Source organism: Bidens hawaiensis, unplaced genomic scaffold, assembly GCF_021521415.1.
Source record: "Bidens hawaiensis isolate Kalapana, Puna unplaced genomic scaffold, B.hawaiensis_p1.1 tig00006709_1, whole genome shotgun sequence".
Lineage (NCBI taxonomy): Eukaryota > Viridiplantae > Streptophyta > Magnoliopsida > Asterales > Asteraceae > Bidens > Bidens hawaiensis.
Genome location: NW_027491456.1, coordinates 225999 through 295900, shown reverse-complemented (window position 1 = coordinate 295900; position 69902 = coordinate 225999). Strand labels below are relative to the sequence as shown.

The 69902-nt window shown below is 40.1% G+C and overlaps 8 protein-coding genes and 1 pseudogene across 11 annotated transcripts; 5 read left to right on the top strand and 4 right to left on the bottom strand.

Moving 5' to 3' along the window:
- Positions 1–37744: 37744 nt before the first annotated feature.
- LOC143633366 (putative GTP diphosphokinase RSH2, chloroplastic) lies at positions 37745–38477 on the top strand (the record flags this gene model as incomplete). Its single annotated transcript, XM_077101683.1, has 2 exons — positions 37745–38107; positions 38202–38477. Coding segments are annotated over exons 1-2 (639 nt in total), but the record flags the coding sequence as incomplete, so codon positions are not given.
- Positions 38478–38540: 63 nt separating this feature from the next.
- LOC143633400 (uncharacterized) lies at positions 38541–42189 on the top strand. The gene is made up of 13 exons (XM_077101720.1): positions 38541–38610; positions 38641–38735; positions 38804–38936; positions 39001–39129; positions 39187–39377; positions 39449–39515; positions 39663–39796; positions 39866–39932; positions 40869–40931; positions 41003–41229; positions 41289–41511; positions 41578–41778; positions 41873–42189. The coding sequence occupies exons 2-13, from the start codon at positions 38659–38661 to the stop codon at positions 42146–42148; spliced, it is 1788 nt and encodes a 595-aa protein (XP_076957835.1). The 5' UTR covers positions 38541–38610; positions 38641–38658; the 3' UTR covers positions 42149–42189.
- A 521-nt stretch (positions 42190–42710) lies between these two features.
- Positions 42711–45669, bottom strand: LOC143633399 (uncharacterized protein At1g51745-like). Its single transcript, XM_077101718.1, has 3 exons — positions 45466–45669; positions 44546–45369; positions 42711–43864 (listed from the first exon to the last, which is right to left on the bottom strand). Exons 1-3 carry the CDS (start codon positions 45666–45668, stop codon positions 42990–42992), a joined length of 1902 nt encoding a protein of 633 aa, XP_076957833.1. The 5' UTR covers position 45669; the 3' UTR covers positions 42711–42989.
- Positions 45670–48421: 2752 nt separating this feature from the next.
- LOC143633384 (uncharacterized) lies at positions 48422–49544 on the top strand (annotated as a pseudogene).
- A 1649-nt stretch (positions 49545–51193) lies between these two features.
- On the bottom strand, positions 51194–52757 carry LOC143633383 (uncharacterized). Its single transcript, XM_077101700.1, has 6 exons — positions 52699–52757; positions 52577–52625; positions 51898–52448; positions 51712–51823; positions 51536–51631; positions 51194–51442 (listed from the first exon to the last, which is right to left on the bottom strand). Exons 1-6 carry the CDS (start codon positions 52755–52757, stop codon positions 51350–51352), a joined length of 960 nt encoding a protein of 319 aa, XP_076957815.1. The 3' UTR covers positions 51194–51349.
- Positions 52758–55406: 2649 nt separating this feature from the next.
- On the bottom strand, positions 55407–56617 carry LOC143633382 (chloroplastic import inner membrane translocase subunit HP30-2-like). Its single transcript, XM_077101699.1, has 5 exons — positions 56344–56617; positions 56145–56260; positions 55791–56066; positions 55645–55707; positions 55407–55571 (listed from the first exon to the last, which is right to left on the bottom strand). The coding sequence occupies exons 1-5, from the start codon at positions 56614–56616 to the stop codon at positions 55529–55531; spliced, it is 771 nt and encodes a 256-aa protein (XP_076957814.1). The 5' UTR covers position 56617; the 3' UTR covers positions 55407–55528.
- An 846-nt stretch (positions 56618–57463) lies between these two features.
- LOC143633398 (uncharacterized) lies at positions 57464–59624 on the top strand. 3 transcript variants are annotated; one of them, XM_077101716.1, is made up of 11 exons: positions 57464–57530; positions 57623–57736; positions 57847–58027; positions 58092–58162; positions 58252–58305; positions 58404–58521; positions 58623–58669; positions 58737–58763; positions 58845–58920; positions 58992–59089; positions 59167–59624. In XM_077101716.1, the coding sequence occupies exons 1-11, from the start codon at positions 57474–57476 to the stop codon at positions 59269–59271; spliced, it is 948 nt and encodes a 315-aa protein (XP_076957831.1). In that variant the 5' UTR covers positions 57464–57473; the 3' UTR covers positions 59272–59624. The 3 variants fall into 3 exon arrangements, with proteins under 3 accessions (XP_076957831.1, XP_076957830.1, XP_076957832.1); XM_077101715.1 differs by having other exon boundaries at positions 57844–58027; XM_077101717.1 differs by having other exon boundaries at positions 57464–57524; positions 57844–58027; positions 59167–59623.
- Positions 59625–60535: 911 nt separating this feature from the next.
- LOC143633396 (uncharacterized) lies at positions 60536–62938 on the bottom strand. 2 transcript variants are annotated; one of them, XM_077101713.1, is made up of 8 exons: positions 62700–62938; positions 62202–62598; positions 62065–62122; positions 61885–61977; positions 61438–61503; positions 61053–61144; positions 60931–60990; positions 60536–60865 (listed from the first exon to the last, which is right to left on the bottom strand). In XM_077101713.1, the coding sequence occupies exons 1-8, from the start codon at positions 62888–62890 to the stop codon at positions 60656–60658; spliced, it is 1167 nt and encodes a 388-aa protein (XP_076957828.1). In that variant the 5' UTR covers positions 62891–62938; the 3' UTR covers positions 60536–60655. The 2 variants fall into 2 exon arrangements, with proteins under 2 accessions (XP_076957828.1, XP_076957829.1); XM_077101714.1 differs by having other exon boundaries at positions 62202–62595; positions 62700–62936.
- A 3835-nt stretch (positions 62939–66773) lies between these two features.
- Positions 66774–67590, top strand: LOC143633365 (uncharacterized). The gene is made up of 3 exons (XM_077101682.1): positions 66774–66859; positions 67086–67228; positions 67313–67590. Exons 1-3 carry the CDS (start codon positions 66774–66776, stop codon positions 67588–67590), a joined length of 507 nt encoding a protein of 168 aa, XP_076957797.1.
- The last annotated feature ends 2312 nt before the right edge of the window (positions 67591–69902 follow it).

Genomic DNA, 69902 nt, shown 5'->3' with positions numbered 1-69902 from the left:
GGATCCACAATTATGCCTTATAGCCACCCCGCGGCCCGTTCGAAATTTTGCCAGTATTGCCAAAGGGGTATGTTCACCGATCTGGAGAAAAAAATGACTATGGGTCGAACCATTGAATCAGATCAGATTTTCGATCTAGATGACCTCCATACAATATTTTAAGATCCTACGAAAGAATTGTATCCATAATTATACCCTATAGCCACACCGCGGGCCGTTCGAAATTTTGCCGGTATTTCCAAAAGTGTATGTACACTGATCCGGAGAAAAAACTGAGTAAGGGTCGAACCACTGAATCGGATCAGAAATTCGGTCTTGGTGACCTACATACAATATTATATGATCCTACGAAAGAATCGGATCCACAATTATGCCCTATAGCCACCCCGCGGCCCGTTGGAAATTTTTGCCAGTATTTCCAAAGGGGTATGTTCACTGATCTGAAGAAAAAACTGAGTATGGGTCGAACCACTGAATCGGATCAGAAATTCGGTCTTGGTGACCTCCAAACAATAATTATATTCCTACGAAAGAATCGGATCCACAATTATGCCCTAGAGCCACTCCGCGGCCCGTTCGAAATTTTGCCAGTATTGCCAAAGGGGTATGTTCACTGATCCGGAGCAAAAACTGAGTATGGGTCGAACCACTGAATCGGATCAGATTTTCGATCTTGATTACCTCCATACAATATTTTAAGATCCTACGAAAGAATCGTATCCATAATTATGCCCTATAGCCACACCGCGGGCCGTTCGAAATTTTTCCAGTATTGCCAAAGGGGTATGTTCACTGATCCGGAGAAAAAACTGAGTATGGGTCGAACCACTGAATCGGATCAGAAATTCGGTCTTGGTGACCTACATACAATATTATATGATCTTACGAAAGAATCGGATCCACAATTATGCCCTATAGCCACCCCGCGGCCCGTTGGAAATTTTGCCAGTATTGCCAAAGGGGTATGTTCACTGATTTGAAGAAAAAACTGAGTATGGGTCGAACCACTGAATCGGATCAGAAATTCGGTCTTGGTGACCTCCAAACAATAATTATAATCCTTCGAAAGAATCGGATCCACAATTATGCCCTATAGCCACCCAGCGGCCCGTTGGAAATTTTGCCAGTATTGCCAAAGGGGTATGTTCACTGATCCGGAGAAAAAACTGAGTATAGGTCGAACCACTGAATCGGATCAGAAATTCGATCTTGGTGACCTCCATACAATATTTTATGATCCTACAAAAGAATTGGATCCACAATTATTCCCAATAGCCACCCCGCGGCCCGTTTGAAATTTTGCCTGTATAGCCAGAAGTGTATGCTCACTGATCTGAAGAAAAAACTGAGTATGGGTCGAACCACTGAATCGGATCAGAAATTCGGTCTTGGTGACCTCCAAACAATAATTATAATCCTACAAAAGAATCGGATCCACAATTATGCCCTATAGCCACCCCGCGGCCCTTTCGAAATTTTGCCAGTATTGCCAAAGGGGTATGTTCACTGATCCGGAGAAAAAACTGAGTATGGGTCGAACCACTGAATCGGATCAGAAATTCGGTCTTGGTGACCTCCATACAATATTTTATGATCCTACGAAAGAATCGGATCCACAATTATGCCCTATAGCCACCCCGCGGCCCGTTCGAAATTTTGCCAGTATTGCCAAATGGGTATGTTCACCGATTAGGAGAAAAAAATGACTATGGGTCGAACCATTGAATCAGATCAGATTTTCGATCTTACTGACCTCCATACAATATTTTAAGATCCTACGAAGGAATTGTATCCATAATTACACACTATAGCCACACCGCGGGCCGTTCGAAATTTTGCCAGTATTTCCAAAGGGGTATGTTCACTGATCCGGAGAAAAAACTGAGTATGGGTTGAACCACTGAATCGGATCAGAAATTCGGTCATGGTGAGCTCCAAACAAAAACTGAGTATGGGTCGAACCACTGAATCGGATCACAAATTCGGTCTTGGTGACCTCCAAACAATAATTATAATCCTACGAAAGAATCGGATCCACAATTATGCCCTATAGCCACCCCACGGCCCGTTCGAAATTTTTCCAGTATTGCCAAAGGGGTATGTTCACTGATCCGGTGCAAAAACTGTGTATGGGTCGAACCACTGAATCGGATCAGATTTTTGATCTTGATTACCTCCATACAATATTTTAAGATCCTACGAAAGAATCGTATCCATAATTATGCCCTATAGCCACACCGCGGGCCGTTCGAAATTTTGCCAGTATTGCCAAAGGGGTATGTTCACTGATCCGGAGAAAAAACCACGTATGGGTCGAACCACTGAATCGGATCAGAAATTCGGGCTTGGTGACCTCCATACAATATTTTATGATCCTACGAAAGAATCGGATCCACAATTATGCCCTATAGCCACCCCGTGGCCCGTTCGAAATTTTACCAGTATTGCCAAAGGGGTATGTTCACCGATCAGGAGAAAAAAATGACTATGGGTCGAACCATTGAATCAGATCAGATTTTCGATCTTGATGACCTCCATACAATATTTTAAGATCCTACGAAAGAATTGTATCCATAATTATACCCTATAGCCACACCGCGGGCCGTTCGAAATTTTGCCAGTATTTCCAAAGGGGTATGTTCACTAATCCGGAGAAAAAACTGAGTATGGGTCGAACCACTGAATCGGATCAGAAATTCGGTTATGGTGACCTCCAAACAATAATTATAATCCTACGAAAGAATCGGATCCACAATTATGCCCTATAGCTACCCCGCGGCCCGTTCGAAATTTTGCCAGCATTGCCAAAGATACGTTCACTGATCCGGAGAAAAAACTGAGTATGGGTCGAACAACTGAATCGGATAAGAAATTCGGTCTAGGTGACCTCCATACAAAATTTTATGATCCTACGAAAGAATCGGATCCACAATTATGCCCTATAGCGACCCCGCGGCCCGTTCGAAATTTTGCCAGTAATGCCAAAGGGGTATGTTCACCGATCCGTAGAAAAATATGACTATGGGTCGAACCATTGAATCAGATCAGATTTTCGATCTTACTGACCTCCATACAATATTTTAAGATTCTACGAAAGAATTGTATCCATAATTATACCCTATAGCCACACCGCGGGCCGTTCGAAATTTTGCCAGTATTGCCAAAGGGGTATGTTCACTGATCTGGAGAAAAAACTGAGTATGGTTCGTACCACTGAATCGGATCAGAAATTCGTTCTTGGTGACCTCCATACAATATTTTATGATCCTACGAAAGAATCGGATCCACAATTATGCCCTATAGCCACCCCGCGGCACGTTCAAAATTTTGCCAGTATTATCAAAGGGGTATGTTTACCGATCAGGAGAAAAAAATGACTATGGGTCGAACCATTGAATCAGATCAGATTTTCGATCTTGATGACCTCCATACAATATTTTAAGATCCTACGGAAGAATTGTATCCATAATTATACCCTATAGCCACACCGCGGGCCGTTCGAAATTTTGCCAGTATTTACAAATGGGTGTGTTCACTGATCCGGAGAAAAAACTGAGTATGGGTCGAACCACTGAATCGGATCAGAAATTCGGTCTTGGTGACCTCCATACAATATTTTATGATCCTACGAAAGAATCGGATTCACAATTATGCCCTATAGCCACCCCGCGGCCCGTTCGAAATTTTGCCAGTATTGCCAAAGGGGTATGTTCACTGATCCGGAGAAAAAACTGCGTATGGGTCGAACCACTAAATCGGATCAGATTTTCGATCTTGATGACCTCCATACAATATTTTAAGATCCTACGAAAGAATCGTATCAATAATTATGTCCTATAGCCACACCGCGGGCCGTTCGAAATTTTGCCAGTATTGCCAAAGGGGTATGTTCACTAATCCGGAGAAAAAACTGAGTATAGGTCGAACCACTGAATCGGATCAGAAATTCGGTCTCGGTGACCTCCATACAATATTATATGATCCGACGAAAGAATCGGATCCACAATTATGCCCTATAGCCACCCCGCGGCCCGTTCGAAATTTTGCCAGTATTGCCAAAGGGGTATGTTCACTGATCTGAAGAAAAAACTGAGTATGGGTCTAACCACTTAATCGGATCAGAAATTCGGTCTTGGTGACCTCCAAACAATAATTATAATCCTACGAAACAATCGGATCCACAATTATGACCTATAGCCACCCCGCGGCCCGTTCGAAATTTTGCCAGTATTGCCAAAGGGGTACGTTCACTGATCCGGAGCAAAAACTGAGTATGGGTCGAACCACTGAATCGGATCAGATTTTCGATCTTGATTACCTCCATACAATATTTTAAGATCCTACGAAAGAATCGTATCCATAATTATGCAATATAGCCACACCGCGGGCCGTTCGAAATTTTGCCAGAATTGCCAAAGGGGTATGTTCACTGATCCGGAAAAAAAACTGAGTATGGGTCGAACTACTGAATCGGATCAGAAATTCGGGCTTGGTGACCTCCATACAATATTTTATAATCCTACGAAAGAATCGGATCCACAATTATGCCCTATAGCCACTCCGTGGCTCGTTCGAAATTTTACCAGTATTGCCAAAGGGGTATGTTCACCGATCAGGAGAAAAAAATGACTATGGGTCGAACCATTGAATCAGATCAGATTTTCGATCTTGATGACCTCCATACAATATTTTTAGATCCTACGAAAGAATTGTATCCATAATTATACACAATAGCCACACCGCGGGCCGTTCGAAATTTTGCCAGTATTTCCAATGGGGTATGTTCACTGATCCGGAGAAAAAACTGATTTTGGGTCGAAACACTGAATCGGATTAGAAATTCGGTCTTGGTGACGTCCATACAATATTTTATGATCCTACGAAAGAATCGGATTCACAATTATGCCCTATAGCCACCCCGCGGCCCGTTCGAAATTTTGCCAGTATTGCCAAAGTGGTATGTTCACTGATCCGGAGAAAAAACTGCGTATGGGTCGATCCACTGAATCGGATCAGATTTTCGATCTTGATGACCTCCATACAATATTTTAAGATCCTACGAAAGAATCGTATCAATAATTATGCCCTATAGCCACACCTCGGGCCGTTCGAAATTTTGCCAGTATTGCCAAAGGGGTATGTTCACTAATCCGGAGAAAAAACTGAGTAAGGGTCGAACCACTGAATCGGATCAGAAATTCGGTCTTGGTGACCTCCAAACAATAATTATAATCCTACAAAAGAATCGGATCCACAATTACGCCCTATAGCCACCCCGCGGCCCGTTCGAAATTTTGCCAGTATTGCCAAAGGGGTATGTTCACTGATCCGGAGAAAAAACTGCGTATGGGTCGATCCACTGAATCGGATCAGATTTTCGATCTTGATGACCTCCATACAATATTTTAAGATCCTACGAAAGAATCGTATCAATAATTATGCCCTATAGCCACACCGCGGGCCGTTCGAAATTTTGCCAGTATTGCCAAAGGGGTATGTTCACTGATCCGGAGAAAAAACTGAGTATGGGTCGATCCACTGAATCGGATCAGAAATTCGATCTTGGTAACCTCCATACATTATTTTATGATCCTACGAAAGAATCGGATCCACAATTATGCCCTATAGCCAGCCCGCGGCCCGTTCGAAATTTTGCCAGTATTGCCAAAGGGTATGTTCACTGATCTGAAGAAAAAACTGAGAATGAGTCGAACCACTGAATCGGATCAAAAATTCGGTCTTGGTGACCTCCAAACAATAATTATAATCCTACGAAAGAATCGGATCCACAATTTTGCCCTATAGCCACCCCGCGGCCCGTTTTAAATTTTTGCCAGTATTGCCAAAGGGGTATGTTCACTGATCCGGAGCAAAAACTGAGTATGGGTCGAACCACAGAATCGGATTAGATTTTCGATCTTGATTACCTCCATACAAATTTTAAGATCCTACGAAAGAATCGTATCCATAATTATGCCCTATAGCCACACCGCGGGCCGTTCGAAATTTTGCCAGTATTGCCAAAGGGGTATGTTCACTAATCCGGAGAAAAAACTGAGTATGGGTCGAACCACTGAATCGGATCAGAAATTCGGTCTTGGTGACCTCCATACAATATTATATGATCCTACGAAAGAATCGGATCCACAATTATGCCCTATAGCCACCCCGCGGCCCGTTCGAAATTTTGCCAGTATTGCCAAAGGGGTATGTTCACTAATCTGAAGAAAAAACTGAGTATGGGTCGAACCACTGAATCGGATCAGAAATTCGGTCTTGGTGACCTCCATACAATATTATATGATCCTACGAAAGAATCGGATCCACAATTATGCCCTATAGCCACCCCGCGGCCCGTTCGAAATTTTGCCAGTATTGCCAAAGTGGTATGTTCACTGATCCGGAGAAAAAACTGCGTATGGGTCGATCCACTGAATCGGATCAGATTTTCGATCTTGATGACCTCCATACAATATTTTAAGATCCTACGAAAGAATCGTATCAATAATTATGCCCTATAGCCACACCTCGGGCCGTTCGAAATTTTGCCAGTATTGCCAAAGGGGTATGTTCACTAATCCGGAGAAAAAACTGAGTAAGGGTCGAACCACTGAATCGGATCAGAAATTCGGTCTTGGTGACCTCCAAACAATAATTATAATCCTACAAAAGAATCGGATCCACAATTATGCCCTATAGCCACCCCGCGGCCCATTCGAAATTTTGCCAGTATTGCCAAAGGGGTATGTTCACTGATCCGGAGAAAAAACTGCGTATGGGTCGATCCACTGAATCGGATCAGATTTTCGATCTTGATGACCTCCATACAATATTTTAAGATCCTACGAAAGAATCGTATCAATAATTATGCCCTATAGCCACACCGCGGGCCGTTCGAAATTTTGCCAGTATTGCCAAAGGGGTATGTTCACTGATCCGGAGAAAAAACTGAGTATGGGTCGATCCACTGAATCGGATCAGAAATTCGATCTTGGTAACCTCCATACATTATTTTATGATCCTACGAAAGAATCGGATCCACAATTATGCCCTATAGCCAGCCCGCGGCCCGTTCGAAATTTTGCCAGTATTGCCAAAGGGGTATGTTCACTGATCTGAAGAAAAAACTGAGTATGGGTCTAACCACTTAATCGGATCAAAAATTCGGTCTTGGTGACCTCCAAACAATAATTATAATCCTACGAAAGAATCGGATCCACAATTTTGCCCTATAGCCACCCCGCGGCCCGTTTTAAATTTTTGCCAGTATTGCCAAAGGGGTATGTTCACTGATCCGGAGCAAAAACTGAGTATGGGTCGAACCACATAATCGGATTAGATTTTCGATCTTGATTACCTCCATACAATATTTTAAGATCCTACGAAAGAATCGTATCCATAATTATGCCCTATAGCCACACCGCGGGCCGTTCGAAATTTTGCCAGTATTGCCAAAGGGGTATGTTCACTAATCCGGAGAAAAAACTGAGTATGGGTCGAACCACTGAATCGGATCAGAAATTCGGTCTTGGTGACCTCCATACAATATTATATGATCCTACGAAAGAATCGGATCCACAATTATGCCCTATAGCCACCCCGCGGCCCGTTCGAAATTTTGCCAGTATTGCCAAACGGGTATGTTCACTGATCTGAAGAAAAAACTGAGTATGGGTCGAACCACTGAATCGGATCAGAAATTCGGTCTTGGTGACCTCCAAACAATAATTATAATCCTACGAAAGAATCGGATCCACAATTATGCCCTATAGCCACCCCGCGGCCCGTTCGAAATTTTGCCAGTATTGCCAAAGGGGTATGTTCACTGATCCGGAGCAAAAACTGAGTATGGGTCGAACCACTGAATCGGATCAGATTTTCGATCTTGATTACCTCCATACAATATTTTAAGATCCTACGAAAGAATAGTATCCATAATTATGCCCTATAGCCGGACCGCGGGCCGTTCGAAATTTTTCCAGTATTGCCAAAGGGGTATGTTCACCGATCAGGAGAAAAAAATTACTATGGGTCGAACCATTGAATCAGATCAGATTTTCGATCTTGATGACCTCCATCCAATATTTTATGATCCTACGAAAGAATTGTATCCATAATTATACCCTATTGCCACACCGCGGGCCGTTCGAAATTTTGCCAATATTTCCAAAGGGGTATGTTCACTGATCCGGAGAAAAAAATGATTATGGGTCGAACCACTGAATCGGATCAGAAATTCGGTCTTGGTGACCTCCATACAATATTTTATGATCCTACGAAAGAATCGGATTCACAATTATGCCCTATAGCCACCCCGCGGCCCGTTCGAAATTTTGCCAATATTGCCAAAGGGGTATGTTCACTGATCCGGAGAATAAACTGCGTATGGGTCGATCCACTGAATCGGATCAGATTTTCGATCTTGATGACCTCCATACAATATTTTAAGATCCTACGAAAGAATCGTATCCATAATTATGCCCTATAGCCACACCGCGGGCCGTTCGAAATTTTGCCAGTATTGCCAAAGGGGTATGTTCACTGATCCGGAGAAAAAACTGCGTATGGGTCGATCCACTGAATCGGATCAGATTTTCGATCTTGATGACCTCCATACAATATTTTAAGATCCTACGAAAGAATCGTATCCATAATTATGCCCTATAGCCACACCGCGGGCCGTTCGAAATTTTGCCAGTATTGCCAAAGGGGTATGTTCACTGATCCGGAGAAAAAACTGAGTAAGGGTCGAACCACTGAATCGGATCAGAAATTCGGTCTTCGTGACCTCCATACAATATTATATAATCCTACGAAAGAATCGGATCCACAATTATGCCCTATAGCCACCCCGCGGCCCGTTCGAAATTTTGCCAGTATTGCCAAAGGGGTATGTTCACTGATCCGGAGCAAAAACTGAGTATGGGTCGAACCACTGAATCGGATCAGATTTTCGATCTTGATTCCCTTCATACAATATTTTAAGATCCTACGAAAGAATCGTATCCATAATTATGCCCAATAGCCACACCGCGGGCCGTTCGAAATTTTGCCAGTATTGCCAAAGGGGTATGTTCACTAATCCGGAGAAAAAACTGAGTATGGGTCGAACCACTGAATCGGATCAGAAATTCGGTCTTGGTGACCTCCATACAATATTATATGATCCTACGAAAGAATCGGATCCACAATTATGCCCTATAGCCACCCCGCGGCCCGTTCGAAATTTTGCCAGTATTGCCAAAGGGGTATGTTCACTGATCTGAAGAACAAAATTAGGAAGGTTTGAACCACAGAATCGGATCAGAAATTCGGTCTTGGTGACCTCCAAACAATAATTATAATCCTACGAAAGAATCGGATCCACAATTATGCCCTATAGCCACCCCGCGGCCCGTTCGAAATTTTGCCAGTATTGCCAAAGGGGTATGTTCACTGATCCGGAGCAAAAACTGAGTATGGGTCGAACCACTGAATCGGATCAGATTTTCGATCCTGATTACCTCCATACAATATTTTTAGATCCTACGAAAGAATCGTATCCATAATTATGCCCTATAGCCACACCGCGGGCCGTTCGAAATTTTGCCGGTATTGCCAAAGGGGTATGTTCACTGATCCGGAGAAAAAACTGAGTATGGGTCGAACTACTGAATCGGATCAGAAATTCGGACTTGGTGACCTCCATACAATATTTTATGATCCTACGAAAGAATCGGATCCACAATTATGCCCTATAGCCACCCCGTGGCTCGTTCGAAATTTTACCAGTATTGCCAAAGGGGTATGTTCACCGATCAGGAGAAAAAAATGACTATGGGTCGAACCATTGAATCAGATCAGATTTTCGATCTTGATGACCTCCATACAATATTTTAAGATCCTACGAAAGAATTGTATCCATAATTATACCCTATTGCCACAACGCGGGCCGTTCGAAATTTTGCCAGTATTTCCAAAGGGGTATGTTCACTGATCCGGAGAAAAAACTTATTATGGGTCGAACCACTGAATCGGATCAGAAATTCGGTCTTGGTGACCTCCATACAATATTTTATGATCCTACGAAAGAATCGGATTCACAATTATGCCCTATAGCCACCCCGCGGCCCGTTCGAAATTTTGCCAGTATTGACAAAGGGGTATGTTCACTGATCCGGAGAAAAAACTGCGTATGGGTCGATCCACTGAATCGGATCAGATTTTCGATCTTGATGACCTCCATACAATATTTTAAGATCCTACGAAAGAATCGTATCCATAATTATGCCCTATAGCCACACCGCGGGCTGTTCGAAATTTTGCCTGTATTGCTAAAGGGGTATGTTCACTGATCCGGAGAAAAAACTGCGTATGGGTCGATCCACTGAATCAGATCAGATTGTCGATCTTGATGACCTCCATACAATATTTTAAGATCCTACGAAAGAATCGTATCCATAATTATGCCCTATAGCCACACCGCGGGCCGTTCGAAATTTTGCCAGTATTGCCAAAGGGGTATGTTCACTGATCCGGAGAAAAAACTGAGTAAGGGTCGAACCACTGAATCGGATCAGAAATTCGGTCTTGGTGACCTCCATACAATATTATATGATCCTACGAAAGAATCGGATCCACAATTATGCCCTATAGCCACCCCGCGGCCCATTCGAAATTTTGCCAGTATTGCCAAAGGGGTATGTTCACTGATCCGGAGCAAAAACTGAGTATGGGTCGAACCACTAAATCGGATCAGATTTTCGATCTTGATTACCTCCATACAATATTTTAAGATCCTACGAAAGAATCGTATCCATAATTATGCCCTATAGCCACACCGCGGGCCGTTCGAAATTTTGCCAGTATTGCCAAAGGGGTATGTTCACTAATCCGGAGAAAAAACTGAGTATGGGTCGAACCACTGAATCGGATCAGAAATTCGGCCTTGGTGACCTCCATACAATATTATATGATCCTACGAAAGAATCGAATCCACAATTATGCCCTATAGCCACCCCGCGGCCCGTTCGAAATTTTGCCAGTATTGCCAAAGGGGTATGTTCACTGATCTGAAGAAAAAACTGAGTATGGGTTGAACCACTGAATCGGATCAGAAATTCGGTCTTGGTGACCTCCAAACAATAATTATAATCCTACGAAAGAATCGGATCCACAATTATGCCCTATAGCCACCCCGCGGCCCGTTCGAAATTTTGCCAGTATTGCCAAAGGGGTATGTTCACTGATCTGAAGAAAAAACTGAGTATGGGTTGAACCACTGAATCGGATCAGAAATTCGGTCTTGGTGAAATCCAAACAATAATTATAATCCTACGAAAGAATCGGATCCACAATTATGCCCTATAGCCACCCCGCGGCCCGTTCGAAATTTTGCCAGTATTGCCAAAGGGGTATGTTCACTAATCCGGAGCAAAAACTGAGTATGGGTCGAACCACTGAATCGGATCAGATTTTCGATCTTGATTACTTCCATACAATATTTTTAGATCCTACGAAAGAATCGTATCCATAATTATGCCCTATAGCCACACCGCGGGCCGTTCGAAATTTTGCCGGTATTGCCAAAGGGGTATGTTCACTGATCCGGTGAAAAAACTGAGTATGGGTCGAACCACTGAATCGGATCAGAAATTCGGTCTTGGTGACCTCCATACAATATTATATGATCCTACGAAAGAATCGGATCCACAATTATGCCCTATAGCCACCCCGCGGCCCTTTCGAAATTTTGCCAGTATTGCCAAAGGGGTATGTTCACTGATCTGAAGAAAAAACTGAGTATGGGTCGAACCACTGAATCGGATCAGAAATTCGGTCTTGGTGACCTCCAAACAATAATTATAATCCTACGAAAGAATCGGATCCACAATTATGCCCTATAGCCACCCCGCGGCCCGTTTGAAATTTTGCCAGTATTGCCAAAGGGGTATGTTCACTGATCCGGAGAAAAAACTGAGTATGGGTCGAACCACTGAATCGGATCAGAAATTCGGACTTGGTGACCGCCATACAATATTTTATGATCCTACCAAAGAATCGGATCCACATTTATGCCATATAGCCACCCCGCGGCCCGTTCGAAATTTTGCCAGTATTGCCAAAGGGGTATGTTCACTGATCTGAAGAAAAAACTGAGTATGGATCGAACCACTGAATCGGATCAGAAATTCGGTCTTGGTGACCTCCAAACAATAATTATAATCCTACGAAAAAATCGGATCCACAATTATGCCCTATGGCCACCCCGCGGCCCGTTCGAAATTTGCCAGTATTGCCAAAGGGGTATGTTCACTGATCCGGAGAAAAAACTGAGTATGGGTCGAACCACTGAATCGGATCAGAAATTCGGTCTTGGTGACCTCCATACAATATTATATGATCCTACTAAAGAATCGGATCCCCAATTATGCCCTATAGCCACCCCGCGGCTCGTTCGAAATTTTGCCAGTATTGCCAAAGGGGTATGTTCACTGATCTGAAGAAAAAACTGAGTATGGGTCGAACCACTGAATCGGATCAGAAATTCGATCTTGGTAACCTCCATACAATATTTTATGATCCTACGAAAGAATCGGATCCACAATTATGCCCTATAGCCACCCCGCGGCCCGTTCAAAATTTTGCCAGTATTGCCAAAGGGTATGTTCACTGATCTGAAGAAAAAACTGAGTATGAGTCGAACCACTTAATCGGATCAGAAATTCGGTCTTGGTGACCTCCAAACAATAATTATAATCCTACGAAAGAATCGGATCCAGAATTATGCCCTATAGCCACCCCGCGGCCCGTTCGAAATTTTGCTAGTATTGCCAAAGGGGTATGTTCACTTATCCGGAGAAAAAACTGAGTATGGGTCGAACCAATGAATCGGATCAGAAATTCGGTCTTGGTGACCTCCAAACAATATTTATAATCCAATGAAAGAATCGGATCCACAATTATGCCTTATAGCCACCCCGCGGCCCGTTCGAAATTTTGCCAGTATTGCCAAAGGGGTATATTCACTGATCAGAAGAAAAAACTGAGTATGAGTCGAACCACTGAATCGGATCATAAATTCGGTCTAGGTGACCTCCAAACAACAATTATAATCCTACGAAAGAATCGGATCCACAATTATGCCCTATAGCCACCCCGCGGCCCGTTAGAAATTTTGCCAGTATTGCCAAAGGGGTATGTTCACTGATCCGGAGCAAAAACTGAGTATGGGTCGAACCACTGAATCGGATCAGATTTTCGATCTTGATGACCTCCAAACAATATTTTAAGATCCTACAAAAGAATCGTATCCATAATTATGCCCTATAGCCACACCGCGGGCCGTTCGAAATTTTGCCAGTATTTCCAAAGGGGTATGTTCACTGATCCGGAGAAAAAACTGAGTATGGGTCGAACCACTGAATCGGATCAGAAATTCGGTCTTGGTGACCTCCATACAATATTTTATGATCCTACGAAAGAATCGGATTCACAATTATGCCCTATAGCCACCCGCGGCCCGTTCGAAATTTTGCCTGTATTGCCAAAGGGGTATGTTCACTGATCCGGAGAAAAAACTGAGTATGGGTCGAACCACTGAATCCGATCAGATTTTCGATCTTGATGACCTCCATACAATATATTAAGATCCTACGAAAGAATCGTATCCATAATTATGCCCTATAGCCTCACCGCGGGCCGTTCGAAATTTTGCCAGTATTGCCAAAGGGGTATGTTCACTAATCCGGAGAAAAAACTTAGTAAGGGTCGAACCACTGAATCGGATCATAAATTCGGTCTTGGTGACCTCCATACAATATTATACGATCCTACGAAAGAATCGGATCCACAATTATGCCCTATAGCCACCCCGCGGCCCGTTGGAAATTTTGCCTGTATTGCCAAAGGGGTATGTTCACCGATCAGGAGAAAAAAATGAATATGGGTCGAACCATTGAATTAGTTCAGATTTTCGATCTTGATGACCTCCATACAATATTTTAAGATCCTAAGAAAGAATTGTATCCATAATTATACCCTATAGTCATACCGCGGGCCGTTCGAAATTTTGCCAGTATTGCCAAAGGGGTATTTTCACTGATCCGGAGAAAAAAAAACTGAGTATGGGTCGAACCACTGAATCGGATCAGAAATTCGATCTTGGTAACCTCCATACAATATTTTATGATCCTACGAAAGAATCGGATCCACAATTATGCCCTATAGCCACCCCGCGGCCCGTTCAAAATTTTGCCAGTATTGCCAAAGGGTATGTTCACTGATCTGAAGAAAAAACTGAGTATGAGTCGAACCACTTAATCGGATCAGAAATTCGGTCTTGGTGACCTCCAAACAATAATTATAATCCTACGAAAGAATCGGATCCAGAATTATGCCCTATAGCCACCCCGCGGCCCGTTCGAAATTTTGCTAGTATTGCCAAAGGGGTATGTTCACTTATCCGGAGAAAAAACTGAGTATGGGTCGAACCAATGAATCGGATCAGAAATTCGGTCTTGGTGACCTCCAAACAATATTTATAATCCAATGAAAGAATCGGATCCACAATTATGCCTTATAGCCACCCCGCGGCCCGTTCGAAATTTTGCCAGTATTGCCAAAGGGGTATATTCACTGATCAGAAGAAAAAACTGAGTATGAGTCGAACCACTGAATCGGATCATAAATTCGGTCTAGGTGACCTCCAAACAACAATTATAATCCTACGAAAGAATCGGATCCACAATTATGCCCTATAGCCACCCCGCGGCCCGTTAGAAATTTTGCCAGTATTGCCAAAGGGGTATGTTCACTGATCCGGAGCAAAAACTGAGTATGGGTCGAACCACTGAATCGGATCAGATTTTCGATCTTGATGACCTCCAAACAATATTTTAAGATCCTACAAAAGAATCGTATCCATAATTATGCCCTATAGCCACACCGCGGGCCGTTCGAAATTTTGCCAGTATTTCCAAAGGGGTATGTTCACTGATCCGGAGAAAAAACTGAGTATGGGTCGAACCACTGAATCGGATCAGAAATTCGGTCTTGGTGACCTCCATACAATATTTTATGATCCTACGAAAGAATCGGATTCACAATTATGCCCTATAGCCACCCGCGGCCCGTTCGAAATTTTGCCTGTATTGCCAAAGGGGTATGTTCACTGATCCGGAGAAAAAACTGAGTATGGGTCGAACCACTGAATCCGATCAGATTTTCGATCTTGATGACCTCCATACAATATATTAAGATCCTACGAAAGAATCGTATCCATAATTATGCCCTATAGCCTCACCGCGGGCCGTTCGAAATTTTGCCAGTATTGCCAAAGGGGTATGTTCACTAATCCGGAGAAAAAACTTAGTAAGGGTCGAACCACTGAATCGGATCATAAATTCGGTCTTGGTGACCTCCATACAATATTATACGATCCTACGAAAGAATCGGATCCACAATTATGCCCTATAGCCACCCCGCGGCCCGTTGGAAATTTTGCCTGTATTGCCAAAGGGGTATGTTCACCGATCAGGAGAAAAAAATGAATATGGGTCGAACCATTGAATTAGTTCAGATTTTCGATCTTGATGACCTCCATACAATATTTTAAGATCCTAAGAAAGAATTGTATCCATAATTATACCCTATAGTCATACCGCGGGCCGTTCGAAATTTTGCCAGTATTGCCAAAGGGGTATTTTCACTGATCCGGAGAAAAAAACTGAGTATGGGTCGAACCACTGAATCGGATCAGAAATTCGATCATGGTAACCTCCATACAATATTTCATGATCCTACGAAAGAATCGGATCCACAATTATGCCCTATAGCCACCCCGCGGCCCGTTCGAAATTTTGCCAGTATTGCCAAAGGGTATGTTCACTGATCTGAAGAAAAAACTGAGTATGAGTCGAACCACTGAATCGGATCAGAAATTCGGTCTTGGTGACCTCCAAACAATAATTATAATCCTACGAAAGAAACGGATCCACAATTATGCCCTATAGCCACCCCGCGGCCCGTTCGAAATTTTGCCAGTATTGCCAAAGGGGTATGTTCACTTATCCGGAGAAAAAACTGAGTATGGGTCGAACCAATGAATCGGATCAGAAATTCGGTCTTGTTGACCTCCAAACAATATTTATAATCCTACGAAAGAATCGGATCCACAATTATGCCCTATAGCCACCCCGCGGCCCGTTCGAAATTTTGCCTGTATTGCCAAAGGGGTATGTTCACTGATCAGGAGCAAAAACTAAGTATGGGTCGAACCACTGAATCGGATCAGATTTTCGATCTTGATGACCTTCAAACAATATTTTAAGATCCTACGAAAGAATCGTATCCATAATTATTCCCAATAGCCACACCGCGGGCCGTTCGAAATTTTGCCAGTATTGCCAAAGGGGTATGTTCACTGATCCGGAGAAAAAACTGAGTATGGGTTGAACCACTGAATCGGATCAGAAATTCGGTCTTGGTGACCTCCATACAATATTTTATGATCCTAAGAAAGAATCGGATCCACAATTATGCCCTATAGCCACCCCGCGGCCCGTTCGAAATTTTGTCAGTATTGCCAAAGGGGTATGTTCACCGATCAGGAGAAAAAAATGACTATGTGTCGAACCATTGAATCAGATCAGATTTTCAATCTTGATGACCTCCATACAATATTTTAAGATCCTACGAAAGAATTGTATCCATAATTATACCCTATAGCCACACCGCGGGCCGTTCGAAATTTTGCCTGTATTGCCAAAGGGGTATATTCACTGATCCGGAGAAAAAACTGAGTATGGGTCGATCCACTGAATCGGATCAGAAATTCGATCTTGGTAACCTCCATACAATATTTTATGATCCTACGAAAGAATCGGATCCACAATTATGCCCTATAGCCACCCCGCGGCCCGTTCGAAATTTTGCCAGTATTGCCAAAGGGTATGTTCACTGATCTGAAGAAAAAACTGAGAATGAGTCGAACCACTGAATCGGATCAAAAATTCGGTCTTGGTGACCTCCAAACAATAATTATAATCCTATGAAAGAATCGGATCCACAATTATGCCCTATAGCCACCCCGCGGCCCGTTCGAAATTTTGCCAGTATTGCCATAGGGGTATGTTCACTGAACCGGAGAAAAAACTGAGTATGGGTCGAACCACTGAATCGGATCAGAAATTCGGTCTTGGTGACCCCCATACAATATTTTATGATCCTACGAAGAATCGGATCCACAATTATGCCCTATATCCACCCCGCGGCCCGTTCGAAATTTTGCCAGTATTGCCAAAGGAGTATGTTCACCGATCAGGAGAAAAAAATGAATATGGGTCGAACCATTGAATCAGATCAGATTTTCGATCTTGATGACCTCCATAAAATATTTTAATATCCTACGAAAGAATTGTATCCATAATTATACCCTATAGCCACACCGCGGGCCGTTCGAAATTTTGCCAGTATTGCCAAAGGGGTATGTTCACCGATCAGGAGAAAAAAATGACAATGGGTCGAACCATTGAATCAGTTCAGATTTTCGATCTTGATGACCTCCATACAATATTTTAAGATCCTAAGAAAGAATTTTATCCATAATTATACCTTATAGCCACACCGCGGGCCGTTCGAAATTTTGCCAGTATTGCCAAAGGGGTATTTTCACTGATCCAAAGAAAAAACTGAGTATGGGTCGAACCACTGAATCGGATCAGAAATTCGATCTTGGTAACCTCCATACAATATTTTATTATCTTACGAAAGAATCGGATCCACAATTATGCCCTATAGCCACCCCGCGGTCCGTTCGAAATTTTGCCAGTATTGCCAAAGGGTATGTTCACTGATCTGAAGAAAAAACTGAGTATGAGTCGAACCACTGAATCGGATCAGAAATTCGGTCTTGGTGACCTCCAAACCATAATCGTAATCCTACGAAAGAATCGGATCCACAATTATGCCCTATAGCCACCCCGCGGCCCGTTCGAAATTTTGCCAGTATTGCCAAAAGGGTATGTTCACTTATCCGGAGAAAAAACTGAGTATGGGTCGAACCACTGAATCGGATCAGATTTTCGATCTTGATGACCTCCAAAAAATATTATAAGATCCTACGAAAGAATAGTATACATAATTATGCCCTATAGCCACACCGCGATCCGTTCGAAATTTTGCCAGTATTGCCAAAGGGGTATGTTCACTGATCCGGAGAAAAAACTGAGTATGGGTCAAACCACTGTATCGGATCAAAAATTCGGTCTTGGTGACCTCCATACAATATTTTATGATCCTACGAAAGAATCGGATTCACAATTTTGCCCTACAGCCACCCCGCGGCCCGTTCGAAATTTTGCCTGTATTGCCAAAGGGGTATGTTCACTGATCCGGAGAAAAAACTAAGTATGGGTCGAACCACTGAATCGGATCAGAAATTCGGTCTTGGTGACCTCCATACAATATTATATGATCCTACGAAAGAATCGGATCCACAATTACGCCCTATAGCCACCCCGCGGCCCGTTCGAAATTTTGCCAGTATTGCCAAAGGGGTATGTTCACTGATCTGAAGAAAAAACTGAGTATGGGTCGAACCACTGAATCGGATCAGAAATTAGGTCTTGGTGACCTCTAAACAATAATTATAATCCTACGAAAGAATCGGAATCACAATTATGCCCTATAGCCACCCCGCGGCCCATTCGAAATTTTTCCAGTATTGCCAAAGGGGTGTGTTCACTGATCCGGAGCAAAAACTGAGTATGGGTCGAACCACTGAATCGAATCAGATTTTCGATCTTGATTACCTCCATACAATATTTTAAGATCCTACGAAAGAATCGTATCCATAATTATGCCCTATAGCCACACCGCGGGCCGTTCGAAATTTTGCCGGTATTGCCAAAGGGGTATGTTCACTGATCCGGAGAAAAAACTGAGTATGGGTCGAACCGCTGAATCGGATCAGAAATTCGATCTTGGTGACCTCCATACAATATTTTTTGACCCTATGAAAGAATCGGATCAATAATTATGCCCTGACGCCACCATGCGGCCCGTTCGAAATTTTGCAAGTATTGCCAAAAGGGTATGTTCACTGATCTGGAGAAAAAACTGAGTATGGGTCGAACCGCTGAATCGGATCAGAAATTCGATCTTGGTGACCTCCATACAATATTTTTTGACCCTATGAAAGAATCGGATTAATAATTTTGCCCTGACGCTATCAATCGGCCCGTTCGAAATTTTGCCGGTAGCCAAAAGGGTATGTTCACTGATCCGGAGAAAAAACTAAGTATGGGTCGAACCGCTGAATCGGATTGCAAATTTGTGCATGGTGATCTACATACAATACTTTTTGCCCCTATGATAGAATCGGATTAATAATTATGCCCTGGCGCCACCCCGCGGGCCATTCGAAATTTGGCCAGTATTGACAAAGGGGTATGTTCACTGATTCGGAGAAAAAACTGAGTATGGGTCGAACCGCTAAATCGGATTAGAAATTCATGCATGGTGACCTCCATACAATATTTTTTGACCCTACGAAAGAATCGGATCAATAAATATGCCCTAACCCCACCACGCGGCCCGTTCGAAATTTTGCCTATATTTCCAAAGAGGTATGTTCACTGATCCGGAGAAAACACTGAGTATGGGTCGAGCCGCTGAATCGGATCAGAAATTCGGTCTTGGTGACCTCCATACAATATTTTTTGACCCTACGAAATAATTGGAACAATAATTATGCCAGTATTGCCAAAGAGGTATGTTTAGTGATTTGGAGAAAAAACAGAGTATGGGTCGAACCGCTGAATCGGATCAGATTTCTTGCATGGTGACTTACATACAATATTTTTTGACTCTACGAAAGAATCGGATCAATAATTATGCCCTGACGCCACCCCCGCGGCTCGTTCGAAATTTTGCAAGTATTGCCAAAGGGGTATGTTCACTGATCCGGAGAAAAAACTGAGTATGCGGCGAACCACTGAATCGAATCAGAAATTCGGTCTTGGTGATCTCCATACAATATTTTTGACCTTACGAAATAATCGAATCGATAATTACGCCAAGACGCCACCACGCGACTCGTTCAAAAATTTGCCAGTATTGCCAAAGAGGTATGTTTAGTGATCCGGAGAAAAAACTCAGTACGGGTCGAACCGCTGAATCAGATCAGAAATTCGTGCATTGTGACCTACATACAATATTTTTTAACCCTACGAAAGAATCGGATCAATAATTGTGCCTTGACGCTACCCCGCGGCCCGTTCGAAATTTTTTCGGTATTGCCAAAGGGGTATGTTCACTGATCCGGAGGAAAAACTGAGTCTGGGTCGAACCGCTGAATCGGATCAAAAATTCGTGCATGGTGACCTACATACAATATTTTTTGCCCCTATGAAAGAATCGGATTAATAATTATGCCCTGACGCCAACCCGCGGGCCGTTCGAAATTTTGCCAGTATTGACAAAGGGGTATGTTCACTGATCCAGAAATAAAACTGAGTATGGGTCGAACCGCTAAATCGGATCAGAAGTTCATGCATGGTGACCTCCATACTATATTTTTTAACCCTACGAAAAAATCGGATCAATAAATATGCCCTAACGCCACCACGCGGCCCGTTCGAAATTTTCCCGATATTGCTAAAGAGGTATGTTCACTGATCCGGAGAAAAAACTGAGTATGGGTCGAGCCGCTGAATCGGATCAGAAATTCGGTCTTGGTGACCTTTATACAATATTTTTTGGCCCTACGAAATAATTGGATCAATAATTATGCCCTTACACCACCACGCGGCCCAATCGAAATTTTGCCAGTATTGCCAAATGGGTATGTTAACTGATCCGGAGAAAAAACTGTGTATGGGTCGAACCGCTAAATCGGATCAGAAATTAGGTCTTCGTGACCAACGAACAATATTGTGTGATCCTACGAAAGAATCGGATCAATAATTATGCCCTGACGCCACCACACGGCCCATTCAAAATTTTGCCAATATTGCCAAAGGGGTATGTTCACTGATTCGGAGAAAAAACTGAGTATGGGTCGAACCGCTGAATCGGATCAGAAATTCGTGCATGGTGACCTACATACAATATTTTTTTGCCCCTACGAAAGAATTGGATCAATAATTATGCCCTGACGCCACCCCCGCGGCTCGCTCGAAATTTTGCAAGTATTGCCAAAGGGGTATGTTCACTGATCCGGAGAAAAAACTGAGTATGGGTCGAACCGCTGAATTGGATCAGAATTTCGGTCTTGGTGACTTCCATACAATATTTTTAACCCTACGAAAGAATCGGATCGATAATTATGCCCGGACGCCACCACGCGACTCTTTCAAAAATTTGCCAGTATTGCCAAAGAGGTATGTTTAGTGATCCGGAGAAAAAACTGAGTATGGGTCGAACCGCTGAATCAGATCAGAAATTTATGCATGGTGACCTACATACAATATTTTTTGACCATACGAAAGAATCGAATCAATAATTATTCCATAACGCTACCCCGCGGCCCGTTCGAAATTTTGTAGGTATTGCCAATGGGGTATGTTCACTGATCCGGAGAAAAAACTGTGTATGGGTCGAACCGCTAAATCGGATCAGAAATTCGGTCTTCGTGACCTACGAACAATATTGTGTGATCCTACGAAAGAATAGGATCAATAATTATGCCCTGACGCCACCACGCGGCCCGTTCAAAATTTTGCCAATATTACCAAAGGGGTATGTTCACTGATCCGGAGAAAAAAGTGAGTATGGGTCGAACCGCTGAATCGGATCAGAAATTCGTGCATGGTGACCTACATACAATATTTTTTTGCCCCTACGAAAGAATCGGATCAATAATTATGCCCTGACGCCACCCCGCGGCTCGTTCGAAATTTTGCAAGTATTGCCAAAGGGGTATGTTCGCTGATCCGTAGAAAAAACTGAGTATGGGTCGAACCGCTAAATCGGATCAGAAATTCGGTCTTGGTGACCTCCATACAATATTTTTAACCCTACGAAAGAATCGGATCGATAATTATGCCCGGACGCCACCACGCGACTCTTTCAAAAATTTGCCAGTATTGCCAAAGAGGTATGTTTAGTGATCCGGAGAAAAAACTGAGTATGGGTCGAACCGCTGAATCAGATCAGAAATTCGTGCATGGTGACCTACATACAATATTTTTTGACCCTACGAAAGAATCAGATCAATAATTATGCCATGACGCTACCCCGCGGCCCGTTCGAAATTTTGTCGGTATTGCCAATGGGGTATGTTCACTGATCCGGAGAAAAAACTGTGTATGGGTCGAACCGCTGAATCGGATCAGAAATTCGTGCATGGTGACCTACATACAATATTTTTGCCTCTTTGAAAGAATCGGATCAATAACTATGCCCTGACGCCACCCCGCGGCCCGTTTGAAATTTTACCTGTATTGACAAAGGGGTATGTTCACTGATTCGGAGAAAAAACAGAGTATGGGTCGAACCGCTAAATCGGATCAGATTTCGTGCATGGCGATCTACATACAATATTTTTTGACCCTACAAAAGAATCGGATCAATAATTATGCCCTGAAGCCACCCCCGCGGCTCGTTCGAAATTTTGCAAGTATTGCCAAAGGGGTATGTTCACTGATCCGGAGAAAAAACTGAGTATGGGTCGAACCGCTGAATCGGATCAGAAATTCGGTCTTGGTGACCCCATACAATATTTTTGACCTTACGAAAGAATCGGATCGATAATTACCCCCGGATGCCACCACGCGACTAGTTCAAAAATTTGCCAGTATTGCCAAAGAGGTATGTTTAGTGATCCGGACAAAAAACTGAGTATGGGTCGAACCGCTGAATCAGATCAGAAATTCGTGCATTGTGACCTACATACAATATTTTTTGACCCTATAAAAGAATCAGATCAATAATTATGCCCTGACGCTACCCCACTGCCCGTTCGAAATTTTGCCAATATTGCCAAAGGGGTATGTTCACTGATCCGGAGAAAAAACTGAGTATGGGTCGAACCGCTGAATCGGATCAGAAATTCGTGCATGGTGACCTACATACAATATTTTTTTGCCCCTACGAAAGAATCGGATCAATAATTACGCCCTGACGCCACCCCGCGGCTCGTTCGAAATTTTGCAAGTATTGCCAAGGGGTATGTTCGCTGATCCGTAGAAAAAACTGAGTATGGGTCGAACCGCTAAATCGGATCAGAAATTCGGTCTTGGTGACCTCCATACAATATTTTTAACCCTACGAAAGAATCGGATCGATAATTATGCCCGGACGCCACCACGCGACTCTTTCAAAAATTTGCCAGTATTGCCAAAGAGGTATGTTTAGTGATCCGGAGAAAAAACTGAGTATAGGTCGAACCGCTGAATCAGATCAGAAATTTGTGCATGGTGACCTACATACAATATTTTTTGACCCTACGAAAGAATCGGATCAATAATTGTTGGTACATGTATGTCAGTAGTTCATAGTCTAACGTTTGTAATCGAGTCTGTAATGTAATTATGTTTTTGATTATATTTATGTTTATGTAACGAGCGAAGTTGTCAACAAGTTCGCTTAGGCGAACTTGTTGAACAAGCGAAGTTGTTAACAAGTTCGCTCAGGCGAACTTGTTGAACAAGCGAAGTTATGGACAACTTCGCCTGAGGCGAAGTTGTCGTGTTTATATATACTGTTCACCGTAACAGTTGAGGAGAGTTCGTGAGGTTGGTTAGGGTTCGTTTCAGTTGATTAGTTCGAGAGTTACGTGTTTACAAGTCAGAGTCTGTAATAGTGACCTCGTGTCACGTGTTCGGGTTATCAATATAACGTGTTTCGGTTATTGCTCGTGTGTTTGTTTTATACGTATTCTACGCTCGTATCTACCTACGCAGAGATTCCGCACCTGCGCAGATAGCGACATCCCGTGTACGATCCGTCCAGGAACCTACAATTGGTATCAGAGCCATCGGCTCGATTGTGAGGTTCGGGATTTCACGCGGGTGTAGAAAACGTCTCGTTTGACCTATTCACGGGACGAGTTTTTGTTCGTATTGAGTTCTAATCACTATATACAGTCATTTTCAAGCCTTTACAACGACCGGAAACTGCAGAATCGTCGACAACAGATCTGAATATTTTCAGTGTTCGTCGGGCGAAGTTACTGTTCTTCAGGCGAAGTTGCCGTCACTGAAAGTAGGGTTTCGGCGAAGATATAAGGTTAAGCGAAGTTATTCACAACTTCGCCTGCCTCATAAGTTCGCCTAAGCGAAGTTATCCTCAACTTCGCTTACCTGCTAAGTTCACCTAAGCGAAGTTATCCTCAACTTCGCTTACCTGATATGTTCGCTTACCATAAGCGAAGTTATTCTCAACTTCGCCGAGTCACACGAATTTAAGAATTTTTCCAGCGAAGTTAACACTTAAGCGAAGTTATTCTTAACTTCGCCTTTAGTACTGTTTGGACAAATTTTTGAATTTTTCGGGTTTTTGAGAAGATGTCGCAAATTAACATCTCTGAATTGGTGAAAATGGAAGTCGAAGCGGGGTCAGCCACTAAGGCCCCAAGGCTGTTAAAAGGAACCGACTTTGTTGCATGGAAGGATCGGTTTATTCAGTATATTAAATACCAGGATGCAAAGATGTGGGTGTGCATTCAGGATGGACATATTCCACCGACCATGGAATACGAAGGTCGGGATGTGATAAAGAAGTACAGCAAGATGGAGGAAAAGGAGAAGAAGATGTACGAAGCCGAAAGCAAGGCTCACGCAGCTATCACTATGGCTCTTCCACAGGAGATCCTTCATACTTTCAGAAAGTATACATCGGCTCGAGAGCTTTGGGATGCTCTTGAAAATAGATTCGAAGGGAACGTGGGTATTCGTGCCTCGAAGATTAAACTGTTGAAGACTCAGTTCTCTGTCTTCAAATGATTGAAGAACGAATCTCTGGATGATATTATCACTCGATATTATCATCTAATGACAGAGCTAAACAACTATTCGATTGCTTACAGAGAAGAGGAGATAGTTGAAAAGCTTCTCGATGCTCTCCCACCGAAGTGGGAAATGTACACAGTTCTGATGAGGGAAGACAGAGACTTTCCTAATTATGATTTGGAGACATCAGTAAACAAGCTCAGAACCTTTGAGCTTAATATGGTTCGTAAAGAGACACCAACAGATCAGATTCAAGACCCTGGTATGTATGGTGCCAAACTTAACTCAGGCTCAAGTTCGAAGCCTGAATCTGCTGCTTACTACTCCAAAGGAGAGTCAGGTTCTAACTCTTCTCATGAAGGAAACGTTTCAGTAAACATGAACGGTGATGTTTGCTTTGTTGCTAGAGGTTCAAGTGCTTCGAAACCTCAAACATCCAACAGTAGTTTCTCTCCCAGTGCCTCAAGCAATAACTATTCCAAGATGCCAATGAGTGTCAAATCTGCTGAAGAGCAGTTTGCAGTCTATGCATCTTTTATTGCTTCATATGAGAACTACATACAAGGGAAGATTGTGGACCCTGCTGTTTTGGATGAGGATTATGACCAGATCGATGCTGATGATCTGGAGGAGATGGATTTGCAATGGCAAATGGCCATGATAGTGAGGCGAGTCTCATGAATAAGACGGGGAGAAAGTTTGTTGGTGGTAGGCCCGGATTCGACAAGTCTAAAGTGAGGTGCTATAACTGTCAACAGTATGGGCACTTTGCTAAAGAATGCAGAAACGAGAGAGTTGAACGGGGTCAAGGCCGGTCTGCACAGCCTACTGGGATTAGTAAAGAAGTCAATGCCATGTTGTCTAGAGAAGCCGGTGAATACAACTGGAACCTGCATGCGAATGAAACTGGTGAGCAGGCGAATATGGCTAAGGTAGAAAATGAAGATTGTGAGAAGATGACTGGAGAGGAGAAAGCTACTGGTAAGGAGAAAGCTTTCATGGCAGATAACGATGGTCAACCCTCCGAGGTAAGTTCTAAACCTGTTTGTACAAAATGTGAGAATTTGTCTGAGCAACTTGCTACAATAACTGATCAGTATGTTCGTTTAGATGCTGAATTTAAAACTCTTAAAGAAGATCATCATTTTACTAAGGCAAGAGAAAACAGTTACAAAGTTAAAATAAAAGCATGTGAAAAAGATGTCAAAAGCTTAAAAACTAAACTTGCTGAAAAAATTGATGTAATTGACCTAAGTTATGAGGTTTTAGAAGAAAAGACTAAACTTATTGCTGAACGAGAAAAGCAGATTGCTGACCACCAGGTGAAAGTGGTGGAACTGAACCGAAAACTCGAGCAGTTCCGAAATTCCTCAGCTATTCTAGATCACCTCGTTAGTGATCAAGGTACCTCTGCAAAGAGGGGAGGAATTTGTTATCACGAGGTGCCACCACCTTATAACCACAACTACACTTTCAACCCTAGTATTCAGAAATCTGTGGATTTTGAAGTTCCTCAGACAGTTCCAATCAAGGTTACATGTAAAGAACCAACTGTTAGTAATGGCGAAACGAGTTCGCCTGTTTCTAGTGTAAATATTTCTGTTACGAGTCCAGTCTCATCGGATTCGGATAAGTTGTCCGAATCAGGTAAGACGAAAGAGAAGGTAGTGTTACCCACTGGTGGAGATAAAAATAAATCTTCTAAAAAGAGTACTCCACTCAACCCGTATGTCCCACCTTATGTGAGACGAACGGCTGGTAACACTGCCTCTACATCCAAACCAACATTTGAAAAGAAAATGGAGAGTAGGTGTTGCTTTAGATGTAATAAATTAGGACATCTTGTTGCAGATTGCCCTCTGACGCCGAGATACAGAGGTGTGAGGCCAAATAAAACTGAGAATAAGCATCAGTTTGATACTGCTAAAAATGAAAACTTTTCAAAATGCCAAAATGTAACTAATTCAAGTTTTCATAAAAACAAACCTCAGTTTTTCAACCAAACCACAAGATATAACACTTTCAATTCACATAGGTTTGGAAGGCATCACACTCAATCTTCAAGGAGATTTCCTAACAGGACTTACAGGAATTATCCTGATGCTAACTTTGGAAAGCCAGGGTACGGGACGTATCGATCCAAGACCAATTGGTCTTGGGTCCCAAGATTCTAATTCTTTATTTTATTGTGCAGGAACAGTTGAACAGGGCTGCCCACAGTCTTTGGATTGTAGATAGCGGCTGTTCCCGGCACATGACGGGCAACAAACACTTGTTGCAAGACTTAAAACCTGTTCAGGGAGCGAGAGTTAGTTTTGCTGGTGAAAGCGGAGGAAGAATTACTGGTAGAGGTACAGTGTCAAATGGAAGGATGACACTTGAGAATGTGAATTTTGTGGAGGAATTGAAGCACAATCTGCTGAGTGTGTCGCAGATTTGTGATAAAGATTACACTGTCCATTTCGCGAAGAATGAAGCGATCGTGTTGAAGCCTGGTTTCCAGATACCAGACGAGTGGATAGTAATGAAAGCTCCACGTGAAACAAATACATATGTGATGGATATGAGGTCTACTGAAATGGCCACGGGAGAATCTTGTTTAATGACGAAAGCAAGCGAATCAGAATCTGAATTGTGGCACAGGAGAATGGGTCACATTCATCTTCGGAAGATGAACTTCATTTTCAAGAATGGGCTTGTGATGGGCGTTCCCTTAAAAAGTTTTAACTTTGAAGACAAATGTATAGCATGCAAGAAGGGAAAGCAACACAAGAAATCCCATCTCACCAAGAAGGTCAACTCTATTGCCGGTACTCTAGAACTACTTCACATGGATCTCTTCGGTCCCGTGAATGTAAAAAGTCTAGGAGGTACTTCTTACTGCTTGGTGATCACTGATGACTACTCGCGATACTCGTGAGTATATTTTCTGAAATCGAAAGATGAGACGGCTCAAATGGTGAAGAGTTTGATTACTAAAGTTGAGAACGTCATGAGTAAAACAGTTAAGTTCATCAGAAGTGACAATGGGACAGAGTTCAAGAATTTTGAAATGGAGATCTTCTGTCTTCAGAAAGGAATTGAACATCAATACAGCGCTCCGTATACTCCGCAACAGAATGGAGTGGCTGAAAGGAAGAACCGAACTCTAATTGAAGGAGCCAGGACTATGCTGGCAGATTCGAAGCTTCCTGTGATGTTCTGGGCTGAAGCAGTTGCTATAGCCTGCTATGTTCTGAATAGGGTGTTAACCGTTAAGAGACTTGGTAAGACTTGTTACGAGCTTATGCATGGAAGGAAGCCCAACTTGTGTGGTCTTGAACCATTCGGGTCTCCTTGTTCGATCTTGAAGACAAATTCGAAATTTGGTGAAGTAGCCGATGAAGGAATCTTAGTCGGTTATGTTGTTGGGACTCCCAACAGGCGTGTCTTCAATACATCGACTTGCAAGGTGGAGGTGGTATGTAACACTGACATCACAAGTTACCAACCGCCAAAACCAAGCAATGGACCTGCTGAGCTTTTCGACTATGTTAAGCTTTTTAAGTCGTTTAACGTACCGGATTTGGAGATTTCTGAAGAAGAAGAAATAATTGCGTCGAAGATGATACTTGATGAGGAAGAGAATCTATTGCAACGACAGCTTATTGAGAAAAGTCAACCTTCCACATCAAACACTATTGATACCCCTGCTGCCTTACCTGAAGATGAGTTTATCAATCCATTTCACTCTCAGCCAGAAACAACCATTGATGAGATCTCTTCAAATTTGGAAGATAATTTGCATGTCGGTGCTGTTCCGACCACGAGAATTCACAAAGATCACCCATTGGAGAATATTATAGGTGATGTGTCCTCCAATGTACAAACCAGAAGTAGCTTGAATGAGCACACCTGTGTTTATACAAGCATTAAAGAAACGGGTATAATGAACGAATGTTTGTACTCCTGCTTTATTAGCCAGATTGAACCGAAAAATTATCAAATGGCTCTTAAGGACAGCTCGTGGGTCGAGGCCATGCAAGAAGAGTTGGCTCAATTCGAGAAGATGGAAGTCTGGACTTTGGTTGAAAAACCAAGGAATGTGCATGCTATAGGCACAAAATGGGTGTTTAAGTGCAAGAGGGATGAAAAGGGGATTATCATTAGAAACAAGGCAAGGCTGGTTGTTAAAGGTTTTAATCAGCAAGAGGGTATTGATTACAATGAGGTGTTCGCTCCTGTCGCCCAGTTGGAAGCGATAAGATTGTTTTTGGCGTTTGCTGCATGTAAGAGAATGAAGGTGTTTCAGCTAGATGTGAAAAGTGCATTTTTAAATGGGAAAGTTGATGAGGTTATGTATGTTAAGCAACCTCCGGGTTTTCCTGACCCAGACTTCCCAGATCACGTATACAAGTTGAGCAAGGCGCTGTATGGATTACATCAGGCACCTCGTGCCTGGTATTCAACGTTATCGGACTACTTGCTCGAGAATGGTTTTGAAAGGGGTTTAATTGACAGCACAGTGTTCGTGAAGAGATAAGGAAGCGACTTCCTACTAGTTCAAGTCTACGTGGATGACATCATATTTGCTGCATCAAGAGTCTCCATGTGTCAAGATTTTGAGGATGTCATGAAGAAAAGGTTCGAAATGAGTGCTATGGGTGAACTAACTTTCTTTCTAGGATTGCAGGTTGATCAGAAGAAGGACGGGATGTTCATTCATCAGACGAAGTACGTTCATGATGTGCTCAAGCGATTCAAGATGGAGGACAGTTCTCCATATGACACTCCAATCTGCGTCAATCACAAATTGGGCGCTGAATCAGATGGTGACGCAGATGTGGACCCAACTCTGTATCGGGCGATAATAGGTTCATTAATGTATTTAACTGCTTCTAGGCCTGATATAATGTTTGCTGTTTGTCTTTGTGCACGTTTTCAGGCAAATCCGAAAGAATCTCATTTGAAAGGTGCAAAGAGGATACTACGGTATCTCAAGGGCAAGCCGAAGCTAGGGTTGTGGTACCCGAAGGGAGGAGACGTGGAACTGGTTGCTTATACTGATTCTGATTATGGAGGGTGCAATCAGAGTCGGAAGTCAACAACAGGAGGATGTCAGTTTCTCGGTGGAAGATTAGTTTCCTGGCAGTGCAAGAAACAGACGTCAGTTGCAATCTCAACATGTGAAGCTGAATATATGGCAGCATCCAACTGCTGTTCACAGGTTTTGTGGATTCAGCAACAATTGCGCGACTATGGTCTGAATTTCTTACTCACTCCTATTTTAATTGATAACACTGCAGCCATCTCAGTAATTAACAATCCCGTGAAACATAGTAAAACCAAACATATTGACATTCGTCATCATTTCATACGGGATTGTGCTGAGAAGAAACTGATTAAGATCGAAAAAGTCGATACGCTCGAGAATTTCGCTGATTTATTTACAAAAGCGTTTGATAAATCCAGATTTCAAAACCTAATTGAGCTAAACGGGATGATCAATCCCGAGTAACCATGCTTTTCTTTTGTGTCTTAAAAAAAAAAAAAAACGTCACTAATCGCTTAAAATTATGTCGGTTATCTCAGTTGGAAGGACATGTCTTAGGATATGTTTTGGTCCTCATCTTCTACTTGTAGATTTTGAGGATAGCCATTAACCAGATGACTGAAAGTGACCGGGGCGATTTATGATGTGTTTTCTTTCTATCGCTGAAAATTAGTCGTTCATACTTAGTTAGAAGAACACATACCTGTATGTGGTCGGTCCAGTTGATCCATTGGATCTTCAGGATTGCCGTTTACCTGAAAACTTTGACGTGAACGGGGCGATTGAAGTCAAAATTTTTTTGGGAAATGAAATTACTTTTCAAGTCTATTACTTCGTATGAAGTAAATGTGCTATGTTTAACAGAAAGTTGATCCAACCTTGGAAAATGATATATATACTGATTGTGTGTGCTTAACTAGTGAAGTTATTAGGCTTAAAAGACTTTAGGACAGTCATTGTATGTCATAGTAATTTTTTATGGTGCGTAAAAGTGTATGTGATATTAACTTAAATTACTCGATTTTACGTGGAAACTCCTTAAGAGTTTTGAATGTCTTCATGCATTTCTTTCCGAATGATAGGCAGAAAAGCGACTACCCAGTCATACACGAGCCCGTAAGTGTTCTGATTCCCGTTAAGAAAGCATATCAAGACACTGCAGTGATCCAGATTCGGGACTTGCAGTGGTTTAGTACTCCGAAGTCTATAAGTATGTGTGGATAAAAAAAATAAAATAAAATAAAATAAATAAATAAATAAAAAATTTTAAGTACTTATGAGTTATTGTAACAATCAAGACTTCTCAATTCTGGAGTAAGAAGAGAACGGGAAGCAGACAACGAGTATCTACAAGTTAATCAGACACTATGGGTCGAAGTCAATTCGGGGTGACTTGGGTATAGCCAAATACGCTTTGAGAATAGATAAAAGGCTTCATTATCTCTGAGTTGTTGCCCACTTAAATTTTGAGCTAAATTGAACATTAATCCGTATCACAGAAATGATGAAAACCATTTAAGTTATTTACATGCTTACAACCTGTTTCTCTATGTCATAATACGGCTAAACACGGATCTATATGACAGTCACGTAGTGAGTGTGATTCCTGTTAGGATCTTTTCTAAAAAAACATAGTGGTCCCTGACTAGACTGAAATTTGATCCCTTATTTCGTTAAATTTTTATAAGTTTTTCCTATTTTTGTAGTTGTATTATTTTATAACTGGTTACTTAGACATGATCATTTTTGTTTAACTCTTTATGAAACTTTCAAATGTTAATTGCAAAATGTTCAAACTTAAAGGGTTGATTCTGAAAATATAGGCGAAGTTGTTGAATCAGGCGAACTTGTGCTTAACTTCGCCTAGGCGAAGTTATCCTTAACTTCGCCTGACCAACTCTGACCCAATATAAGGTGATTTTTTAACAGTAAACTTCATTATAATATCAGCGAACTTGATTTTCCGGCGAACTTAAGAGATTTCCGGCGAACTTGTGTTTATCTCCGTTTTCGATCTTTGCTTCTAGTTTCTATCATCATTGAGGGTATGTGTTGTCGATATCTCTCACAAACTTGTTCGTTCTTGATTGTTTTTACCCGGGTCGAGACCTCGGGTCGTCGGACCTTCAAAACCGAAATCTTAAAAACTTGTGTTAACGTGTGCATGGACATCCTTTTCAACTTCACATCCTTAATATCATGTGTATTGATGTCCTTGATCGTCGAACTTAGCCGAAAACACCGGATTTCCGGTGTTGGAATCCTAACAGTCGCCGATTAAGTTCAGGCGAAGTTAGGGTTTAGGCGAAGTTATCCACAACTTCGCCTGGGGCTTAAGTTCGCCTAAGGCGAAGTTATCCACAACTTCGCCTGACGCTTAATTTCGCCTAACACTTATCTTCGCCTGAGGCGATGTTGTGATAAGGCGAAGTTATCTTCAACTTCGCCTAAACCAATTTGTTTAACAGTTATTTAGACGAACTTACAGATGAAGCGAAGTTGTTCCCAACTTCGCCTCACCTTTAAGTTCGCCTATACAGTTTTAATCACAACTTCGCTCATGGTATAACGCGAACTTGTGAGTTGCTTAACAGTTATCTAACTTGGTTCGTTTAGTGCAGATATGGCTGCTGTTGGCGGTGCTGGTGGTGATGACGGTAATGATCAAAGACAGTTCTTTCCAGCGCATAACCAGTACATCATGTTAGACCCAGACGCAAGTGGCGTGGAAGACTACAGGGAAATAATCACATTTCTCCTGCGCTCAAGGATCTTCCATGCGATCACGAATACCCTGCCTATTTCACTACCTAACATTGAAGACTTTTGGCAGTCGGTAGAGTATGATTGCCGGGTTGAGCCCCCGGTGATGCGAGCAACCGTAAATGGTCATGTTGTGCAGTTCTCTTCAGAAGATATACGGTTGGCTTTGCAGTTTGGAGAAGAAACGAGGGATGACCCAACGGAGTTCGTCGCTCCTTTTCGTGATGGGGCATATCTCAGGATGGGTTATTCAGGTCCGTTGGGGGACACGCAGAGGAGAAAAGGATTTTTGTTAGATCAGTGGCGCTTCCTAATGCACGTCTTGATCGTGTGCATGTCTGGGAGGAAGGCAGGAACTGATGGAATGGGCGCGACGATGCAGTCTGCCATGACTGCCCTGACTTACAACAGAAGATATTCATTTAGTCAGCTGATATTTTACGAGATTGATCGTCAGAGGAGGGCTGTGGCGCGTGAGCGATTTATTATGTATCCTCGATTCTTACAAATGATTCTCAATCATGTGGCTCCGTTGCTACCTCAGAGACGCCCTATTAGATACGTTGAATGTGTGACGAAGCGTATCTTTGCTCAGTGTCGCACTTCTAGCGCACGAAGCAAGCCTGAGCTGCGTCCCAGGCATACTCCACTGTTCGGGTATCTTGTCAACCCGGAGTATGTTCCTGCTGGTGGGGACGAGTTCAGAGACCCAAGACCACAACAGGCGGCAGCACCTCATGCTGTATCAGCTGCGCCTGCTGTGCCTACTGCTGAAGACGTCGACCTTGATGCTGCTTTTAGTGGCCAAGGATTGTTTGATATGGATGTCTCGGGTTCTCAGGCCATGGATGTTACTAGAGCAGTTACTTCGGTAGCTGACTCCGATCTTGATGAGACATTTGCTGAAGCTAGACGATTGATGGTGTCTAGGGAGAGAACGATTGGGAAGAGGATGAGAACGGTTGACGACGATGACGAGGAAGATGATGAAGAAGAAGCAGTTCAGCTAGTGCTCAGACGTTCAAGAAGAGAACGGACAGGTATGGGTTCGGGAGCTGGAGAAACTTCAAGGCTGGTACGTTTTGCTCCACCTGCCTTGTCTGGTATGTCTCTTATTCCTTCTACAGCACAGGTTACTGCCGTCCAGACGTCGACTCCAACAATTGTGTCTCTACCACCTCAATCGCTTACTCCATCGGTGGTAGTAGCACGATTTGTTGAGTCTACAGTCACTACTACTGCAGGGTTACCAAGTGTACCACCTGCGGTCACTTCTGCTGCTGATGTCCCGCCAACTCCAACGCCTACTTCAGACTCCGAAAGGATAGCTTCACTAGAGCGGATCGTAGCTGAGCAGTCCAAGACTATTCAAAGCCTAGTGGAAGCAAACCAATTACAGGCCTCCCTCCTGGTCGAGCATGGGAAGATCATAGACGCTATGAAAGCGTTCTTGGCATCTCAGGGGGAGATGAGCTGTAGGGGAGATGACTTGAGGACAAACGGAGAGAAGATCATGACGATGATCCCAATGCACCGGAAGGTGCAGGTGGTGAGCTGCCAAGAACTTCTATAGCTCTTGGTACTTCCACAGCTGAGGGGGAGTCTACAAGCGCAGCTGGTGATGATGTGGTAGATATTGATGATGATGATGTTGATGATGTAATCGACGCGTTGAAAGAGCTAGATGATGATGATGATTTTATGCTTGAAGAAGATGTGCTGCCGAGTGATGAGATTGAGAAGATCGGTGAGCAAATTATTGTTGAAAATGTGATAGAAGAAGGGGAGATAGTAGATGAAGATATTGAACACGAGATTCCAGAGGTTGAGATGCCCGATATGGGTGATGAGACAGTTGTGGAAGATACTGAATGGGAAGAGCAGCCGAATTGGAAGGAAGGTTGTGCTCAATGGTTCGTAAAGACGAAGAAACCGGCGGTCCCTAAAATGTTCAAAAAGAGTTACAATATTAAGGGATACGTTGAAGCAAAGAAAGGTATTATCTGCTGGATATATGATGAGCAGCTGCGGCTCTTCGTGATCAAAAGATATGACGGGATTCAGTACTTCAGGAGAACTTTGAGATCATTAAACACACTGCCTGAATGTGAGGTTAAAGACTTAGCCAGATTGGGGTTGATAAATCGAAGTGACAATAACATGGCTAGAGTCATCGGAAAGATCGTATGGAAAGAGAGCATTAAGGAGAAGAAGTTTGAGCTGCTGAAACCACAAAAGAGGAAACTTGTCGAAGACAAGGATAGAGGTTTGAGAGCTGATGGAAAGCCTTGGATGGTTATGAAGTATAAACCGATCCGGTGCCTTAAAGAAGTACCGATGAAGCTTATGCCCAAGGACGTGCTCAAAGACCTAAAATGGTGGTTCGTGGATTGTGAAACAGCGGAGTCGGTAATGGAAGATGAGGATGAACAAGAAGTGCTTAGGGTTTACGACCCGATGCATCTTGTTAATCTATCGCAAGCTGATCTGAAGATGCTCAACGAAAAGAAGATCTTCTACATTCCTGCTTGGAAGGATCAAGCAAGGAAATATCAAAGGGTGGTGTCGGTATGTGTTAGAGAAGGAGCGCACGCGTAAAGATACAAGATTACAAGACTCAAGCTTTGAAGATCAAGATATGAAGCTACTGCCAAGGGGGAGTCTGTTGGTACATGTATGTCAGTAGTTCATAGTCTAACGTTTGTAATCGAGTCTGTAATGTAATTATGTTTTTGATTATGTTTATGTTTATGTAACGAGCGAAGTTGTCAACAAGTTCGCTTAGGCGAACTTGTTGAACAAGCGAAGTTGTTAACAAGTTCGCTCAGGCGAACTTGTTGAACAAGCGAAGTTATAGACAACTTCGCCTGAGGCGAAGTTGTCGTGTTTATATATACTGTTCACCGTAACAGTTGAGGAGAGTTCGTGAGGTTGGTTAGGGTTCGTTTCAGTTGATTAGTTCGAGAGTTACGTGTTTACAAGTCAGAGTCTGTAATAGTGACCTCGTGTCACGTGTTCGGGTTATCAATATAACGTGTTTCGGTTATTGCTCGTGTGTTTGTTTTATACGTATTCTACGCTCGTATCTACCTACGCAGGGATTCCGCACCTGCGCAGATAGCGACATCCCGTGTACGATCCGTCCAGGAACCTACAATAATTATGCCATGACGCTACCCCGCGGCCCGTTCAAAATTTTGTCGGTATTGCCAATGGGGTATGTTCACTGATCCGGAGAAAAAACTGTGTATGGGTCGAACCGCTGAATCGGATCAGAAATTCGTGCATGGTGACCTACATACAATATTTTTGCCTCTTTGAAAGAATCGGATCAATAACTATGCCCTGACGCCACCCCGCGGCCCGTTTGAAATTTTACCTGTATTGACAAAGGGGTATGTTCACTGATTCGGAGAAAAAACAGAGTATGGGTCGAACCGCTAAATCGGATCAGATTTCGTGCATGGCGATCTACATACAATATTTTTTGACCCTACAAAAGAATCGGATCAATAATTATGCCCTGAAGCCACCCCCGCGGCTCGTTCGAAATTTTGCAAGTATTGCCAAAGGGGTATGTTCACTGATCCGGAGAAAAAACTGAGTATGGGTCGAACCGCTGAATCGGATCAGAAATTCGGTCTTGGTGACCCCATACAATATTTTTGACCTTACGAAAGAATCGGATCGATAATTACCCCCGGATGCCACCACGCGACTAGTTCAAAAATTTGCCAGTATTGCCAAAGAGGTATGTTTAGTGATCCGGAGAAAAAACTGAGTATGGGTCGAACCGCTGAATCATATCAGAAATTCGTGCATTGTGACCTACATACAATATTTTTTGACCCTATAAAAGAATCGGATCAATAATTATGCCCTGACGCTACCCCACTGCCCGTTCGAAATTTTGTTGGTATTGCCAAAGGGGTATGTTCACTGATCCGGAGAAAAACTGTGTATGGGTCGAACTGCTGAATCATATCAGAAATTCGTGCATGGTGACCTACATACAATATTTTTGCCCCTTTGAAAGAATCGGATCAATAATTATGCCCTGACGCCACCCCTTGGCCCGTTTGAAATTTTACCACTATTGACAAAGCGGTATGTTCACTGATTCGGAGAAAATACTGAGTATGGGTCGAACCGCTGAATCGGATCAGATTCCGTGCATGGTGACCTACATACAATATTTTTTGACCCTACGAAAGAATCGGATCAATAATTATGCCCTGACGCCACCACGCGGCCCGTTCGAAATTTTGTCGGTATTGCCACTGATCCGGAGAAAAAACTGAGTATGGGTCGAACCGCTGAATTGAATCAGAAGTTCGTGCATGGTGACCTTCATACAATATATTTGACCCTACGAAAGAATCGGATCAATTATTATGCCCTGACGCCACCACTCGACCCGTTTGAAATTTCGTCAGTATTGGCAAAGGGGTATGTTCACCGAGCCGGAGAAAAAACCGAGTATGGGTCGAACCACTAAATCGGATCAGAAATTTGGTACAGTTTCATTCTCGTTTCAATACGGTTTGCATACGCATGCTCTTCTCACCATGTTTGGTATGCTATATTGTTCTTGATCGATAGACCTTTTTTGTATAGATCGAGTTAATGTTAACCTTTTTTTCCCTATTATTTTGTGTGGGTCCAAGTGTAGAAGATCGGGTGATCGGATCAATAATTATGCCCTGACGTCACCTCGCGGCCCGTTTGAAATTTTACCAGTATTGACAAAGGGGTATGTTTACTGATTCGGAGAAAAAACTGAGTATGGGTTGAACCGCTGAATCGGATTGTTTGGGTAAGCTTCTCTCATATTATATGGCTTTAATTTTTTAAGAAAGTAAATAAGTAAAATTAAAACAGCCTAGCCTAGTTGTATGGGTCCGGTAGTCCAAAGGAGAGTAGTGAATTGAGATGGGCCTAGGATCCACCTAGACCACAAACACAAATACAAATTAATCCGATTATTATTATTATTGTATTGAGTTGGTTCCTGATGATGATGATGATGCTGTTGGGTCGCAGAAGCTCACTCCTTTCTTCTTCTTCTTGTTCTTCGGTGTATGTTCCAAGTCGAAAGAAGAAGAAGAAGAATGCTTTGATCCTTCGGTGTATGCTGGACTTCACCTCCAGAAATGTAAATGTTATTGCTGCTGCTGCTGCTGCTGCTGGGTCCCACGGGGCAGTCACCTCGGCGATTACTCAAGTCGCTGTCACCGCCGTTGCAATTGCATCCGGAGCTTGTCTTTCCACCAGGGTTGACTGTTTATGGCCCAAACTAGTTGATCAACAACCACCACCTGCTTCTTTAATACTCGATGGGGTCGATGTGACTGGATACCCAATCTTTAATGACCCACAGGTTGGTTGGTTACTTCAGTTGCTTGCTTGTAGTCATTAATAATAATCATCATCTTGTTTGTTTCTAAAATCTTCTTCCAAGGCTTGCATTGCAGGTGCTCAGGGCAATTGCATTTGCCAGGGAAGCTCACCGCGGTCAGCTTCGCAAAACCGGAGACCCCTATTTAACCCACTGTATCAACACTGCTAAAATCTTAGCTGCCTTAGTTCCTTCCTCTGGGAAAAAGGCGATTGATACAGTCGTCTCGGGCCTACTACATGATGTTGTTGATGATACATCGCAAACCCTGCATTCCATACAGTCAGAGTTTGGTCAAGATATAGCAAAACTCGTTGCCGGTGTCTCCAGGCTTAGTTATATCAATCAGGCAGGTTTTTATTTTTTTTATTTATTGCTGCTATTTTCTTTTCTTTTCATACTACTACTGCTACTCACATGTCAAGTGCTTACAGTTGCTACGAAGACACCGCAGGATACATGTCAAGAATCAGGGCTATGAAGAGGTAGGTTCAATTACTACTAACTCATTGCAGGCAAATAATTTGAGAGTGATGCTCCTGGGCATGGTGGATGATCCACGCGTCGTGCTCATCAAGCTTGCAGATCGTCTACACAACATGAGAACCATGTATGACGACTTGTTACTTACTCTCTGTTTCTGTTTCATTATTCAATCATTTATTATCCTGCCTGCAGTTACGCTCTACCCTCGCCCAAGGCCAAAGCTGTAGCACAGGAGACTTTGGTTATCTGGTGTTCTCTTGCTTCCAGATTGGGCCTTTGGGCTTTAAAAGCAGAACTTGAAGACCTCTGCTTTGCTGTTCTTCAGGTCAGTAATAATCTTGTTTTGCCTGTCACTCTTGCCTATTCATACCAAGTGTGACTGTGTGCAGCCTCATATCTTCCGCCAGATGAGATCTGACCTGGCCTCCATGTGGACACCCAAGAGACGGCCGTCTTCCAAAAGCAGTGAACCAAACTTAACAACTCCTGAGCCTGATGATGTCGAAGTCATCATGAAGGTAATTAACTAACAAGACCATGAGATCTGGAATATTATTAATATGACATTGGTGCAGGATCTTTTGCAAGCTGTTGTTCCATTTGACCTTCTACTTGATCGAAGAAAACGTATTAAATATACTCAAGATCTTGGGTCATGCACAGAGGCCCAAACAAAAGCAAAAGTTGTGAGGGATGCTGGAATTGCACTAGCATCTCTAGTTGTTTGTGAGGAAGAACTGGAGCGCGAGTTGTTTATTTCAACCTCGTAAGATCATGTGAGATAGATCTTCAGCCTTCACTCACATTATCCCAGCCTTGACTTTCTTACATTTGCAGCTACGTTCCTGGAATGGAAGTCACCTTATCTAGCCGCCTTAAAAGTTTACACAGCATCTACAGTAAGGTAATCCATATATCATGTTCTTTTTCTTTGGCTTATTACTCATACCAGGTACCATCAAGTATGTGGAATATAATCATAATCAAGGCTTCACTCTATGTAATATGTTCAACAAATATACATGAGATAACCTAGTTTTTCTTCACACAGATGAATCGTAAAGATGTCAGTATTGATAAAGTATATGATGCACGTGCACTAAGAGTAATCGTTGGTGATAAAAGTGGAACTTTACATGGACAAGCTGTTCGGTGTTGTTACAGTCTTCTAAATATCGTACACAGGTTTATACCAATTGGCATGCCTAAATATATATCTGCTAGTCTGGTTCACCTTTCCTCGGATATCTGCAGGCTTTGGACACCAATTGATGGGGAGTTTGATGATTACATTGTCAATCCAAAACCAAGTGGATATCAGGTTAAATTTTCTTTTTCAGTATATTAGTTTTGTGCCTCACTTTTTTTTAAATGTCTTACCCTCCTATCTTTGTAGTATTATAGATCAAAGCATAGTTTCTTTTCTGACTGTAATATTTTTTGAATTTAGTTATTCATCTTTTGATTTACCATGATAAACATATATTTGAGCTTGTTTATGTTATGGCATTGATGTTTATGCACTAGTAATATAACTATCATATCTAGAATGTAGCCAAGTTTAATATTATACTCAATATAAGAGCCCCTTTGTAATATACATTTTTTTTCCTCGGAGGGAATTTGCTACTAAATCCTAGCTGCCACTAAAAGCCGCGTCTCACCAACAACGATGACACATGATCTGCACTTTTAAACCCTGGTTGTTGGAAACCCTAGCTGCCTCTAACAAGCTGCTGGAATTCGTACTGCTCTCATAAAGTACCACCAAACCCTAGCAGAAACAATCTGCTCCCCTAAACCTTACGCTTAATACAATCACTCACAATAGTTACTAGGAGCCCTAGCAATGGGTCATCGCTGATAACTAGCTACAACTCGCCACATAGGTACCACCAACGAGTTTGCACTCAACAGGCAAACCAAAACCAACCTCTTAGTCGGCACAAACCGACCAAAAACAAGATTGTTCCAGCTAAAATCACCACAGCCGCCACCAACTGATTTATCTTGCAAGAAAATATTAAAAAAATAAAATTTAAAAATCTCTTTACTTTCCAAGCTACATTCCCCGTCTTAGCTTGTGGGGGAATATTAGACTGGCTAGATATATATCATAGCTAGATGATATCCAAGAGTAATGCTATATATACTATGTATATAGAGCCCCAATTACACACATCGCAAAATATACAATTACTCTTCCTGGTTTAAGTACGTATTTGTCAAATTCTGACTCTTGATCTCATAATGCCAGTCTCTGCACACCGCAGTGCATGGTCCAGAAAACTCACCCATGGAAATCCAAATAAGAACACAGGTATACATGATCAACGTTAAGTGAATGGACCAATAGTAGCTGATGTAAACGGATGCTTTTTGTCATTTCAGAGCATGCATGAATATGCTGAGCATGGAGTTGCTGCACATTGGCTTTATAAAGAAGCTGGTAATAGCAAGAGCAGCGTAATAGGTTCAGAAATAGCATCATCCTCATATCTCTCGAATGATGTGGAAGATAAAAGTTTACATGTGTTTAAAAAATACAGTTCCCTGAAAGCAGGACATCCAGTCCTCAGAATTGAAGGAAGTCATTTGCTTGCTGCAGTTATTGTTAGGTATCTTATTTTGTTTTAGCATCTATGTTTTACATGAGTGATGAATATTGGGAATTCAGAGTGGATGAGGATGCAAGACATCTGCTTGTGGCTGCTAGCTTTGCGCTCCCTGCTTCGGAAGCGGTTGCTAACAGAAGGTCTTCTTCTCAAAGAAAGCGATGGGAAGCTTATGCAAGATTGTACAAAAAGGTATCAGATGAATGGTGGTGTGAACCAGGGCATGGGGATTGGTGTACCTGCTTGGAGAAGTATACACTCTGTCGAGATGGTATATACCATAAGGTAGGTGGTATATGCTGTTTGTGTCTTGCCTTCCCCTTTTTACTAACACCGTTACTTGGTTTGCAGCAAGATCAATTTCAGCGCCTGCTGCCAACATTCATTCAGATAATTGAATTATCAGAAGCAGAGGAAACTGAATATTGGAATGTTGTGTCTGCTGTTTCTGAGGGAAAGCAGCTTGATTCTGATTTGAACTCAACTTCAAGCTCAAGTTCTAGCTCTGGTTGGTCTAACTTTACCCCCATGGAAGCTGGTATCAACAACAAGGTAATGTTATGTTATGTTATGTTATGTTGACTATATTCTCTCTAGTCGCAAACAACAAGCGTGTTAAAAAGGTAGATGATGATATTATATTTAGGTGCTCCTGTTGAGGACAATGCTCCAATGGGAGGAACAATTGCGATCCGAGGCAGGTTTCCAACAATCAAAGCTTGCTGATGTGAATGAATTTGGGGAGATAGCAGTTGTGTTTTGGCCAGATGGTGAGATAGTGAGGTTGAGAAGCGGGAGCACTGCTGCAGATGCTGCTACCAGGGTTGGACTCGAAGGCAAACTGGTTTCTGTAAATGGCCAGATTGTGTTGCCTAACACGCAGCTTAATGATGGCGATGTTATTCAAGTCAGAGTTAGGTAAATTATGTCTTGTGCTTGGAATATAATGATTTTTTGTATATATGTGGGGTGGGATCGTTGATTTGTCCATGTACGTAATGATGAATCGTTTTTGCTGCCCATGCAGCAAGTTTCATTTCAGTTATCCCCTTCCTTGTGCAAAAACTCCATTTCAAGTTTTCATTCCATGGTATATATGATATGATGTTTTACAACTTCCTAGACTCATTTGATTCAAGCAAGAAACTTCACATTCATGTTGATTTTTAGGTAAACGGTTAATGGCGTTTATAAATGTGAAATTGACCCATTGTTGAGGTATGCTGGTTAATTATGGTTTTAGAATGCTTAAAATAGGACGAAATGGATTGTTGTTAAAAATACATAAATTTGATTTTGAACTCAACTTGGTTTTTTTCTTCGCAAACCTATCTACTTGCTTAATATGCTCAAATATGTTCATCTGTTAAAAGTCAAAACACCAAAGCAAGCAGCGGTTGCATATTTGTTATGCATCTCAAGAGGAGAAGAAAAGTGGGTTAATAAATATGTTTATCAACCAGAAAATCCTATGCGATCACCAATAACAGATTAACAATGAGACTGCAAATAAGTTGAAGTTGGAGGTAGTTTCAGTGACATGAATGAAATGAAATACAATGTACAAATGACAGTCATCTACTCTAGAGTCTACACTGCATATTGTGTTTACAGATTTCCCTTCTTTCCGAAACATGTAATTTAGACAAACATTGAATGCTGGAAACCGGAACAAACAAGCAAGCTTAAGTTTATAATCAATTATTTATGGCATACAATTTACAAGTAGCTACTGCCTCCCTCCCTCCTCTTCCTAATAAGTCTTATTGATGGCGGGCAACCAACTCCTCGTGTAACCTACTGAACACTAACTTGACAGGGATGCAAGCAACTGCTGTGGGCAGTGACTCCGGCTTCATCACCCCTTCATTCTCATAACACACCAAATCCATCATCTGCTGCTGCGGAGTCCCACTCCCACCTATAGAAGAGAGAGTTCTTATTTTCTGATTGCAAGATGAAGTCCTTTGATGCAGCTTTTTCTTTGATTTACGATTCCCTTTGCCGTCTTCATCTACTAGATACTCATACTGATCTTCCTCCAAAGTTGATGAATGGGGTGGTCGGGGAACACGACACTTTGCAGTCCTCCTGGCGGTCCTCCACGGCTGAAGTGTTGCACCAGCACCTAATGATTCATCATCACCGGCAGAGAGTAGGATGAAATCAGATGAGGCGTCTTCCAGGGTCTCAACCGGGATAGGGTGGCCTACAATTGCCTTGTCATTCAGCTTGCTCATGAGGGAAATCATGGGCACATGTTCTCTCTGATAACCTGATTGAACCCCTACATCAACATCAATCAACATGGACTTGATCCTCCCAGTACCAAATTGAATTTGACGGGGGCTGCTGCTGACATATACGGAAGGATCATCCCAGTATCCTCCTTTCAAACAAGACTCTGGCTCAGGGTCCGGGTCCTCCCAATTGATCTCCTCTTTCGCCCATGCTCCTGAAGTCATCAGACCTTTGCGGCTATTTCTTTTCCCTTTCAGTTGCCATTTGGAGACGGTCTGCAGGTGCAGGGAATCCCCACTGTCTTCAGGAAGTTCCGAGTCATCATCACTCATGCTCTCATGCTCTACAGATCTTCCAAATGATTTTGGTATAAACTCAATGTCTTCTTCACCTTCATCTAACCACAAATCCAGATTCGAAATGTCAAAACACAACAAACAACAAGACATCCTAATATCAGAATTCATTCCAATTTCCCTTGCCACCATGCTAGACTTTGTGTGTTGTGTTTTTTTATTTATATTACGATTTAACTAAAGAAAACTGGGACCACATTAACTCTTGCCTATGTTACAGGGTGCACCTTGGTTCAGGCACAGGCAAGAGGAGGCGAGGCGCTTCAGTCACAAGAATGGACTGAACCGTCCTTATGCTTTATTGCAATCTTGCCTGAACCATCTCACATCAGAAAAAAATTCTTTTTGATAAGAAAATAATATTAGGTGTTTTAGTGTACTTGAAAAATAGTATTAAAATTGTTAAATTCTATGCATTTATATATAATTGTCTCTTTCTATTATTGTGTTTTTCTTTTCTAAGAGTGTGAGCTTTTTTGCACCTTGCGGGCACCTTCCGCCTTTAACTACCTAGCTTAAATAGTACATACTACATGTACACTTGCTTTTTTGCTTGATCAAAAGTCTGTTATTTGTAGCTTTCATTGACTTAATTTATTCTCGAACATAATGTCCAGTAACTTAATCAGAATGGAAGCCAAAAAATATCCTCGACCATGCAAATGTAATTGGTAAAGGTGAAGACATTATCTAGGAAGCAGCAGGCATGTAAAGATAAGAACCTGAAAGTGCAGCCGAGGCATCATATGTATCGGACATCAGAGATTCGGTGCCAGAAGAGTCGGTTTCAGTGTCTTCATTAGAACCAGTGGTGTTATTCTCTTCACTCAACCCAACAGGGCTTTTGGTTTCCACCTGGTCAGGGATAGTTTGTGTATAGTCATAGCTGTCACCTGAAGCCATGCCACCTGGATCATTGTCAACCATTGTTGCAGTGTCTCTCTGATCATCTCCTGAATGAAGAAAGGCATCACCACCCTGTAACAGCTGCTGCTGCAAGAGGAGCGGTAATTTGGCACTGCTCTTGAGTACCTGAACAAGAGGGCGGCGCCTATCACGCTTCTTATTATTCGATGTTTCTTCGTTCCCCTCTTGTAGTAACCTTTTCCTTTTCTCCAGCAAATTGACTCCATGATCATCATCATCATCACCATCATTAGCAGCAGCATGGTTATGGAAACCATTTGAATCAGCAGCAACCAAGGATGAAAGCTTGTACTTGGGACCAGCCATGCCAAGTTCTTGCAAACCTTTCAATCTAGGACGTACTTGCAGAGTTTTGTTATCGAGTTGAGCAGGCACAGCACCGTTTGTGTTTGTGTTTGTGTTGTCGTCATCCATAGTGTCTGGTAACTTGCCGTATTTCTTTTGGAGCAGTTGTTTCTCAAGGTCGAGGGCATGAAGGATAGCATCTTCCCTGCGTGCATACTTCTCTCTTTTCTTTGGAGGCATTCCCTGTGAAGCTTCAGCCCTCTCGATGCAGTCATCAAACTCACCGCAGCGAAAGGGTTTGACTCGCTTGGACTTCTCAAGGTTGTACCAATCTCTGGTCAGAACGAATAATAATAATAATAATAATGATAAGTAAGTTGATGAATGAAAGAAAGCATATTAATATTAAGGAGGTAAATGATGGACTTACACACTGGCATCTTCCCTGCCTAGAAGCTTGACAGGTGTTCCAGATCGAGGAGACATGAGATGAGAAGCAGAGAGCTCTTCGGACCCCAGAATCTTACCCGGCCACCACGAGCCGTTCCGCCTCCGAACCCAAACGATGGTACCAACACCACAATCAACCATGCCGCCACCGACGCCGCCGCCTTCTGCATCAGAGCTCTCCATCTATTATTCTAGACCTAAACACGACTGACTTAACTAACTGACTCTATCTAATCTACCCAGTTCAACCTCCAAACAATAATAAGAATGTAGGTTTTAGGGTTAGGGCTTCCATTCAGATTGGGGAGAATTTGGGATCTGCAAGAATGAGGGTTCAATTATTAGGATGATTAAGTAGGGTTAGGGCATGCATGCGTCAGGGAGGCTCGCCGGTGTTTGTTGACTCGCTGGTCTGGTCTGGTCTGGTCTGGTCTGGTTTGGTGATTTATTTATTTTATTTTTAATTTAATAATACAGAGAAACAAAGAAAGAAAGAGAGGCGCTCGCTCTACTGCTTACTATCCGTCTGTCAATAATAATCCTAATCTTCCTTCACGCCCAGACCATCAATATCAATTTCACACGACACGTTTTTACTAGAGGTGAAAAAAAAACCTGAACCCGGGATCGGACCCGAAACCGGTTTTTTTAATACCTAGGTTTTTAATACCCGATCCTACCCGTAGGGTACGGATAGGGTATGCATTTCGGTAGTAAAACCCGAACCCGAACTGAACCCGGTATTACCTGAAAATCCGAACCGGTTCCATACCCGAAACCGGGTATTTCAAATACCCGAAAAATACCTTAAAAATACCCGAAAAATATCTTTAAAACCAACCTTTTAACAAATCCAATCTATACCCGAAAAAAGCCGAAAATAGGGTATTCAAATACCCGGTTACATACCCGACCCGAACCCGATGCATACGGTTATGGTTTTTAGAGACAATACCCGAACCCGAACCCCACCCCCACCCGGGTATTACCAATACCCGATAATACCCGAACCCAGTTCCATACCCGAACCCGGGTATTGAAAAAACCCAAATTGTGCACCTCTAGTTTTTACCATCCATCTTATTATACTTTCACAATAATAATAAATCCTACAATCACTTTATAAATAAATAAAAATTATATTATATTGCTTTGTAAAACTAAAAAAATAATAAGTTTATCTCTGTTATGATTTAAAAGAATTAACACAAGATTAGTGCTAAAATTTGAGAACTTTAGAAAATTTAGCAAAGAGAAATTAGTGAAATGTGTCACTTATGAATGTGTATGTATGAGGAGCATTTTCTCCTTTACGTTGAACTAGTATTTATACTACAAAAGATAATTTTTTTCTCTAGACAAGGTTAACTATTTGATGAACATATAGTATGATACATTATCAATAAGTTTGACAAATAGCTCATCCACTTGCTTGGGAGATCTAGATGGGTAAATCTTGATCCTAAAATAGATATTCATAACAATCTCGTACTTTGATTTTTTGTTAACTATTATTTGGTGTGCGTGATCATTTTTCTTTCAAGTGATTTTCACGAAGTGCTATGTTATGTGCCAAACTATTGGTCTCATCCACTTAGCCATGACTCGTTCAACATGCACGTGGATTACTCTGATTGAGATATTAGTCATTTCGTTTAATTGTTAGTTTTTTTCAAATAGGGGGCTAATTGGTGGCCTTAGTGGTATCCGTAAGTTGTTTTCTCCTTGCCTACAAAATGGCTTTTTATGTTTCCATTGAGATTATAAATGAAAAATATGAATTAGTATGGTCATCTCTTCTTTTCTTCTAGATTCTCTCTTTTCTAAGAAAATCCCAATCGGTAGTATCATGCTACTACTAAACAAAATACTATTTTCACTTTAGGCTTAAAATACTTTTCGTCTTCGGCCCAAATTTTTTTTTTCAATTCTCGGAGCCGGCCCTGGTGTAATTCTCCGACAAAAGAAAAAAAAAAGGTAACAAAGTGACAGTCACGAATAGTAAAATGGCCAAAAGGTCCCGTTTCACTTTCAATATGGTCAATGAAAATATACGAGGGGTGTTTCAACAAACCCTAACACTATGTTTCCGAGTTTCATTTAACTGAGGAAAAGGAAAGAAAATGAGGGATGGAAAAAATATGTTGTGTTCCCAAGTTTCATTTAAGAAAGGAAAATTTAAAAGAGGTGTTCCGAGTTTCATTTAAAAAAAGAAAAGGAGGAGAGAAAAGTGGAAATGATGAATAATAAAAGTATTTGTATTTGCATCCTGGACTAGGAAGGAAAAAAGTTAAAGCTGAGAAAAGATAATGAAAACTTCGACTGTATCAAATATAAAATCAAAGCTTAACACTTGTCATAGCTGCAGTAACAGTTTCGCCGGCGTATAGCTGCTGTCTCTCTGTCCTCCGACGTCGTTGAATATCGTAAGTATCTCTATTCATCTGTCATGTCTGTATGTATCTGATTGTTGTGTAGGGAGAAAACATTATTCGAATTGAAAATTGTGTATTAGCATCTAATCAGCTATCATAAATTCGATTTTGGGGTGACCAAACACTAACTGTTGTAACCGATATCCGCACCAAATTAACCGACGGTTATGGTTTAAGTTATTTGATTAATCGGTTATGGTTAAAGTTATTTGATTAACCGAAACCGAACAATAACCGAGCTTCATAGCCCATGAACCGAAATCGAAGTTAGGTTACGGTTACGGTTAAGGAAACCCCCCCCCCCCCATTGAAGCTAGCGGTTAACCTCAGTTTGCACTTCGATCGATAAAAGTATTTTTTTTTACATCAGAATACGTTTTAGCTGTTTTGTTCTTGGTTTGAATTGATTTAAGATGATGATTACACTCTTAATTCACTACTGTATTTTGTTATGTCCCAATTATTCTAGACGCTGTTCATGTAATTTAAGAGATTTTAGGGTTTAAATAGATCGTTTGGCATATGAATGTCCCTATCGTTAATGCATTCTTCATTGGTTTTGTATGATTTCAATTGATTTTGCACATGCTGTAGATTTTGTTTTTGAATTTAAGTTCATTGTTTATGGGGTTTAAATTAGGTCATTTGGTGTGCTAAAATCCTCAATGTTATTGCATTCTTTATTGGAACAAATTTGGTTTTATATGATTTTAGTTTATTGATTTTGCATGTTCTACAGATTTTGTTCTTAGTACAAGTTCACTGTTTTTAGGGTTTTATTTGTCATACACACACAATGCAATCCAACAAAGGAGCTGCTTCCATGGAGGTTGAAGAAACCATTCCAACCGAAACAAAACTGTAGCAAAACCGAACTTTAAACCATTGACTGCTCACCAAGTATCCGATGGTAAAGTTCAACACCGCAAAATCCCGGTTCCAAAACATCGGTACTCACCCTTAAAAAAAGCATGGATGGATATATACACTCCAGTATACGATCAAATGAAAATCGACATCCGCATGAACTTGCAATCAAAAAACGTTGAGATGATGACTAGACGTGACACCCCTGATGTTAGCAACCTTCAAAAATGCGCTGACTTTGTTCACGCGTTTATGCTCGGTTTTGATGTGATTGATGCGGTGGCGTTGTTGAGAATGGATGAACTTTATGTTGATTCGTTCGAGATCAAGGATGTTAAAGCGTTGAAAGGGGAACATCTTTCTCGGGCGATCAAAGACTTTCTGGTAAAGGGGGTAAAACGAAGTTTGCAATCGAGAATTCGACCAAAACAAGAATTGTTATTGCGAATACTAAGATTCATATTCTGGGATCGTTTTCGAATATTAAGGTTGCAAGAGATTCGTTGTGTAGCCTTATAATGGGATCACCTGCTGGGAAGGTGTATTCGAAGCTAAGAGCTGTTACCGCAAGATTAGCTGAGAGGTTTTGAGTCTTTGATTTAAGGTTTTGTTATTATTTTATGTCTTGTTTTTGGGATGGCTAAAAGTGGTAAACATGATTATGTTGAACTGTTTTAAGGATCATGCATTTGAGTTGTGGGTTTGTAAGGATGTTTGTATTTCATTAATACATTGAATATGCTTCAGTTTTGTGGTGTGTTGGGCCGTTGGCTTTCTTTTTTATATATAAGACCATAAAATGAATTGAATGTTTCTTCGATTCGTCTGTTGTGAAGTTTTTTAACTAATAAACAATTTGGTTTTGGGTTGTTATATCTAGATTTAATAAACGAGTCATGTTTGGTCCCATTCCGAAACAGTTCGGAGACTATCTCGAGCTTACGATGATTGATATTTCGGATAACTCGATTACGGGTTCGATTCCGTTAGAGATTTGCAGGTTGACGAAGCTGGAAACGTTGGCGGTTAATACCAACTTTCTAGTTGGGTCCATCCCGGATGATATTGGCAGTATGAAAAGGTTGAAAAAATTGATTTTGTTCGATAACCAGTTATCTGGTGAGACACTGAAAAGCATCGGATCTTTAACAAATCTCGAAGTTATTCGAGCGGGCGGGAATAAGGATTTGAAAGGTGAGTTACCGGAGGAAATTGGGAACTGTAGTAATTTGGTTATGTTAGGGTTAGCTGAAACCAGTATCTCCGGCGGGATTCCGGCGAGTGTTGGGAGGTTGAAGAAACTCGAAGCGATTGCGATTTACACCGCATTGTTGTCGGGTCGGGTCCCGGATGAGATTGGGAACTGTACGGAGTTAAGGAATGTTTATTTGTATCAAAATTCGATCACCAGGTCGATCCGAAGTCGATCGGAGAGCTTCGGAAGCTTGAAAACTTGCTGTTATCGGATAATTCGATCACCGGGATGATACCGGTTGAGCTCGGGTGGTGTACCGAGCTAATGTCGGTTGATTTATCGGATAATTTGTTGACGGGTAGCATTCCGGTGAGTTTTGGATCACTTTTGAAGCTTCAGGAGCTTCAGTTATCCGGTGAGATTCCGACTGAGATTACACATTGTGTTTCTTTAACGCATTTGGAAGTTGATAATAATCAACTCACCGGTGAGATTCCGGTGACAATTGGTAAACTACAGAGCATGACTTTGTTTTTTGCATGGCGGAATAATCTCACCGGTGAAATTTCGGCCAGTTTATCCGAATGTGGGAATCTTCAAGCTCTTGATCTTTCGTTTAACAAGTTATTCGGGTCGATTCCGACCGAACTGTTTTCGATCAGGAATCTTATGATTGATTTAGAATAATTTGTCGCGCCGGAGATCGGAAACTGTAGTAATTTGTATAGAAAGCCCTTTCACGTCTTCTCTCACCGCTTCTTATGCATCCGCGAACCTTTTCGTTTAGCATCGTTTGGGTAAGGTACTATTTTTACCAACACCACCCAGTCAAAGTGATATACAAAGTTTGTCTTCATATCACCAACTATTCCTAAGTACAGTTTGGTATCAAAAATCTTCTCTTGCAAATTACCACGTTAAAATGTACAACTTCAACAAAAAGCTTTAATATTATGGCCAAGTGGCTGCTGCATTCTGGTCAAAAACATAACACAAATGAATTTACCTCTTCACTATTACGTCATCGATTGAACATATGCCCAGCCCGACGATTGAAAAAGAACAACAAACCCATCAATTGAATATACGCTGAGCCCGTGATCCAAGCCAACGAGCGGATCAGGACCGGATTGGTTTTCAATTTCGGATTCAGGTTGGTTCTAGTTCTGGTCTTCATATTAAGATGAGAATTTAGGGGGGCGCCTTTCAAGTTCATTAAATAAATAAATATCCGAGATGATTAATGTTCTAACACAATCAATCCATTTGAATGAATTGAACCAACCGCACGACAATACATATCCTTTTGTCTATATTCTGCAGGATGCAGAAGTTATAATATACAAGTTTTATAATTTCCTGAAAGTTCACACGTGTTGGAATTCAAAACGGGTACTATCCAAGGTCTTAAGCTTCTCCATCTCTGCTCCAGTGGCAATTCCAGGATCCACGTAACACAACTAAAAACACAACATTAATATTTCTGTCAGCAAGCAAGCAAACCAATTCAATGAACAACGCATGCAAAGCAACCCAACCTAACCTAACCTAACCTGGTACTCCGTCTTCTTCAGAGTGTGAACCCCTCTTTTTATAAACCTCTGCCATCCAACGTTCTTGCTCAGGCAACTTTCTAAAACATGTGTTTTCTGGCAACATTTAAATCAATATTAATAACTATAATTACCAGTAACAAGCAAGTATGTATGTATGTATGTATTGTACTCACATGAGCAGGATCTAAAATTAGAAGAGTGTACTGTTGCGTCCCATTTGGAAGACTTTTCAATTGAATTCCAACTATAGTTCTTGAATGTCCATTATGCTGGAAATACAAGGGCCTGCTCGAAACCATGTTTCAGTAAAACAACAACTGCTGCTGGCTAATTAATTACAAGGGAGGGATTAGACTTACGATTTTTCGGTGACAACAACACCTGATTTGCTGGTGTTGTCAGAAAAGTAAGACCACACCCAGTTGGCAAGAAGCTGGTGACCGTTGCTAGTACTAGAAGAGGCTCCCGGGTGAGGTTTATCCGAAATACAGAAATCCACAATGCGAGCACGAAGCCCAAACGAACGGAAAAGCGCAGCACACTCGGTGGTACCGATCCACGCTCGTTTCCCATATATGTTTTGATCAAAATCTATCGAGCCTGCTGCATCAAATCCCTTCCCCCATGCGACTTCAAGCCATCGCTGGAGGGAAGGGATATCGGGCACGGACCCGGATCCACCAAAGAGAAGCCCCCTTACTTGTTCTGGCCTTTGAAGAAGCAAATGAGAGGCGAGCATTTGGATGTTACGCCAACCGCAGCCCCAGCCGACATCTTGAGCGTTTAAGCTTTGGAAATGATCAACATAACCGGACAATATGGTGGTGGTGGTGGTGGAATTCTTAGACTCGGACTCCAAACAATTCTTGAGCAAGTTCATTAAACCAACAACCCGGGAACTTGTTCCTACCTGGCAGCCAGCCATATGAATCAATTAAGATATGATGATTATTATTATTACAAAGGTAGGTTTTAGTAACTTCAAATCAATTCAATCAAAGACATAAATAATGATAAGGGCGTAATAGGTTGACAAACCGAAATATGGAAGGCCAAGTCCTGATCTTCAAAGTGGTTGTTGGCGTGCCTGTGTGTGTGTTGCATCAATCAATGAATGAAGAAACAGAAGAGAAATGGAGTGATTTGATGGTAATACGGACCTTTGCAGTTCCGTCGAAAGAAGCTGTAGCGAGCAAAAAGGGCAAGAAGACCAACTCATCGTTCCAGTTCCAGTTCCAATTCCAATTCCAATGCCCTAATATCAATCAATTACTACTCGTCTCTCTCAATTCAAATGTTTTCCTTTCCTCTAACAACTTAAAAGCTGAGGTTGACCAATGTGGTGGCATTGGTCAGTAATGTTCGGGCATAGGTAAGATCTCGGGTTGTTGAGGCGATGAGTCTAAACAATTTTTGCCGGTCTTCATCACGTTTGTTACGGTATCGGAACTGAAAAAACGAAAATAAAAACAAAATTGGTATTCAGTCAGTCTTCGTTACGGTACCGGTACTAAAACAAAATGTGGTAATTGTATGCAAATTCGGTATGTTTCACTTAACAACACAACTATCCATTCCACACCAAAGTTAATGTTGAAAAACAAACCATTCTAACATACACAAAGAAAAACACACTTAAAAAAAAACAACATTTGCATAATTGGAGATTCAAACCGAGGTTCATTCCAAACCGATACAAACACTTACCCATTCCAATAATACCATCCGTCCAACACAAGTCTTTATGCTAAATATATCAAAACTATTACTACATATATAAAAAAGAAATAGCACACTTTGTGCCACCAAAGTTTTCAGTATGTTTCACTTAACAACACAAGTATTCGGTCCGCACCAAAGTTAATGTTGAAAGATAACCATTCTAACATACACAAAAAACATAATTAACACACTTAAAATGTAAAACCAACATTTGCATCATTGGAAATTCGAACCCGTGTTCCAAACCACTACAAACACTAACCCATTCCAACAATACCATCCAATCAACGTCAATCTATATGCCATGTATTAAAACCACTACTACATGTACAAAAACATAAATAGCACATTTTATGACACCAAAGTTCTCAATTATACTAATTAGATAATCTCTTTAACCTTGTACTTGAAATAGCATACTATATCACTAGACAAATTAGTCATGGGTTAATTAATAGGACGAATTGCGGGAAGATATAATAATGAAACATGATAACGTTGCAAATGGATCTTGTTGTGTGACTATAGGTTGAAGGCCTTAAGAGTGTTTTGTTTGATATTTTTTTTGTTAGAAATGTGTGTAGAAAAAGATGGTTGTATTTATAGGTCTCAAGATGCCTTTTCGAATTGTTGTGAAGTATCTTCAGCATGTTTGTTTGAGCAAATGCTAACAAGTTATATAATCCGTTGTTAATCCTTAAGCATAGCTCAACATTGTTTTAATTTTGTATTTTCTTGATGAAAACCCAATGTCCGTAGCCCATTTCAGCTTAACGTTTTTACAGATTTGTTATCACTTTTTCTTCATTTTCTTGTTATGAAGTACATTGTTTCTTGTTGATTTTGGGTACATCAACCAAAAAAGATGTTAGCAATGTAGTAAAGGATTGAAAGCATAAAGATATTGTTCATTGGTTTTTTAATCATCATTCATCATTCATCATCCCCGTAACTTGATTAGCGTTACTTGATCGCCCATAAATTTAACTAATTTCAATAACTTGATGATTCAAGAGAGACGAGAGAAGTAAGGGATTCAAGCAAATAAACATATGGATCATATTTGAGAGTGTATACAATTTATCTAAATACCAATCTCAATAAAAATGGTAATAGTAAAAATATGTATGATTGTTTATATATTACCAAGAATGTTACGAATTTAGCCATTAGAGCAAATAAGCTCAATATATGAAAGGTCAAGGATGCTATCATGTCCACACACTCTAATTATATTATTAAAGATTATTAAAAACCATTAGAAATCATCAGTTTCAGTCCTATGATAAATTCAAGAAAAATGGTAATTGGGTTCATATCAAGATTGACCCATAAACCCCAGATACTAGAAATTTCAGGATGTATGCAGTTTAAGACTTTAGGCAAATGAGCTTGTATGTTCTTAGTATAGTCTAGTAAACTTGACACAATTGAAATGTAAGAAAATTGTCGTTTTAATCGCCAACTATGAATGAGAACTAATTAAGAGAATCAATAGAATAAGTTATTATAAAAAGCTGAGATCAAAAGCCTAAAATGGTGATTTTAAGTGGTGTTTTAATCACCAACTATGAATGAGAACTAACAAATTTAAGAAAGTGTTGTTTTATGACAATTTACCTCGAATGTCAAAACAGTGTTGATTAACTAATATTAGCTCCAACGAATCACATATTGATGGATGTTTATCAAATCAGAGAAGCAATGAAACAAAAAGAACGGAAGGAACAGAAAAGGGATAGAGAGGTTTTCTGTGAATTCAAATCTGCATACGCATGGTGATTAAAGGAACGAACTATTGCTAGTGGAAGTGAAAGCGCTAAACGCTAGGCGCTATTAAACTCCATAAACAAATACTAAAGAACATAACATGTTGGACATGGGTAGCCCTTGCAATTTCTCAACTGTATTAAAATGGAACCTGACACCAAATGAAAATCATAAGATGATGGCCAAAGTCTTAGGTCATGATCCTTAGCACCTGTTGAGTCAACCCTGAAACACCAAACTATTAGGTCAATTCTATGGGTATCGATAGAATTGACCTATCAATGTTCCTTTGTAAAACCAACAAATATTCAGAATGTTAAAGAAGAAGAATAGAAACCATCTAACAGCTGCAAGTCTAATGAAATTAAACAAGAAGCTACGGGTGAAATGTGATTTTATTTTGTCTTTAAAGCAACAACTAATTCTTCATTGTTTCACAAATAAAAATACATAAACATACCACTCAAAAGAAACTACAGCAGCAAGCAAGATACTACTCTAAGTCCTTCTACCTCCTTTCCCTTTGTTCAGCTCAGCTTCCCTGCACCCAAGATACATCAAGTCTCAACGGGTGTTTGGTGACTGAAACCAGACAGACAGACAGAGCAACCTACCTTTTGATATGATCGAGAATAACAAGTCTCGGTCCAGGAGGGATCTTTACATCTCTCAGAGCGCTATAACATCATGAACACATTCATTCATTCATCAGTCAAGTCAGTGACTAACTAAACTAGCAATATCATTATGAAGTACTTGCCTGTCAGTAAGCAAAGGCAAAGTGGTGTCGTTTAACAAGCCGCTTTTGAAGTTCTTCTCGTAATTGGCAAGGCCGAGATTAGACAGCATGCCTCTAGTTTTAGAGTAGAGGACATCTTCCACGGGCGGCTTGGAGAACTTCTCCCCTAGCTTGAAAAGACCACCCTGCATGAGGGCAAAGAGAACGCCGGAGGAGACCATGTTGGCAGGCAGATTAGGTCCTCCCATGCCGCTAACCAACGTGAAGACTGCACCGGACCCAAAAGCGGCTACCATGCTGCAGTGTCAATTACATCATCAAGTCATTCAACTAGTATATAATAACTGTAATTTATTATAAGTAAGTAAGTAGTACCTTGTCTGCACATCATCTTTGCCTCTTAATCTTTTCATGACACAGGAAATGCCAGCATTGACACCGGTCATAACAGCAAAATTACGGGCCTGAATAAGAGGTCCACCTGCAAGAGCCTGCACATATTATTATTACTATTAGCAAGAAAAGATACAACAGATTAATAATAATAATAATAATCAAGCAAAGCATATGAAACCTGGGCTTGGTTAAGGGAGGCCATAGCCTGTGGATTAGAAGAAGGAGTGGTGGGTAGAGAGGCGGCGGATAAGTCACTTGTAAAAGTACCCATCAACCCCCCAATTGCGGCACCCTGGAGGGAGCTGGTGGCGGTGACGACGGCGGCCTCAACGGGTAAGGACTGTTTGGCGAGCCAGTCCTTGAAACCATTCTCCAGCTCTCTGAACTTGGCTTGTAGCTGAGTCACCGGATTACCACTCACCACCAAAACCCCTTGCTTTCCTTCTCCCATCGTCTCTGTAGTATTGTTTTGTTTTGTATGGGTAGAAGAAGAAAATAAGAAAGAAAATAGGGATGAGATAGATGATAATACTAATAATAATACTGCTGGGGTTTAGCCCAGGGCCGGCTATTGTATTTCCTTCTCTCTGTTTTTCTTTTAACACATAAGTCCCTCATATATAACCATCTCTCCAACTTCAACACCATATCTTCGCAATCAACTGAAAAATTGAACCGAAATAAAAACTAATTATGTTTTTGTAAATATCGTTCAGTTTGGTTTTGAATGTAGTAAAAACCGAAAAAAATCAAACCGAGCTGAATTTCTAGATTTTTATATTTTTAAGTAATTTACAATAATTTAATAAGCATGTAACTCAAAAATTTTTTTGTCAAATATACAATAGTCACTTATTTAATAATCAACAAAATTATTTATGCATTAATTCATTATTTTCGGCATAACACTTTCAAACGACAAAACTCAAAAAACCAAAACCAAAACGAAAACCGAAAAACAGAATCCGAAAAAGTTGAAACTAAATGGTTTAAAATCCAAAACCCAAGTTTCAGTTTTCGATTTGATTTTAGCCCAAAATTGCACCAAACTTCCCAAACTAATCAAATAAAAATTAAATAATGAGCCCGCCACCGTTACTTCCAAAACCCATCTAACAATGAGGGATGATATACAAGCTTTTCTTTGGGGACATGTCTATGGTCCACTAATAATCCAAATGGCCGTTTTCTTATAATAAAAGATTAGAAAATCAATAAAGAATAAATTTTCACCATTGGATTTGGAGTATTTATTGTATTGTATATGAAATAAAAGTTGAAGTTGCGTATTAAGTGTTAGGGTTTACAATGAGCAGCTCTTCCAACTCTAGAGAATACTCTCCTGACTGGCTTCGCAATGTCCAGGTTTTAATTTCAATTACCATACCAACAATTGATTATTGATTTCAAAAGCAAACTGTTGATAGAATGATAATTATTGTTTGCAATGATAATAGGCACCAGCAGCAGCAGCAGCATCAGTTTTGGCATTAATTTCCTCCTCCTCCTCGAGTTCTGAATCTGACCAACTTCCCATAAGCTCTGTAATCAGGAACAAGTCTCCTCAACTGGTGAGTTACTATACCTCCTCTTAACCTAACCTTATATTGTGGATCAGAAACCTAATTCAATATTATTATTACTCCTTTGAACAAATTTTACTTTGTAATGTGATCAGCAGCAGGAACCTAAAAGTTCAGTTTGGGACTTAACATCTGATTCGGAGCATGAATTGTCTGAAGGTCAACCGGATGCTGATGCTGATGAAGAGACTACTTCACTTTCAAAACTGGAGTCTTCTAGGAAGAAGCTAAAGCTGGAACAACAAGATACTGAAATCTTAATAAAAGTCACAGAACAAGGTGCATTCCGTCTTGCTCTGTGTTGCGGTTGAGTTGGATTCTTAACCTACTTGTTTGTTTTCAGAGAATGATGATCCAAAGGGTCTAGAAAGAGAAGCAGCTGCGGATGAGAAGCAAACTGCAGGCGGACCTTATGTAATTACAGTTACAACTTATCCAATCATTTATTTTCTTTATCACTTACTTGATACAGTAAGCATATACATACATACTTGACACTGCAGATTTCATCTTCAAGGTTGCCTTTGCTGCTTGCTGATAAAGTCCAACGTTCAAAGGTAAGTCTCATCTCGTTATTACATTACATTAAACTTCTCTAGTTATTTTAGAAACTCATATCAACATTTGTTGTGTCTTGCCACTGTGGATTTTGCAGGTGCTTGTGGAGTGTGAAGGTGAATCTATTGATCTAAGCGGTGACTTGGGTTCTGTTGGGAGGGTGGTTATTTCAGATTCCCCATCTGGCAATCAAGATATGCTTTTGGATTTGAAAGGTACGCATTATTTTTTTTTCTTGCAGTAGTATCTGGTTTCCATTCCAAGGGGAAAATTCTTTGGTTTTAATAAATACAGAATACTGTTTCATCTGTTCCAGGAACTATCTACAAAACGACAATAATGCCGTCAAGAACTTTTTGCGTTGTAAGTACCTGTGTGATTTTTCAAATAATTATGACCGCTCATATTCATAGTTGTTGTTCTTCTTCAGGTTAGCTTTGGCCAGTCAGAAGCAAAGGTCTTTCTTTCATCTCATTTTCATGATAATCGGTAGGTAGGTGTTCATGCTTGAATTAACCAAATATATGTGTGCAAGCAGATAGAGGCAATAATGAATGACTTCATTCAGCTGAAGCCACAGTCAAATGTTTATGAAGCTGAAACCATGGTTGAAGGTCAGGGTTTGATTTTGATCTTCTTTCTGGCCTGCATTTTCCGTTTCCTTAATGTTTGGTTGCATGTGCAGGAACTCTGGAAGGTTTCTCATTTGAATCTGAAGATGAAGGTGATAAGCATGCTACTCGTCAAGCGGACGAAAATGACCCACAAACCAATGGAAAACCTGTATGCCTCTTTTTACTTTTGCTTTTACTTCTACTTTTGAAGGGCTATATAGTATTTAAAACTGTGGATGATTTCAGGAAGCAACAAAAAGGAAGGGGAAAACAGCTGTGAAAAAGCCAGTGGCAAAGAAGGTTAACAAAAAGAAAGCCCCGGTCGCAAAGAAAACCAAGTCAAAGAAATAAGGCAGTTAGCTTAACTGATTTTTTTAAAAGGAGAAGTTGGTTAGGACTTAGGAGGAGAGTGTTTAGTGTATGATTTGAAAATATAGTATTCTTCTGTAGTTCTTCTATACACACAACACATTGTGGACTCATTTAGGCCTTGTTATATATTGTGTAATATGAATCTCTTTGACGAGGACTCGAGCCTTGTTTCTCTCTGCAAATGAGTTACCAAGGCATTCATAGTTGTTCAAGAGTAGCTCTCCTTAACTGCAACAACTTCATATAAAGATGGATCATGATTTTTGATTCTCTGCAAATGAGATATTGGGAAATTGTGTAGCATGCAAAATTTAGTTAAGTCTTCTTGTGACGCGTAGGCAAAATGTTGTCTGTGTATATGCTTGTTGATCTATAAAATGTTATAAATACTTGAGACATGTATACAAGTATTGCGTGCAAAAGCAGTGTAGTCTTTATGCTAAAGAGAATGTATTTACTTTTTATGAACGTCAACTTAGTCTTGTAAGTAATTGCTCCCGGTTGTTCAATTTCAATCATTTTATAACCAGAGTGTTTCTGAATGATCAAAAGTTGCATTTGGAAACAACTAAGCAATGTCTAACATAGTCTATGTGACAGAACAGAAAAATAGCTTGAGGTACCAATAAAGCATGGACAATAACCACCTAGCTACTAAATAAATGAAAAATAAACCACCCAACCACCCAAGATCTAAATAGAAAATAGAAAACAAAACAAGTCAAAACCAGGGTAATATGAGCCACGACTGGTGGCTGCAACTTTCACAGTGATCTGGTTGGTGCAAACTGATGTGTAAGTTGAGCTTGGCAGACAGTTCTTGTATGGGTTCGAGTAAAAACAGTTGCAATTCAATAATAATTTCAAGGTATTTACAAATTAGATTGTTATTTTAAAATATCAGCCAATACATCCAGAATTCCTCCTGCTATCCTCTCTCGGGGTGAAGTGCATCAGAACTCTTGTGTGCTGTGCGAAATATTCTGGTGCTGATGTGAAGAATTTCAGGCAAGCACTCGCGTTGCCAAGCTAGGATTTTGTGAGTTGAAACACAGAAACAGCAGAGGAGTTTCTGTCAGCTCACATTATTTGGCTTATTCACCTCGGATTCTTTGTCTTATTTGGCCTTCGCTGAGGACCCATTAACCAATACGTGTATAGATCAATATACATGTGTGTAATAACTACATTCATTACAAAATCTAGTATAATTGCAAATATAAATGACCACTTTCAATAAGAGTTAATCAACTTGTTCATTTATTAATAGTAATAGACCCAAACAAAATGTCTTTCAATCCAATTGCCTAACTATACGCAAAAACAAGTAACCGAGTACAATTAGCTCACTTCAATGTTAATTTCAATCCTTTCTTTTGCCTTGAAGGGAAAAAACTGGGCTAGAGTGGGTCTCACTAGTATCTGCTAGGGATGGAGCTGGGGATGAAGGTGTGGAGTCGGGGAGGGAGGTATTACCGGGATCCTGACCGATCAAGCTTTTGTATATGTTGAGAGCTTGAGCCATCATGCTTGCAGGATTTGAAGCACTCATAGGAAGTAGCAATGTTGTGCTCTACAAACAAGCATAAACATAAGGGCAAAATTTTAAAATATGGAACTCAGATTTCAACCACTCACCTCCTTTGCCACATTTCCAAAAGCATTGATGTATTGTTCTGCAACACGCAAACTTGCAGCCTGCAAAACCCACCTTTCAGTTTTCTTTCTAGTCATGCAAATAAAGATGATCAGGAGCTTACCTCAACACCTCCATTTTCTTTCAGTGCTTGAGAAACCAACGCGATTCCTTTGTTTGTTGCTTGAGCTCTAGCCAAAATAGCCTCTGCTTCTCCTGGATCAAACAAATAGCTGGCACATTAAAAACTATTCTTGGTTCTCAAAGCGTTGTTTTGTGTCATTTCTCTCATAACCTTCATATCGATTTTGGTGATATTTAGGGAAGGATCAAATGTCTTATGAAATCTGTGACAGATCAAGAAAGTACTAAAAGGTACAGAATGGTCTGCCTTTCGCAGCTCTTTGTTACATTTCTATCAATGAAACAAAGCACTGATAAGATGCAGAAAATCATATTCTACATCCAGCATAATATGTTAAGCTTTCCCGGTTTACATAACAACTTACCCTGAGCTTCCAACATCATCGAGCTCTTCTTTCCATCAGCAATGTTGATGTGTGCTTGTCTTTCTCCTGAAGATTACAACAGAAAAACTTTTACAAGAATGGCAAACACCAAACTACCGAAATGGATTAAAAAAAAATATCAGCTTCTCTCCATTAATGACAAGGCATGCAATAAACAGATTGTTTAGGTAAAAATGAAACAAGTGTACACATTAATTTAAGTGTAATACTATGTAACTGCCTACCCCACTCATCTTCTCACCCCCATTAAATCAAGAAAGCATTGTGCACAATCGTCATAATAAAGGTTCTGAAAAGAATGCACCCCTATATATTTGTGCTTGTGTGTGTGTACAAGCATATGCATATTTTAGTGAAACAAACTAACTATGATGATATCCTGCACTTTGTGGTACAAACAGATGAGAGATTAGTATAAAGTATTACCTTCCGACTCAAGAATCTGGGCTCTCTTTTTACGCTCTGCTTCAGCCTGCATCTCCATAGCAGCTTTTACACCACGGGGAGGAGATATATCCCCTACACAGATTAGGCAATTCCAATTAGCAGAAGCATTATTATCCTAAAGAATCAACCCAAAAAGAGACTAAAACGATATAAAGTTACTTATTTCATAACGAAGACATTGGAGTCCCCAGTCTCTTGCAGCTTCATTAATTGCTATCTGCACATGAGTAACTGTGAGGAGTGGATATTATGTAAAGGCAAGCAAGCAAGTAAGTAGAGTAAAGTAAGTAACGAACCACTATCTTTTCATTAAGTGTGTCCCTCTCTTCAAAGGTTTTATCAAGAGTGATCTTGCCGAGCTCACTGCGCATGGTGGTCTGCGCGAGCTGAATGACGGCGTAAAGAGGATTCTCGACTCCATAAGAGGCGAGCTTAGGGTCGACGATCTTGACATAGAGGACTCCATCAATCAAGATGCTGACATTGTCCTTGGTGATGGCAGACTGGTCAGGGACAGGAATGGCCTCCTCTTTGAGGGAGTGGACGTAGGCAATCTTGTCGACGAAAGGAATGAGGAGGTGAATCCCAGGCTCCAAGGTCTTGGCGTACTTGCCAAACCTTTCAATCACGAAAGCCTTCTTCTCGGGGACTATACGGACGCCCCAGTTAACAGGTGGTGGGGTCTCATAGCTACTTAATTACAAAAATCATCATAATAATCAATCAATCAGAAACAGCAAGCAGGCAGGCAGAATAATAATAATAATAATAAAGAGTAGTAGATAGTTAGTTACCTGTTGCTGGGATCACGGGAGGCACGGAAATGGCGGACAGCAACAGAGGGTAAGCAGCTGCTGCTGGTTCGATTGGATTTGAGAAGAGAAGGTGTTGATGTTGAGATTAGTCTAACCGTTGTCGATTGATTAGTGAGTGATAATGATCTGAGTGCGTTAATCGCGGCATGTGATCTCAGCAACCGACTCATTATCTATCGTCAAAAAGAAACAAATCGCAATGGAAAGAGGAAAACGAAACCCTAGTTAAACCCAGATGTCTCTCTTGCTCACCAAGCCAACCGGATGGATATTATTCTTGTCTTTCAATTTTTCAATAACAATATATAACTTTTATCATAAAACAAATATAACTAAACTATAAAAATTAAATATCTAAACTAAAAAAAAAAACTTATATTTATCAAACTAAATGGTCTTTTAAGTTGAATACGTGTTATATTCTTAAACAATTGTTTTATAATCACGAAAAGGATACATCTGGTAATTTTATAAGTTGTAATTATATTTTTTTAGTAGTATATTGAATTCTAACAAAATGTTACAAGATGCTTTATTATAAATGACATAAAAAACAAATATCACATATCAAATTAACATGAATAAAATTATATTACAGTTTCGAAAGAAATGAAGAAAACTCTATGAATCAATGAAGGTTGAATAAGCATTTGAGAACAAATCTGCTATTCATTTATAATTTCTTGTTATTTATCATCTTAGACCTATAAATATCATTTATTGAATTTTATCGCATTCATCTCCTACACTCAAGAGCGTATACAAATTGATTTAATAAAAAAATGTAGATCTTATTTCATTAAAAATATAATATTTTGATTATATTGATATAAATACCTACATATTTTAAGTCCTATAATTTAGGTAATTTGTTATTTGATTAAATGATTCATTGATATGTTTTGATTCCACTAACATAAATATTTTTTCATTAAAAATAAAAAAATAGTTTGAGCTGTAAATTCAGTCTAAAAGTAAAACTCAAAGTGACATGTGTCTTCAGTTATTTTATTTTATTATAATAGGTAGATTACACAAAAAGTGACATTTACTTGTTATTCAAAATGTACAAAGTTATATATATATTTGTTGATGCACTTTCATATGTTAGCCTATGAATTTTATTATTTGTTATTGAGATATTCTAGGCAACGACAATTGGGTGTCGGGGAAGGGAGGTAGTTATGGCATTAGGACGTTGGTGATGAGAGAGGAAGGGGCACCCATTCCTCTCTGATAGAGAAGGTTCGTCTACCGTCTTTCGAGTCTTGGTGTCATGCTTCTTGATACAGTAAAGTATCAATCGTCGCCTACACAATTTCAATTTCTGATGAATGTTCTGCATTATGTCTATGAAGTTATTGTTTTCCTAGTCACATAAACAACCATGTTGCTAGGAATTTTAATATGTTTAACAAATGTATCAAGATAAAGTAGTTCTTGAATCAATGAATAAGTTAATCTTTTAGAGGTTAACTAGTCTCTCCTATTCACAAAAAACAATGTTCATTATTTTCAACACTTATTGCACGTTGTACAATTGATAACATAACAAGTGTTTCTTTGAACCATACACATACATATCAACATGGAAAGGACATTTATGGGTATCACTAATGCATCGATCAATCCTACACTATCACATCATTTTTACTCTTATATACCAACAAATTAAAAATTACCGGGAGCATTTACCCACATAGTTAATTAATTATTAATTCATTCTAATTATCTAATCTTTGACATGGAATCAATTTATGTAACAAACATTTATTTGTCATAGAATGAGTTTATGCACCCTACGAGTTTATGCACCCCACCTATATGGGTGTCCAGTCATCTCTCAGATTGTAGAAAGTTTACGATTTACTTATTTGTCGTCCCACTTTTTATAACATAACGTAAGTAAATTCAATTAATATATACCTCAATACCATGTTTTCCCCTCATTAGTGTAAAAGTTTGATCTTCATATGAAAAGCATGATCATATTTTCCTCTAATAAGGGATTTCAATTAGTATAATCGTATAATATTGTTGGCATCTGCATAATTATCTATTTTTTATAACCGTCTTATGGTCATATGTATAATCAAGGAGATAGCTCCTACAATCTCTAGAATATAAACTCAAATTTCAAAATATTAATGCAATCAATTCAATTTTGTTCATTAACTTTTTTGATGGTAATTTCAATTCATTTACACCTACTCACCCTCATAACAAACACAACAACAAGCTCAAATTTACCAAGCCTACCCTAATTAGACTTTGTTTTTGCAACCCGTTCAAGTTCAACCTAGTCAAGCAATCTCAAATCAACTAGCCTCCATTATTCAAGTTTTTTTTATTAATTCAATTAATCAAGGTGCTTTAAATCAGATGAAGCAAATCAATCGTAGTTAAGTTTATCAAAGAAAATTTTATTGTTTTCGTAAGTTTTATCTAAATATATTTTGTCTTTTCAACCCTTTGTTTGATTTTGGTTTTAGAATAATTATAATTTGAATAACCTATCAATTTTAAGTGCTTTAGCTCATACAATAAAATTAATCTTACTTTTTCAAAGACAATCGTTTACTATACCGTACTCCTAGTTTAATTTGTTTACTCTTGTTCATCCTAACACATCTCAATATCAACAGTAAGGAATCCCTTCCTTTTCAACTTTCAAGATTTATGTCCTATTACCAATAGATATTTTAGAAATGTTAATATTTAATTAAAACAACTCAAGAGTTCAATTCATTTTTAGCAATATTCTACTGGTTTACAATCAAAATGTGTTAAAACTCTTCTCACAATGTTATGTCTTTCAAATATTTTGTAACCCACACGATGGAACGAGTTATGTGGATCATCCGACGATAAAAGTAATCATGATCCGGAACATAATTATCAAAGTCCTCGCATGAAAGTCATAGTACGTATCGCCGTGATCCCGACTATGATAACCCCAAATCCATCAAAACTCACACTAATCATCACTATAAATTCAAAACTATGCATGAACCAATCCAAACCCAACACAACTACTGGATACTCAAATTACCCCAAGAAAAAGCGTTGCACGGGAACACACCCTTTGTGTAACATGTGTAAATCTCACCACTCTATTATCATATCATGTCGAAATGCTCCAAATTTATGGTAGTTTCAGCCACCACCTCTTGCCAAAAACCTATATATACTCAAACACCACCCATTTATTCCCACGACCTGCTACCCAACCATTTAACCCAACCATATGCCTTACCATATGCTCGTACTTCAAACCTACTACCATTATAGTGACCCCAACACACCCACTATGCTTAGGAAGGCCTAACTTGTTTTCGTCATGCAATACCTTAAATTGTACACACACACACAAGCAATTAGCCCGCGTGTTATGCGGGTTACTTTTATGGTTTTCTTTTAATTTTAAAATTATTGTAAATAAATATTGTTCATGTATGATGTATTTAGGTGTTAAAGTTGAATGTTACATGAACGTATAAAGTATAGTTTTTTTATTTGTTGTTTGTATATCAAATGGAGTCCATTGGTTTATCAGTTAATGTGGCCTAAGATTTTGTTGTTTAAGATAATTTGGTTATTTTTAGTTATTTTTGTGTATGTTATTTGCATTCTTGCATGTTTTCAAGAACTGCTCGTTTAAGTTTTAAACGAACGAACATGAACATACTTAGTTTTTTAATGAACGAATACGAACACAAAATTTTGTTAGAATATATACACGTGGTCGGTTAAATTTAAATGATCGAATACGGACATGCCACAATTATCCAATTCTCCAAAATAAGGTGCACGTACATGTTCAACAAATTATTCTAAACCACAAAGACATTCACATTTAGTGAAAAGAGAACCAAAATGGTAGCTCAATCTACATACTTAAATTGTACTGCATACTTTCTTCTTAACTTAAATGATCGAACACAGACATGTCACAACTAAGCTGTACTGCATACTAGACATGTCACAACTAAGCTGTACTGCATACTTTCTTCTTAAGTTATAATAATATGTTAATGTTGGCCGGGTTAACTTATGGTTGAAGGTTTCATGCATGTGAGAATCAGAAACGGAATAAAGTTAAGTTGTTGGGGGATCACATGCATGCACACCCAACGTTGGTGATTAATTAATTCTTACACAATACAATTTACACGTCATATATGTATATATACATGTAGATGAGATATCCCACTCACTAATTAAGCTTAAAAAGTGAAAAGTGGAATTAAAGTGAACGTGAGAAAGAGTTGTTCTGGTTTTATTTTTCCAAAACAATTGTCGGATCTGATCGATTGCTTCATGCATGCTATATATATATATTAACCAAACCAGGTGAGTGATTAGCTTAATTAGTGGGATCGATATATATATCATGGAGATAGTGATGGTTGGTAGAGATGTGGAGGCACAGTTTGTGGAGTTGATGGTTCCTCTTTACTCTTATGGTTGTGGGAACAAAATCAAGAAAGCCTTGGCCCATTTCAAAGGTAATTAACTAATTAATTACTTAAGCACTTACATATGTTTTTGTTTAACTGTACCTACGTACTTTGTTCATTGTTGATCGATAGGTATTTACTCGGTAAATGTAGACTATAGTCAGCAAAAGGTGACTGTATGGGGTATTTGCAACAAGAATGAGGTGTTGTCCACTATTAGAGCCAAGAGAAAAGGATCCCGTTTCTGGGACCAACAGGAGGATAAGGAGGACATAGTTAATGCACTACCTTCACCCTCTTTTCGTAGGTCATCGTCTCTTAGTATATTTAAGAGACACGGGCCTAATTTGTCTTCTCTAAGCTGGAAAGCCATGTGGAAGAAGATCTTCAATAGATCCAACTCCTTCTAACTTTGCATTTTATACTTTTCGTTTTCTAGCGTCTGAAGTTGTCGATCGATCTACATAATCGTGTCAAACGGATCGTGAATAGCAACGACTTAGTTTTATATCCAAATAGGACTAGTGGTCAGCTTGTTTTGTCCGTTTGTCTTTTATATCAATGTAAACAAGACCTCTCTAGTGAAAGAAATAGTAACTTGTGAATTTACATGTGTGATCATTGTGAAGCTAGTTGGGACATACAAACCATCATCTTAATTCACTCTTGGATGCTTTAATTCACAAGTTACTATTTCATTGATATAAAAGAAAAAAGGACAACTTTATATTTGCTCGTGAAATATATTAAACCAATGAAATGGTCTATGATTGTCTTTGCTATTTTAACACCAATTTATAATGATAATGGCCACCCGTTTCAAAATGACATGGACTCATCAGTGGCGCGCTTAATGTGTAAACACATCTAAATAGTAAATAGATTCACTTCACAAATCATTGAGGTTGTTATTGTGATATCCTGAAACAAGAGTAACCCAAGCGTTCAAATACAAAGCAAGCAACTACAATATTCATCAAACAATTAGTTGGGACTGCGAGAAAATTGCAAGCTCGACTTTACCTTATGGTAAAAACTCTTCAAAATGTTTAGTAAACACATATTAATATTAAATAAAAATTTTGATTCCAACTTTCTCCTGTATTTGATTCCATGGAGGAACTTTATAATGAAGTTATGGTTTTTTAAGTTCTATGTGACTTAGATTTAGTATTTTATTAGATGGGTAAAGTTAAATTACAAAGAGAGAAAAAAATAAGAAGTGTGAGAAGGATTTGTGGCCACATAAAAACCCATTTATTAAAAATTTCTAAAAAAAAATAATTAAAAAATCATAACTCAAAATATAAATAAAAAACGAAAAAATTTAAAAACCAAGATGTTTCTCCCGTCATTCTCGTTCCAAAAAAACGACAAAGTCACACATGTCGAGAAAAAAAGACACAATGCCGAAAATGAACAAACATCATAGTGAAAAATCAAAAAGACATAATAGATGACAAAATTTAACACAACGCCAAACAAAATATAACACAATATCAAGAAAAAAAGACACAATGTCAAGGAAAAAAGACACAATGATTTTTTTTTCTCAACACTGCGTCATTTACGGAAATTTTTTAGAACGACAAAGAAGGTGAAAACATTTTTGCGTTTTACATTTTTTATTTTTATATTTAATTTTGAGTTATGAGTTTTTTAATTAATTTTTTATTTTTGTTAGAGTGTTTTTTTATTATTATTATAAATCATTTTCATCATTCTATTAGATATCATATTCATTTAGGTCAACCATATATTCTCTCCTCTACGTTTGGCCACGTAAGTTGCTAGAATTGGAGTTTATGCAATAGATAGTTTTACTTTAGTATTTTATTTTATTATTCCAATTATTTCCTATAAATTTAATTTAATGAAAGCAATGTATTGTGTTTAATATGAAATATATATTTTTTATCCATTTACCTTTGAAATGTTAATGCGTATCTAATCAACCAACCATTAAGTCAAATGGTATCTTCAAAGTTAGTTGGCGAAGAGGATAATTCAACAAAAATCATAAACCATGTTAGTCATTACTCACTATTTCTAATATCAGTGATAGAAGTACTAACTTTTTCCTAACATAACGAGTACATTACAGATTTGATCCTTAATGGATATATATACTCACCTTCAGGTTACCACTCGATCATCTCTTTTACATAATGATTATGACTCAAAAAACAAAAACAAACTGAATACCGAATCATTTATATTGGATTATTGGGAATGTAAATCCTATCAATTCTAACTAGAATCAAACTAGAAAATCCTATCAATTCTAACTAGAATCAAACTAGAAAGCAATAAAAATAGATTATTGGGTGTGCCACGATCTAAGTTGCATCAGACATGTATTCCCTTGTTGATGTATGTTACTTTCAATGCAATAAGCTGGTTAATGGTTTACAGTATATCATTTTCTCTATTCTTTACTCACAACCAGATTCTAAAAAATGAAGAATAAACTCACATAATTTTGGAGAACCGATTAGGAATGTTGTAAGGACATATAAGGCCTTAGTGTTTGCTTCTATTTTTATGAATGAAATTATGAAAATGATATAATATTCTCTCTAAATGTTCTTATGGTCTGCTTGATCTCTATTCTAGTCATATAAGCCGATTGATACATAACAATTGTTGCCTGACTAAATAATCGATGGAGTACATAAAGTGGCCGGCTTCTAGCTGGTAAGGGTGCTCGTAGTGGGCGATA

What these genes read in the sequence shown, in the direction of transcription:
- LOC143633398 (XM_077101715.1), top strand. Translation starts at nt 57,474, where the DNA reads ATGAGCAGCTCTTCCAACTCTAGAGAATACTCTCCTGACTGGCTTCGC. An exon ending in ATAAAGTCCAACGTTCAAAG is followed by an intron (nt 58,306 to 58,403) that starts GTAAGTCTCATC and finishes TGGATTTTGCAG; the next exon opens with GTGCTTGTGGAGTGTGAAGG. An exon ending in TATGCTTTTGGATTTGAAAG is followed by an intron (nt 58,522 to 58,622) that starts GTACGCATTATT and finishes CATCTGTTCCAG; the next exon opens with GAACTATCTACAAAACGACA.
- LOC143633365 (XM_077101682.1), top strand. Translation starts at nt 66,774, where the DNA reads ATGGTTGAAGGTTTCATGCATGTGAGAATCAGAAACGGAATAAAGTTA. An exon ending in TGCATGCACACCCAACGTTG is followed by an intron (nt 66,860 to 67,085) that starts GTGATTAATTAA and finishes GTGAGTGATTAG; the next exon opens with CTTAATTAGTGGGATCGATA. An exon ending in AGCCTTGGCCCATTTCAAAG is followed by an intron (nt 67,229 to 67,312) that starts GTAATTAACTAA and finishes GTTGATCGATAG; the next exon opens with GTATTTACTCGGTAAATGTA.
- LOC143633382 (XM_077101699.1), bottom strand. Translation starts at nt 56,616, where the DNA reads ATGGGAGAAGGAAAGCAAGGGGTTTTGGTGGTGAGTGGTAATCCGGTG. An exon ending in CCTCCCTTAACCAAGCCCAG is followed by an intron (nt 56,261 to 56,343) that starts GTTTCATATGCT and finishes TAATATGTGCAG; the next exon opens with GCTCTTGCAGGTGGACCTCT. An exon ending in TTGCCTTTGCTTACTGACAG is followed by an intron (nt 55,708 to 55,790) that starts GCAAGTACTTCA and finishes ATGATGTTATAG; the next exon opens with CGCTCTGAGAGATGTAAAGA.
- LOC143633400 (XM_077101720.1), top strand. Translation starts at nt 38,659, where the DNA reads ATGCTCCTGGGCATGGTGGATGATCCACGCGTCGTGCTCATCAAGCTT. An exon ending in CTACACAACATGAGAACCAT is followed by an intron (nt 38,736 to 38,803) that starts GTATGACGACTT and finishes TCCTGCCTGCAG; the next exon opens with TTACGCTCTACCCTCGCCCA. An exon ending in CAAAACCAAGTGGATATCAG is followed by an intron (nt 39,933 to 40,868) that starts GTTAAATTTTCT and finishes TCATAATGCCAG; the next exon opens with TCTCTGCACACCGCAGTGCA.
- LOC143633399 (XM_077101718.1), bottom strand. Translation starts at nt 45,668, where the DNA reads ATGGAGAGCTCTGATGCAGAAGGCGGCGGCGTCGGTGGCGGCATGGTT. An exon ending in GGCAGGGAAGATGCCAGTGT is followed by an intron (nt 45,370 to 45,465) that starts GTAAGTCCATCA and finishes CGTTCTGACCAG; the next exon opens with AGATTGGTACAACCTTGAGA. An exon ending in TGCCTCGGCTGCACTTTCAG is followed by an intron (nt 43,865 to 44,545) that starts GTTCTTATCTTT and finishes ATTTGTGGTTAG; the next exon opens with ATGAAGGTGAAGAAGACATT.
- LOC143633383 (XM_077101700.1), bottom strand. Translation starts at nt 52,757, where the DNA reads ATGAGTTGGTCTTCTTGCCCTTTTTGCTCGCTACAGCTTCTTTCGACG. An exon ending in GTTGTTGTCACCGAAAAATC is followed by an intron (nt 51,824 to 51,897) that starts GTAAGTCTAATC and finishes GGTTTCGAGCAG; the next exon opens with GCCCTTGTATTTCCAGCATA. An exon ending in TGAAGAAGACGGAGTACCAG is followed by an intron (nt 51,443 to 51,535) that starts GTTAGGTTAGGT and finishes TTGTGTTTTTAG; the next exon opens with TTGTGTTACGTGGATCCTGG.
- LOC143633396 (XM_077101713.1), bottom strand. Translation starts at nt 62,890, where the DNA reads ATGAGTCGGTTGCTGAGATCACATGCCGCGATTAACGCACTCAGATCA. An exon ending in CACTTAATGAAAAGATAGTG is followed by an intron (nt 62,123 to 62,201) that starts GTTCGTTACTTA and finishes ACTCATGTGCAG; the next exon opens with ATAGCAATTAATGAAGCTGC. An exon ending in GATGATGTTGGAAGCTCAGG is followed by an intron (nt 61,145 to 61,437) that starts GTAAGTTGTTAT and finishes TGTTTGATCCAG; the next exon opens with GAGAAGCAGAGGCTATTTTG.